The following is a 72,089-nucleotide window of genomic DNA, read 5'->3' on the forward strand; positions in this document are numbered from 1 at the left end:
CTGCTATGCCTTCACCCCATACGACCATATCACTAAGTGAAACGTTGGCAAAAATTTTCAGGACGACCATCAACTCTCCCTGAACTACCACATCAATTTCACTTGACATCCATGGCTCTGCGAGGTCGCAAAAATTCAAAAAGCACATTTGAAGTAAGGGAAGCAAGGAACACGACTGATGGAGAAAATGTCATGGTAGGAATTGGCAAGACCCTCGTTACAGCAAACTTGAGAGAGGTAACATCTCCTCAGTTTGGAAAAAAATAATGTTTTATAAGATTATCACTTTATTTGGCTTTAAACGATTATAAATGCATTCTAATGAAAATGCATATGACCTACCGCTTAGGAAAATAATCTAAGTAATATAATAATTAACTATTCAATGAAAATACTCTTTCACTTGTAAAAGGATTATATACCTTTCATTAAGAAAATATCTTAATTATGGTTTATTTCACGATATTTTTTGTTATTTCATTAATGAGGCATGTGATCATAATAATAGAAAAATGGTAGACATTATTAGGGAAGGGAATATTTTATAATTTTGTTGTGAAAGCAACAATCTCTATTTCATTTTTCTAATGATAAAAAAATATATGAATTTTATAATAATTTATAGAAAATCATTTAGATAATATCATGAAATATTCAATGCATTAAATCAACGAAAAATTGCATATGATAATATATACTAGATGCGCATAGATTAGAAACCATGTTTGGAGCTCATTCAAAAGTCTCCAATATGGCTTAGTGATTGCATTTTTTAGGCTTGACATGAAAAGTAGTACCTCACTTGCAACTCATTTGAATTATATGGAAAGCTTGTTGACACAACTTGCAAGAATAAACTTGAAGATGGATGAAGCGCTTCTCAAGAGTCTTCCACCCGAGTTTGATAATGTGTCTACCACATTAATCAACATAAGATGAAGACAACAATGAAGAAGAAGAAGAAGAAGAAGAAGAAGAAGAAGAAGAAGCCCAAGAACAAAAGGATAGGACTTACCAGTCCCTCTTTTGTAGCTCATTTTCTGACAGCAACCCTCCCACGACAGAAAATGAACATGAAACCAAGGTAGAAGTGTGCAAAATCTATGCACATGGCTGTGCCATTAATCTCAAAACCACAACAGAACCTGAAATCTCTCTCTCTTATTGATAAATAGAAACATTTTCTTCATCATCCTCATTAGATATTACCATTTTCATCACTCACAAGAAAGAGAGAAAGGAGGGGGAAAGGGAAAGAGAAACTTTTGAACAAAGGGGAGAGAGGACAAATTTTTTGCACCACCAAAAGGTAGAATACGGAATTGGAGAAGAGAGAGTGAAGGGAAAGAGGCACATAACCACTCATGAAATCCACCTCAAATAACAGCAACCCTCCCACGACAGAAAATGAACACGAAACCAAGGTAGAAGCATGCAAAATCTATGCACATGGCTGTGCCATTAATCTCAAAACCACAACAGAACGTGAACTCTTATTGATAAATAGAAACATTGTCTTCATCATCCTCATTAGATATTACCATTTCCATCACTCACAAGAAAGAGAGAAAGGAGGGGGAAAGGGAAAGAGAAACTTTTGCATAGAGGGGAGAGAGGACAATTTTTTTGCACCACCAAAAGGGAGAATATGTGATTGGAGAAGAGAGAGGGAAGGGAAAGAGGCACATAACCATTCATGCACTCCACCCCACCTCTTCCCCCCAAAAAGCACACCGCTTCGTATTTTATTATTTCTTTGAAACTTTGATACATTTGATATTATAAGGCCTTTGGCCTTTAATTTTGAGTATTCCTACCCTTTACAAATGCATGCACGTAACACTTGAAAGCATACCATTGACTTTAATAGATGTGGCCCCATCCCCCTTATGTGAGATATTATTTTAGTGATTTTGTAACAATATGCTTGTTATCTTTTTTACAAAAAATGAAAATATGGTGTATGTATATATTGTGTTGTGCACTATTTTTGTGCTTCTTTTGGTGTCATCATATTCCTCCCACACTGAAATGTAAAGCATCATCACGAACCTTGTCAAAGAAGAACCACTGTCTAACACAAAACACTTCCAAATTTGTTAGTAAAACAAATTCGATCACAAGGCCTAGCCATGGTAGGGTATGGGACTCCAAAGCCATGACCACCAGAGTAAGGGAACTCAAGCCTCCATCACACTCCCACACTGAAAAACTTGTATAGTCTCCAAAAGATAGTGTTCTATCTTTGACATGGGATCACAAGAAGAACTTTTCTACCAACTATACAAGAAGGAAGAAGACTCCATAAAAGGTTCCAAAGACACTTGAAGGGAAAAGGATTTGGATTGTAGAAAAGTCTTCACGATCTCTTCATATGGAGTAGGTTTATTGGTATTGTGAGGTATGAGGATGGGATATTAATAGAGGATTATAACTTGACAAAGGGCTTTGAGTCTATATATCAAGGATATGAGGTTTATGAGCCTTTAGTTTATGTGTTTAGGTTTTATCTTGCCTTGGTTTCTTTTTTTAAATGGTTCCTTTATATCTTCAAGGATATATTTCTATAGTTGTACACTTTTGTTGTTTTTCTAAAGGTTGTCTAGCATGGGCCATGTGGACATATACATCCAAAATGAAAAATGAAATTGGGACAGTGTAGGAAATGATCGTGTTGAGAAAAAATATGGATGGGAGTATCTGTTAAGGAAGTGAAAGTAATGAAGATGCACTTTGTGGGACTTTTACTTTGTTGTAAGGGAAATAAAATAACATGGGAACAAGCTTTAATGGAAAGGATGGTTGATTAAATTCAATGTTTATATGAATTCTTTATAACATAAAAAGGTTAGAGGTTTTGGATAAGCAAAGAAGAAGAAGCCATTGATGTCGCTTTGCAAATATGGGGGTCGCTACAAGAGATAGTTGTGTCTTTAGGGCCGAGACGGAATGAGAAATTGGACTGTGTGAGGTGAGGCAAGGTGGCATGAAAGAGAGGGAGATACAATTGAAACCTCTTTGTCTGTCTATCTCTCTCACACCGCCAATCGGTGCGTCCATGTGTCTTCTTGGGTTTGCACCTGCCTGCGTCTTGTCCAATTTTTTCCATGTTCCTAACTGCCACATTTTAAGCTCTAGAGATAATGCTGGATCCAATGTGTCCTTCTCCCACATGTCGACGTGTAGCTCCAATTCCTCATTTGCGTCACACAGGAGCCAAAATTCGTTTGTTGATGCTAGCAAAGTCAACATCATTGCGATGTGCATGCCTTCGTCACCATGACTCTGTCTTCATTACTACGCTAGTTTCCCTTCCTTGCTTGATGAGAGCTAGAAGGATGAAGATGGCCCCTCTCTCTATGTGTGGATCTCTGTCCTCTTCTCTTTCTTCTTCTTTTTCTTTGTCTTCTTCTTCTTCTTTAGAAAAAACGAACATCCTCCTCCTGCCTCAAAAAGCTTGAAGTGTTTTCTTCTTCTTTTTCTTCTTCTTTTGCCCCAGCCAGCGGCATCGATTGTAGTAGTCATCATAGCGAAGGATGGAACAACCGGATGAATAGAAGAATGTTGCTCTCTGCCTGTTTCACATGGAGGCCAAGAGGTTGTGATGATGAGGAGGGAAAGACGATGATTGAAGGCATTGACACAGAAAAAGGAGCGGGCTGCCTTTCTTCTTTCCATTTCCCAAGAATGATCCAAAAGGACAATGGGGGCACATATATCCTGATGACCAAGAAATTGGGATAGGGTAGTGAAAGAAGATAAGGGAATTCTTTGGGACAGTGATAGAGACGAACCATCGTTTCTCTCTATGGCCCGAGTTGCAAGGGTGTGGATAGCAATGTGTAGAAGAGAAACCAGATGTGCATGTGGGAGTTCCTTTTCTTCTTCTTCTTGTTCCTCTTGGAGACATGGAGACGCTGCACTACTATTTTTGCTACACGTCTTCTTCTTCTTTGCATCGTTCTCATAGACTCCCATCTAGCCACGTTTAAATATGGTGGTCATACGCCATCCATTGGACATTGTCGTAGTTGAAATTGAAGAGCCAAATATAATAGCGGTAGGCTTCTCTCAGATCAACTTCTTCTTCCTTTTGTGCTATCTCTCTCTTCTAATGCACAGGACACTAATAGGTCACCTCATCCTGCACTTTAAAAAAAAAACCATTTTTGAGGTTTGTTTCTCTCTTGTTATGCCTCCTTTCTTTCTCTTCTCAAACTCTCTATCCCATCGCAATGGCTTCTTTGCAGTTCTTTTATCCTTCCTCTTCACAGCATGTACACCATACGGCTATATCCTCCTCTTCTATTTCTTTGCCATCTTGAAATGCAAACTTCCATTGTCTACTTATCTTCTTGTACTTTGGGACACAAAATTTCTTCAATGCTTTGCATCAGATCTTCAAGTCTCTTTTTTTTTCTTCCTTTGGTGTTTTGAGATCATCTTCTTCCCTGGCTACGCACCAAAATGACATCAACCCTCCCACGATAGAAAATGAACACGAAACCAAAATAGAAGTGTGCAAAATCTATGCACATGGCTATGCCATTAATCTCAAAACCATAACATAACTTGAAATCTCTCTCTCTTATTGATAAATAGAAACATTGCCTTCATCATCCTCATTAGATATCACCATTTCCATCACTCATAGGAAAGAGAGAAAGGAGGGGGAAAGGGAAAGAGAAACTTTTGCATAGAGGGGAGAGAGGACAATTTTTTTGCACCACCAAAAGGAAGAATATGCGATTGGAGAAGAGAGAGGGAAGGGAAAGATGCACATAACCACTCGTGCACTCCACCCCACCTCTTCCCTAAAAAGCACACCCCTTCGTATTTTATTATTTCTTTGAAACTTTGATACATTTGATATTATAAGGCCTTTGTCCTTTAATTTTGAGTATTCCTATCCTTTGCAAATGCATGCACGTAACACTTGAAAGAATACAATTTACTTTAATAGATGTCCCCTTCCATCCCCCTTATGTGGGATATTATTTTAGTGATTTTGTAACAATATGTTTGTTATATTTTTTACAAAAATAAAAATATGGTGTATATATAGATTTTGTTGTGCACTATTTTTGTGCTTCTTTTGGTGTCATCATTTTCTGAAAGTCTTTTTAAAGTTTAAAATGTGTACTTGCCTAATGTTCCCACCATAAGCTCCTATAATCCTCATGTCACCTCTACACACTATAGCCCTCTACACACTTGGTGAGGCCTTGTAACAGCCTCTAGCTTTGTATGGTTGGTTCTTTCCATGTCTACACTTAGCAAGGTTGTACTCATGACAGCCTATGTATACTTAGTGTCTTTTCTTGGTTGTGATTGAGGAGGGGTGTTGAGAAAAGTGCAATCACATCCACCATAGCCTCTGTGTAAGGAACAAACAAGGCAAAGAAACACATTGCAAATAAAGCCTTAGATTAGGTCATGTAAAATATCGAGAATGTTGAAGCGAAAACAACTATGAAATACTCGACAACCCTGCAACTATCATTATTAGGAAATTAAATAAATATCGAAAGTCTGTAGGACTTGTTGGACATTGATAAGAATTTGTCGATATAAATTCTATAGTCTAAACATGCTTGGAAAAGCATTTGCAATCTTGCTAAGTGCGGGTTAGGATAGGGCAGCGCATGAATTGCCTGCCATAGGCATGAATGCCCATATTATCTTTTAGGGAAAAAATAACAAATTTTTCATAAGGATAAAATAGACTTCTCATAATTAATCATTTTCAAGGAATAACTTGTAGATTCCAAAAAAGAGTTACAAGTAGAAAGTGAAACCCTAAGAATAAGGTGGGACCTTAAAAGAGAAACCCTAGATTTGGGTGGGGTTGCTTCCTATGCTAAAAACACTTGCTGCTATTTCTTTTTTATTTGTGTACGCTTTGATGGTTGCACATGAAAGATTGATTGTGCTTGTAGCAATTAGATCTGATTGTAAATATATAATCATGATAATAAGAGGAAAGATCGCACTATGCCTCCCCCATAGCTAGACATAGAACCTTGCTCCAAGGGGGATTGTTTTGTACTGCCATGGTCTCGACGACGGTGAGGGGTCGCTTGGTCAGCAATCCATTAGGCAAGAGGAGGTGAGAGTGCCAGGGGGGACTCTCGCCATAAATCTCTCGATCACTTCTAGGAACTACGTGACCCTCACACGAATCAGGGTGGGATCCTGGGGTCCTTGGTACTAGTGAAGGGACGGAAATCTTGGAGGGTTTCTTTTCTTTTGCGTAGACATAAGGCATTTTTCGATGAATGGAGGTTTATATTCTATGTAGGCAAAAGGAAAAAATCATTGTAAATAACTTTGTGAAATAATAAATAAATATGTTTTTCCAAAAGATTGTTTTCTTTTCTTTATGTTGTGCCGTAAAATTACGGAAAGGAACATGTGATAACGGGTTAATTAACGAAGCTACTTTTATATGCCAGAACTTAATGTGATAGGTTATTAGAAAACTAAAGAAAACTATTTGTGGGAAGCGGGTGGGCGAGATCTCTGACGGATTTTTTCTATGGATGGGTGGTCCCGGTAAGGTGGAAGCTTCTCTCAAGAGATTGAACGAAATGTTAATTAGGAAAAATTAGGTAGAGTCAAGTGTTGACTTACCTAGGGTTAGGTCTTTAAACCTTGATGATAAATTATCATAGGGGAAAGGTGCAGTGGTGGCTGTGCCAGAACTCCTTTAAGGTTTCTTGAGTCCTAACCAGTTACTAGAAAAAAGCGTTGCACTCCATGAACCAAGGGTAACTAGGATTGCTCCAGTTGGATGAGAAGCCCTTGTGGGACACCTTCGATGGAGCTAACTGATGTATCGATACCTCAGTTTGTCAAAGTAGGACCCTGAGCTTGTAGGTTGGTCCTCGTAGGGACGACCGATACCTTGCATTATGGGGTGGTTGGACTCTGGAAACCTAGACGATAAAACATTGTGCATTCTCGTGAGTGCTGAGTGAAGTTGTCTAGGATAGTTCCTCGATGAACCACTAAAACATGCTGCTAGGGAATTGTTAGGCAGGCACATGAAATAGCCTAATTGATATTGCCATCATGAGGACTAGATGCACAAGAATACTAAAAAAAGAAGTGAAAGGCATATGTTCACACAAGCCCAACAACATTCTCTTTCTCCACCATCCTCCATTGTCCAATGCTTGAAATGCACTAATAGTATTGGAGGAATTTGAGCCCTCCAATACTCTAATTGCAAGAAAAGGCAACTACATTGGACAAAGTCAGACATGGCCAAGGCAATTGCTACACATAACGAGGGTATGTCTATACGAGAGCGTTGTAGGCATTTTGGCATAAGTACTATAGCCCTAGCTACTTGGATAGATGGTAGGTCCAAAAAGAAGCATTGGGGCCCCCAAACCATTATTACAGCTGATGAGGAAGAACCCCTTCTCAATTGGGAATTCAAAATGCAAGACATTGGACAATTGGTCTCCTTGAGATGCTTAAGATTGAAGGTTATTGAATTGTGTCAAATGCATGAGACCCCTTTTGCTAATAGCATCCTTGGAAAGAGTTGGTGGGATGGATTTCAAAGGAGACATCCACCACTCACATTGCGAGTAAGTGAAAACCTAGACATAGCAAGGGCAATTAGTCTTCATCTAGCAGTGGTGAAAACATTCCATGACAATTTGCAAGTCACGTACAATCTCCATAATTACCCTCTAGAGAATATTTGGAATGTAGATGAGATGAGCATGCAAGGTTGCAAGGATAAAGATATGCCTGTACTATTTGGAAAGGGTTCAAAAGTTGTGTATGGCATAACACCAAACAATTGTGAATGGCTCATGATTCTTCATTGTCTCGATGCTACTGGAAAATCCCTTCTAGGTTATTATATTTTCAAAGGGAGGAAAGCCATGCAAAACTGAAAGGTGAGAAGGATCGAAGCTTGCTTGGAAGTGAGCTATGGCGGAGAGCAAGGGCAAGAAGAGGGAGACACAAATGGGAACTCCAACAGTCACAATGTGTGACGGGCCTTCCTTTATTCAAACTGTCACTAAAAGAATAAATAATAAAGTGACGGTGACGGGTGCCTGCCACATGCAGTGTGCAGTGGTGGGTACTGTCAGTGTAGTAATATGCGGGCGGCTAGGCACAGACGCCTTTATCCCCAATAACCTCCCACTTAAAGGCGAGTCTACCCCAATGAAGAGTGAAATGAAAAAAGAAAAGACAATACAATGTACACATGTACAACAAGATGAGGAAAAATGTCATCTCATCCAATGCCCATCAATCTCCTGAGGAAGGCAAAGCGCTCAGTAGTGAGGCTTATCGTGAGTAGATTTGCATGATTTTCGTCAGTGGAGATCTTGATAAGGTCAACAGACTTGTCCGCCATGACCCCACGTATGAAGTGATACCTCACGTCAATGTGTTTCGTCTTTGCATGGAAGATTGGATTCTTGGCTAGCTGAATAGCACTCATAGAATCCGAATACAGCATAGGTATAGTATCAATCCCAAGGTCATGAACCAAATGGCCCAACCATATGGCCTCCTTGCAAGCCTCAGTTGCTGCAACATACTCGGCCTCAGTGGTAGAGAGAGATGTACACTTCTAATCCCTGGACATCCATGAAACAACACCTCCAGCATAGGTAAAGACATAGCCAGAAGTGGGACTTCCTACTATTTGCATATCCTGCATAATCAGAGTCTGTGTAGCCCACAACTCCTGTATCTTGGCTGCCATAGCAAATACACATATCTGATGTGCCCTTTAAGTATCTCATGATAACCTTTACAACATATCAATGCTTTTTGCTAGGTGTAGCCATATAGCGTGCTACAACACCAACTGCAAAGGCAATATTTGGACGAGTGGCTATCATGGCATACATCAAACTGCCCCTACGGCTGATGCATAAGGGATCTTGGCCATCTCGGCCCTCTGCTCATCCGTTTGTGGACAATCGGCCTGTGAAACCTTCACATAAGAAGGTAATGGACAACCAATAGGCTTTATGTCCTATATACAAAAACGCTCAAGGACTTTATGAATGTACTCCCTCCGTGAGAGGTAGAGTAGTCCCTAATGGTTGACGCGCTTAATGCGCATATCAAGAATGTGAGAGGCCTGTCCTAAATCCTTCATCTCACAGCTCTTTTTCAGCTAAGATTTAAGAGCATCCAGCTCATCATGAGCTTTCCTTGCTATCAGCATATCATTCACATAAAGTACCAAAAAAAGCAAGGAGCCATCATGGGCTTTCTTCGTATAAAGACACAGATCCATAGCACTCCTACTATAGCCTTGTGACTGCATAAAGGCATCAAACTTATGATACCACTCCCCGGGTGTCTGCTTCAAGCCATAAAGACTTTTCTTCAACTTGCATACTAGGTGCTCCCTACCAGGTCTTGCAAGGCCCTTAGGTTGCTCCATGTATATCTCATCATGCAAATCCCCATGCAAGAATGCGCACTCCTGACATCAATCTAATACATGTCCAAGTCAAGCTACGAGACTAAGGCCAAAACCAAGCATAGGGTGGTCATCTTGACCACATGAGAAAACACTTCATCAAAGTCAATTCCATGCTCTTGTTTAAAACCCTTAGTGACAAGTCTTGCCTTATAAGCCGGCTTGGGGTTTCCAAGGGTACTTTTCAGCTTGTACACCAATTTGCATGGCAAAGCCTTCTTGCCCTGAGGCAATGCAACCAAATCCCAAGACATATACTTATGCAAGGAGTCTATCTCAGACTGTATAGCCCTCTCCCAGGAGTGACTGTCACTCCTATGCATAGCCTCATCATAGGTGAGAGGCTCTCCTGCATCTGTAACTAATACATAATGTATCAAGGGCTCAAATCTATCAGGTGGATGTCTATCTCTAGTAGAACATCTCACAACAGGCTCTACGGCTGATCCAACACCCTAACCATGTGTACCAATTGTTGCTGCAGGCTGTCCAACTGGCTGTGCAGGAGCATGTGGCTCCTCTTGGAATATAAACATGCGTATCTCTACCACCTTCTCAGGTTACCTATGCATCTTGTCTTCATGGAAGACTACATCATGGCTACGGATGACTTTCCATGCTTGCAGATCTCAGAGGTGGTAACCCATCTTGTATGCATCCCCATAGCCAAGGAAAATGCATTTGACACTCTTAGGATCCAACTTAGTATGCTTGTCTTTGGGCACATGGAAAAATGCCTCACATCCAAAGACACATAGATGTGCATAAGACGGAGGTTTCCTAGTCCATACCTCCTCTACAACTTGGAAATCCAAACCACTAGAAGATGATCTATGTATGACATGCACATAGCTGTTGTGGGAGCTTTCACTCAACCGCCAAGACCCACGAACCACTTATTGCTTCAAGTATTCCAAGCCGAGCACTAATGGCTAACTCACTCTCACATAGCCGACACGCCATCCATATCTACGGTGTAGTGAGCTTACCTCCATGCCGATCGAGTTACCTCCTCTCCCGTGCACTCCGGTAGCTCCACGATCCAAGTGCAAGCTTCAAGCAAGCTCCATCCTCAAGCTCCACGCTCCAAGCTCCATAGCCATGAGCAATAGAAGAGAAGAGAAGAGAAGAAGAGAGGGGAAGATGGAGAGCTTCTCCTCCTCGATCCCTCACCCTCACACACTCACTCCCTCACACTCTTACACTCCCTCTCTCAAGCACACGCTCAAGCAAGCAAGAAGAAGAAGAAGAAGAAGAAGAGGAGAGCCACTTTTGGCCACACACAAGAATGAGCTTCTCATTCACTTTTCAACTTTATATAAAAAACCCTAAATCCCTTTTGGGCGATCATCCCCTTATCCCCTTTTTTACATGGCCGGCCGTGGCCTAGGCCCCTTTTCCCATTGTCTTTCTATCTTCCTAGCTTCCTTTCCATCGCCCATCTAGATTTACAAATTGCACAGGTGAGAGCCCGTCGCTCCTTAAATAAAATCACAATGCGCTTGCGCTCTTTTACAAAAGTATTGACTTGTGCTTTTCCTTGTGCGCCTTTTCCTTTATTTAGGACTTTTCTGCGCTTCTCTTGTTTCTAGTTTTTTCTTAGCGCGCCTTCGTATTCCGTTTCACTTTGCCTTGGCCTTTGTCTTCTACTTTAGCTTTTTCACCTTATTCGTCTGACAGTTAACATTACCCCCCTCCTAGACGCGTGCTAGTCCCATGGCACTCACCGTTGTAGGTAGCAGGCTTTAGCATGCACCAAAGACGTGGGTAGCAAGGATGCCTGTGGTTGCCGTTGAGCAGTGTTGGTGGTGGTGTGGAGGAAGGTCCTTGGGGGCACGTTGGTAGCCTAGGTGGTTGGTGGAAGGGTTGTTGGAGTTGGCGGTAGGGCTGTTCTTTGTTGGGGATTGCACTGATGGCCAGCACAAGTGTTGGTTTGTTGGGGATTCTGCACATGACGATTCTTTGTGGGCTTGTAGGATGATAAAGGATAAGAATTCAGAGTTGGGTGTCAATAAAGAGTGAATGACACTTTCGTTGGAGTCTTTAATACCTGCAATTTGAAAACCTCTCATAAGTGGTCTCTCCCTAGGGGTAGTGCTAGTCTTCTTTATCGTGCACAAGACATAGTTCAATTAGTTTGGGAGACAGGTCGAACTCTAAGCAAGCTAAGAGTATTGTCCTGCACTCGAGGACCCAAACTGTGTATATACTTTGGTGCAGATATTATATGAGTGCTCGTGCATACTTAGATATTACGTAGTTAGAAGACCATGGGCTGGTTTCTCGTAACAATGTGTGGATGAAGCAAAGTTGTCCATGTTGAGAAGAAGTACATGTGAAGGTGTATGAGGCATCCTTTGCATTGTGACTGCACGGTGTAGCATAATTGAACACAGGGACACCGCACTTTTGGTAGCTGGGAGCTATTGGACTTGCTTGATGAGGATGGTGTACTTTTCATGGCAATTTATGCAGTGCATACCACAATTGATTGCAATGGTATTAAGGTAGAGTGCAAGAGGAAATCATGCGAATGGGTCAGGGTGACAGGTCTAACCATAGGCGAGACAAGCTCCCTAGGTATGTCCTGCCCTTGATGTGCCCTGAACAATTGTGGGTGATGCTAAAGGGCTAGGGGACTAGGGATGGAGCTAGCCGACCAAGGTCACTGGACGTACCTAATTTGAGGACCCTTAGGTGTTGTGCTGTAATCGTGGGTGCTTCATATCTTTTCATTCTTTTCTTTTCTTTTTTCCTTTTCTGTTTTCTTTTTTGTTTCTTTTTTTGTGCTTTTTTCTTTCTTTCTTTCTTTATTCTCTCTTTTTTTTTGTGGACTTGCTTGAGTACAACCATTGCAATATGTTGAGGCTATCACCCTTTCAGTGGGTTGGAAAATGTCAAGCTTCGAAGGCTCAGGAAATGGATATTACAGTGATGAGTGTGTCCTAGCCTCGTTGTTAGAGAAGTAGTTGTTGAGATGGGGAGATACACATGAGATATTGCAAACCTCTTTGCGACGACACGCAATGGTGGTACAATTGAGGTAACAACTACCGTGAGCCATATGTAGAGCTTGACCTAGAAAGAGAGCGTAGCCCATGACTATACTTTGGACCATGTGATATGGGTGGTCGGCAAGGGTGATTTTTGCTTCCAACAACGTGGCTTTGTTGCGGCTCTTTGTGGGGTTGGTGGTCTTGCGATGACTTGGGCATTGAACACTTTCGCACAACGACCTGCGTCATCCTGCATCCACTTGTTACTTCATGAGAGTACATGCACAGCATTTGCTGCAACTATAATAAACCAGTGCAACGCAAGGAGACATCGCTTATCTGAATTCTATGGTGTTGACTTAGATACTTATCACCTGCGCTTAATTAGCTTTTTCTTTTACTAAAGACGTGAAATATATTAAACGCAAATATGAAAAGTTTGTACAATTGGGAAACATATTAGCACTTAACAATTTAAAGACAAAAAGTCATGGCCAGGTAGCATTTGATAAGCCTTTTATACAACACGGGGCTACTCTATTTGTACGAGGTGGGGCAAGTCCGGGTGGTCAGGCGACTGAGATTCTGCTGGTATGGGGCTCCTCTGAGGTTGGACAGGGAAGATGTCGGCTGGGACCCGGATGGTGTAGTCCCTGGCCGCAACTGTTTCCAGAATGCTTTTAAACAATGCGTCAAATTCTTGCTTGTCCCGAGCTGCCCTCTCCTCTTTCGAGCACCTGGTGCCCAAGTGTCTGTTGGGGGCCCGCACGACCGGTGTTGCCACGCCCTGTGTGCTCCCTTGAGCTCTTGTCCTCTTGGCTTGGGGGGTTTTTGGCCTACGTCCTGGGTGATGTCATTAGGGCCTCGTTTCTTTGCATACCTTTTAAGGGTACATACGTAGCGTCCTGGCGGAGGAGCTTTTGCTGCATGCTCCCTTCGACGGCAGATAGCATCCTTGCAAGCCAGATGCATTGGGTGCTCCGTGTCGGCTATCGTAGGGGGGCTTGCAAAATGCGAACCAAGGATTAGGCCTTGAGGTAGGATAAAACTATTCGCATGGAAGGGATTATACAGTGGGTTATCAAGCGCATATGATGAGGAGGGGAGAGGTGAGGCATGCAGTGTTTGTTGTAGAGGGATGGCCCCCATGATGATGTTCATTTTGCCTCCAGCCATTAGCAGATCTTGGCTTATGCTAAGTTGCGCGGACTGGTTGTCATGGAGTGGAGCAGGGCTTATCCCTAGAAAGATAGACTAAAAAAGGGGAAAGGTGTATAGAAAGGGATGGTGTCTCATCTACACCATCAGAGATGTTGATCAGAGCTTTGTATGGCGATAATGAGGGTTGCATGCCCTCCTCCTGGAGGCGGGAATGGTCACACGACTTCTCAATGTGTGGTGAGAGGAGTACCTGAGGAGCTCAGCTTGTCAAACCCAACTCTTCTTTCTACGCTTGACTATCATTGCTTGTGTGTTGTGATCTTATCTATACATGGTCACAAAAGTCATTGTTTATTTATATACATATTTATGAATCCATGTCACTTCACGAGGATAAAAACCAATTGTAGAACTCGGGATTGTACTGGAGTGTGGCACATACATCCAGTACTTGTGGTAGCCTTCTTAATAACATCAGGTATTTTGCAACGTCAAGTATCATGGTACCTTGTCCGAGTCTACTTGCAACATGTAGCTTCTCCTCAGTGAGAACCTTATCAGCCAAAGAGTTATCTTGGCTAGTTTCAGCTAAGTCCGTACCCCGAATGGCAGTTAGCACTCGAAAGGAAGTTGGCACCACATAGGTTGGGTCTCTTTGGGACCGCCATTTGGCCAATCGCTCCTCCGAGACTGTCATAATCTGGGCTCCTAGCTCAGCCATTGCAACATGGTTTTCAACCCAACGTTTTTCAAATTGACTTCCACCCTCCAATTGTCGCTTTAGTTGCTCTATCCCTAAGAGATTTGGTTGGCAGAGCACATCATTGAATGTTACAATTAAGCGTAGTTCGTTGGCTTCCTCGTCAGAGATGAGTCACATGCTTTCATGCAGGAGCCTGTCATAGTGCTCGTTAAGATGTTCTTGCTCTTCCCAGGATAGGGGAAATGACAAGTATTCTTCAAGGTGCTCCTTAGGGAATGCGTCCATGTCTGCCAGGACATAGACACGCGTGAACACTTTGAGCTTAGCATCCAACTCAATTATGCATTCAGCGACACTTCTATGTTCAATGAGGGCTTGCTCGGTTGCTATCTCATGGAAGGTTTTAGGAGTTTCCCTAGGCTTTAGCATAGCTAGGGGCTCAGGCCTAGATGAGCAAGATTGGTCAATTCTAGGATCGCTTACGCTCTCGGGGTTTGTGCATTTTTCTTGAGGTTTTGCTGCTATTTTGTCATGGTTCTCCTCAAATGTGACTGGTATAGATTTTTCACCCTGTTGTGATTGCGTTGTATCCACTCTTGATTGGTCAATGTGAGTTCTATTGTCGGTAGATTGGGTGTTGCAAGCAACCGTTGATGGCAACAGCTGCTTTGATTTTTCAGGGCACACTGATGTGTCTGAGGTTTCACCACTATTAGGAGAGACATCAATGGGTCTCAATGCTCTTGGGATCCATGACCATCGGTAAATGTTGTTGTTTTCACTGTTTTCTCCTCTTTTTCTTGGTCAGTGAAGGTGCATAACTTAACGACTCACGACCCTGAACTAGGTCAGCCGCCGTTGATGTACTTGGTTGGGCCTTAGCTTTCCCCTTCTCTGGTGTGTCCTCATGGGACGTAGATGCACCCTGTTGAACAGCCTTTCTAGGTTGATTGGTCAGATGCGGCATTTCCTTGGCCACATCTTTGAGAGGTTTCTCCTCAAGACTAGGCTTTAGGTGATTTGGAAGTGCTGGAGTTGTCAAGGATACTGGTTGCGGCATCTCCTCCCCAGGTGAACTACTAAGGACACGTTCTGCAAGGGGCGTTGTCACGGCTAAGGGCTGTGACTGCTATGATCCCTGATTGGAAGTAGTAGCGGCTACTCAAGTGGGCTGGCTACTCTTGGTGGATTGCGGTGTTGTCCCTAGGGTGATCGGAAGTGGTCGTGTCTTTTGTTTCCCTTTGAGCATTCACCTGTGTAGATCGAGCATGAGTTGAGCTAGTCACATTAGGTTGCACATGCATATCCTTGGGCCGAGAGCTACGGATGGTGTCCTGTCCCACCTCTTGGAAATTTGGAAGCTTAGATAGAGATAGAGATTGGGATTGAGCAGCCACCCTTGATGACTGTTGTTGTGCTTCCTGTGTCTGTTTGGAAAAAGAGGGTGTAGGAGATGCAGGACTCTTAGGTGGACTTGGCACTGGCTGAATGATTTGCTTGAGGTTATTAGACGATTGTGCCATTTTCTTTGTTGAGCAATCAGCTTTCTCACGAGCAGCATTGTGCCTCTGGTGCTCATTATCCTCTTGGGAAGTCGAAAGCTCCTTGAGCACTAGTGGTCTTTGTGCATGCTCAATGGTTACATATGACATCTGCTTATTAAGCATATTCGGCTGAGGCTCTTTCTTTCGAACACTCATGTTTGGTTTCTTGCCTCGAGACCTGGAGTTTCTCTTAGATTTCCTCCTATGCTTCGTTGCTTTTGATGCAATCTGGCCTTTAGTTGAGAGGTGGTTTAGCAGGGGGTTTTGGTACCCAAATCCATCGGTTACCACCATAATATCCTTGAGCATGTAGCAACGCTTTGGATATCCATCTTGGCGTTGTATTGGCTCTCCATCGATGCCTTCGTCTATAAGGCTTGGGCTTCTTTTGGAGTCTTCTACAGTATTTATAAGTCCAAAGCCCATCCTTGGCTTTTGCTCCTGACCTTCTTGTTTCAGGCATGGCCTCACTCACTGGTTCTCGTTGTTCGACCTGTGCTTCTATCAACTCTTCCAACAAGTCCTTGCTCTCGTTAGCAGGTTTGACTGTTATGTCAATGCCTTCCTTGCCTTTCCCTCGAGATTCCATGAGGTCACCCTTGCTAAATGTTGTGACTATCCTCGCTCCCGGTAGTGTCAGATGTATCCTCTGCACTACATAGTCGACCTCACACTTGGTCGCCCTTTTGAAGGGTCTTTCTAGGAGGGTTTCCTTCCCGTAATTAGCACTATTTGGAGGAACATGAAATAGGATAGGCAAGCTTTCAGTTTCAATTGTCGCAAGGATTTTGCACTTCCCTATGAGTGCTTGTGGGGTCCCCCGTAAGGGGTAAGAGTTGCATTAGTCGGTGTGAGCTATGGTTGGCCTAGTAGGGTCCATGATTCATAGGTCAAGATATTAAAATCTGCTCCTTCATCAATCAGAGCATCGATAGTATGCTCTCTTTTCGTGGTGAGTTTGACCCTAAGATAAGCAGGTGGTACTATGTCTTCATCTTCCGAGTCTTGGCTTGTAAAGTTAAGCCTTCTGACAAATGCCCTTGAGTCCCCAACTGCATGGCCAGATGTGGATTCTCCATTGATGTCTTGGATCGTCAGTGCAATGCTATTCAAAGAGTATCTATCATCAGGACTATCATATCGAGTCATTCTTGTTGTTGTAGCTTGATGTTGTTGCTTTCCGCTTTGACTAGATGCAGTCCGGATGCAACACGTATGTGTTTTTGCAGTGTGGCCTTTTTGCCCTTGTTGGCTAGATTGGCCCATTGAGGTTCTAGGGTCTTTGTTTCTCTTTGTTTGGGTATGGGCATTTGGTTGCTCTTTTGCAAGTGAGAATCCATGCTCATGTAGAGCCATTACTACACTAGGGTCCAATTTGGGGAACCTATCACGATGTGCGTTTTCTCTCCAACCTACTTGGGGGAGGTGCAGAGCGGGCAGAGCCCCCTCTACAGGGGTTCGGGGGGGGGGGGGGGGGGGGGGGGGCAGTCCCCCCGGCCCACATGGCCATTACGGTAAACACCATGCGCAATTCAGAGGACCGTTTATAGCCAAAATTTGAACTACTTGCTCTAAGTTTCAGCCCAGTGTGATCGATCTATGATATGGTTTCGGCTCTATATGGTCTCTTGGTCAGTTTCAGGGTCTACAGGTTAAAATTTGAAAAAAAATCTAAATTCAGTCCAACAAGTCTGAATTGCAGGGACTGAGTGTCCGATTCGGACCATTTGAGGGCTGAGTAGAAAGGGCCGAATGTAATTGGTTTGAATGTCAAATTTGGCCAGTCCGAGTCTGGTTGTTCACGGGCCAAGTGGGCCGAGGCCGAATTTCGAAGTTGGTGTGAATGATCAATTCGGACAGGCCGAACGGTGGGTGTCCAAGTTGAGTGGGCCAAGTCAAGTGGTCCAAGTGGTAGTGGGCCGAGGGTCGAATGGCCGAGCGGTTCGAGGGCGGATTCTAGGACTCGGCCGAGAATTTCCGTCACTTAGACATGCCGAGCGCGTCACGTTTTTTCACTGGACTTCACGAAATTCGCTACACCGAGCGTTGGAGGCCTGCCCCCTGGTCGAGCAGCTCCAAATCCAACCTACTAATGTAGGGGAAGGTGTAGAATTACCTGGGCTGGGCAAATAACTCCTAGATGGCCAGATCAAAGTGGATCTACGCAACGAAGCTTTCTCCCTCTCTCCTGCTCTCATGAAATCTTGCAATGCATAATGTGGCCTTTCTTGCCACTTCTGGCCCCTTATCACCTTGCCCAAGCAAGTATTCACCTTAATCTTACCTCCCTTACTAACATTTAACCTAAAATTTCATTTTTAGTCATTCTTTTCCTTGTTTCAGCCTGTTATACAGCAATAGAAAACCCTACTATTTGCTTTAATGTTTTGCTCCTATCCTTCCTAAATGCAAGAAAAAATCATAAGGAAATACCTACACTACTCCATCATACTTTCCCAAGTCCAAAACAACAAAAACCTACTGTGCTAAGGAGATCGAATACCTCTTCAAACTCCCTCGCTTCCTATCTATCTACCTCAAGCACCGGTTCGGGGAAAACCCTACTCCAATGCTCGATTCGAAGCACGCAAGTGCTCAAGGCTTGAATCCGTTGGTCCCGGCAACGGAACCAAAATGTGGGAGCTTTCGCTTAATCGCCAAGACCCACGGACCACTTATTGCTTCAAGTGTTCCAAGCCGAGCACTAATGGCTACCTCTCACATAGCCGGCGCGCCATCCATATCTACGGGTGTAGTGAGCTTACCTCCATGCCGATCGAGTTGCCTCCTCTCCCGCACACTCCGGTAGCTCCACGATCTAAGTGCAAGCTTCAAGCAAGCTCAGTCCTCAAGCTCCACGCTCCAAGCTCCATAGCCACGAGCAAGAGAAGAGAAGAGAAGAGAAGAAAAGAAGAGAGGGGAAGATGGAGAGCTTCTCCTCCCCGTTCCCTCACCCTCACACTCTCACACTCCCTCTCTCAAGCACAAGCTCAAGCAAGCAAGCAAGCAAGAAGAAGAAGAAGAAGAAGAAGAAGAAGAAGAGGAGAGCCGCTTTTGGCCACACACAAGAATGAGCTTCTCATTCACTTTTCAACTTTATATACAAAACCCTAAATCCCTTTTGGGCGGTCATTCCCTTATCTCCTTTTTTACATGGCTGGCCGTGGCGTAGGCCCTTTTTCCCATTGTCATTCTATCTTCCTAGCTTCCTTTCCACTGCCCATCTAGATTTACAAATTGCACGGGTCAGAGCTCGGTGCTCCTTAAATTAAATCACGATGCGCTTGTGCTCTTTTACAAAAGTACTGACTTGCACTTTTCCTTGTGCACCTTTTCCCTTATTTAGGACATTTCTGCGCTTCTCGTGTTTCTAGATTTTTCTTGACGCGCCTTCATCTTCCGTTTCACTTTGCCTTGGCCTTTGTCTTCTGCTTTAGCTTTTCCAGATTTTCCACCTTATTCGTCTGACGGTTAACAACTGTACTGACTGCCTTAGCCCAAAAGCTCTGTGGTAAGCCTGCATAGCTAAGCATACTGTGTACATGCTCCTGGATGGTTCTATTCATCCGCTCAGCCAAACCATTTTGGGGTGGGGTATAGGGGGCGGCCAACTGACATTTAACACCCCTCTCATCACATAGTTGCTCAAAAGTACGTGACACATATTCTCTCCCATTGTTAGTCCTAAGGCATTTTAGCCTATGCCCAGTCTAGTTTTCAACAAATGCAAGCCATCTCTGAAATACAGCCAAGAAGTCGAACTTAAGTTTAATGAGGTAAGCCCAGACTTTACGCGAAAAATTGTCAATGAACATCACAAAATACTTGGTACCACCCATAGATTGACAGGGCATGGGCCCACAGACATCCGAATGTACCAATGCTAGGGGCTCACTCATGCATGTCCTACCAGACTTCTTTTGCGTATTCCTAGTCTGTTTGCCATAAAGACAATGTTCACATGAATCAAAACATGCGTAGTCAAGGGGCAGTAAGTACTGCAAACCAAAAAGCATTTTCATTCCCTTCAAGGACATATGGCCCAAATGGGCATGCCAAAGAGATACATGTGGGATGGAACCCACTGACGAAACATGGTCAACAAAGGACCCATCAACTACAACAATATAGAGGCTCCCAGCTTTAGCACCTCTAGCAAGCACAAGTCTGCCCACAGATGATCTTCCAGGTAGAATCCCCAAATGAAACATGAAACCCAACATCATCAAGCTGCCCTATAGACATAAGACTGCGTGTAAGCGCAGGTATATGATGTACATCCTGTAACAGAAAAGTACTACCAGTAGAGAATTGCAGCCGTACATCCCCAATGCCAACAATAGCAAGTGACCTGTCATCACCCAAGCGAACTGAATAAGAGATAGTGCGGTAGGAGTGGAACCACTCACATCATGGTATAACATGAAATGAAGCACCAGAATCCAAAAGCCAGCACTGTGCATACATAGAGTGAACATCGGTCAATGACGTAGCATCACAAGAACTAGCTGCAAGTATGTACTCCCCATCTGAGTCAACAGTCTGCATGACATTTATCTCCTCGATTTTCACATTGGATTTCACAGGCATAATGCTGCGACGATCAGAGGACTTTTCCTGTACTTTGTCTTTCCCCTTCTCATTGCGCAACTCATGACACTGTGGGCATATATGACCCTTCTTATTGCAATGATGACATGTCACATTAGCATTTCTCCCATGAGACTTGTTTCGTGACTTACCATGCGACTTAGACCTAGACTTCTGCGAGTCTCTCTACCACGGCCATTCCCATGGTCATTCTTGCCATTACCATTTGTGCCTCTAACAATCAAAGCATGTGACACACGAGAGGCATCCAAGTTCTTATGCTTGATCTCTTCCTACAGAAGAGCACTCTCTACATCACGCAAGTTCAAAATAGTAGCAGGAGCACATAAGGTAGTGCGGAATACATCCCATGACTCACTTAGAGTCCTAAGCAAAAACAATGGAGTAACCTCATCATTAAAGATAATACCCTGCAAAGTCAGGTTCATGAGAATAGCATGGAATCGGCTCAAATGAGCAGACATTGTCATATCCTTCTTCACGCGTAGGTCCATAAGTTGCTTCAGCCAATACATCTGACTTGCTGGACTTTTCTTTTCATAGAGGTTCTTAATTTTATCCCAAAGTTGCGAAGCACTTTGTGCTTCCTCAACCACATTGTAATGCACTTGCTCAATGAGAGACAAGATGAGGGTGGACCTGCATAACTCATCAAGCTCATCCCATTCGTCATCAATCATAGTTTCAAGCTACTTGCCATGCATCCTTAGTGGCTTTATCTGTAATTTTTGCACCAATACCTACCAAACTTGGCTCTTTCTATAGGCATAATTTGTACCATTAAGCTTAGTGAGATAGCACTGTCAGTGGAAGAAGAACCCATAATGCAGTCCAAAACAATGCAAACAGTTCAAAACTACTTGCTACCCAAAATACCACCAAAACCAAGGCAAAATGACCACGAACTGATAGCTAATGATGTTGCCCACCAAGTACCATCAAAAGTACATAAAATCAAGATGATTCAGCATGAAAAATTCCACACTAGTCTATACATAATTGCTTGCTGTAATAAATTATAGCTAGGTACAATGAGAGCAAACTGTAGGCAAAATCAATGCACCAAGTCAACCACTGACTGTCAAAGCATAACCAACATCAAGCGGACATAAATCAATAGTCATATGGACATCGAGCAAACACCCAAGCATGTCAAATGAATTCATTGAGTAAGCCGGCACACCCTCTGTGTAATAGGGCAAAGTGTACACAACATTGGCAAGACGACCTAACACAAAGAGGTGTATGCTCAGGGAGTGCGAAGCCCAAATCAGCCTAAGTACATGTATGCGGACCACGACATATCAACCATGCAACATCCAAGTGAAGAAGATCCTAGTCTCAGAAGACTTAAAGCTCAATAGCAACCACTTGCTCAATGTTTGTCAAGTATACAAACATGCTCCCACTAGCACAAAAGCCGTATGGATCAAGCCAAGAAGCTCAAGAAAGGCATATAAGAGCACTAGTGACGAAAGCTCCAAGACCAGACATCATGAGCATATAAGCTCTGTAGCCTCCAAGTATAGCATCCATAGACATCAACTATATCCCAAATACAACTCTGGCCAAGAAATATCCCAAGTAAGTTCCAAGAAGCTAGATGCAAGCCAAGACAAGGCACTAGTAGCAATCGGCTCCAAACAATGTAACTAGCATGTAGTAGTGGCATAGGCCAAGCATGTCAAGCTGGTCAGACATAGGTAACATATGTGCCACATGTACATCCAAGATGGAGCATCAAATTCATTCCAAAGCCGAGCTCAAGCTCAAATAAAGATCCGGAACCAAAGACAAGCTCGATGTCATACCCTGAAGGTCAATACTTCATCGCATATCCCAAAGACATAGCCTGAAACCGATAGGCATAACCAAACATGAGGTAATAGGCTTCAGCCCACTGTTGTATATCAATGATTTACTGTTCAAAATTGAGTACTTTTGGCAAGAAAATCATTTCAAAATGATGGCATAACATGTGCCTTGCATCCCCCAAACAATCGGGCATTAATAGGTACCAAATCGGTTAAGTAGAAGTGCCCAAACAAGCATAGCATTAGATGCCGATGTTACTTCTACATAACATGACTATGGAACTACTGTAAACAGTCCTAGGAATGTATAGATTAGACCCAAATATGATGCCAATTATCAAGGAGGCTTCAACACATGTTAGAGATCATTGCCAAGTGCATTGCCAAGCCCGAAGAAGCATGACATAGCCATCATTGAGGAGTAGGTGAGCTGCTATAGTATGCTATCCAGATCAGCCAAAAATGGCACAAATTTGCTAATCTCTACTTCTGCTACTGCGCATCCACATGGCCTCAATGGTAGTGGTTAGAGGCTCTGGGGGGGTGCCCACGGAGACACACAACAAGCCTCAAGTGCCCAATTGCAAGAGGGAGCAAGATACAAGCTCCAAGGGTTTGAGCTATGGCTGCCCTGATTGACTACAACCTGAGAACTGAATAAAAGCATGGAAAGAACACTTCAATAACTTTGTAGCAATGCCTTGAGGGTGCATCAATAGACCGGGAAGGTGCTCGAGAAGTTGAGAAGTGATGGGAGCTCGGGAAGGTCGACTATGTCTGCCGGGAAGGAGACCCAATGCTGTAGGTATTTGAATGGAAGCTAAGGATGCCATGAACCAAGCTCAAGAAGTTGGGAAGCCTTGCTCTGATACCGGTTGAAAGGTGAGAAGAATCGAAGCTTGCTTGGAAGTGAGCTATGATGGAAAGCAAGAGCAAGAAGAGAGAGAGACACAAATGGGAACTCCAACAGTTAGAATGTGTGATCGGGCCTTCCTTTATTCAAATTGTCATTGAAAGAATAAAGAATAAAGTGACGGTGACAGGTGCCCGCCACTTATAGTGTGCAGTGGTGGGTATTGTCAATGTAGTAATACACGGGCGGCCAAGCAGAGGTGCCTTTACCCCCAACAAAAACTACTTGATGGAATGGGAAGATGGGATTGTTATGTCAATACAAAATAAAGCATGGATGACTGGGTAGCTATTTGAGGCTTGGCTAGAACATTTTAGAACTGCAGTGCCCAATCCTCCATCCCCCCTCAAACCACCACTTGCTAGTTGTTGATGGCAATGGAGGTCACATATGCCTTGAGGTGGTGCAAAAAGCTCACAAGTGGGGCATAGACATTGTCTCACTACTACATACATCTCACAAGCTCCAACCATTAGATGTGTCAAATTTTAAGCCCTTCAAGGCCAATTTTTGCAAGGAGAGGAACCTTTGGCATGCCCGCAGCTTCTCCACACATGCAAGTAAGGGTGAACTAGTTGGCATTGCATCTAGGGCTCTAACTCTTGCTTGCACAGAAAGCAATATTCAAGAAGGCTTTAGGGCAACAAGAATTTGGCCATTGAACCATGGCATTCTCAACCACAACAATTTTCCATGCTCCAATATGGATGTACATGTGCAAATTGAAGACCTCAACCATGATGTTGATGGTGGCATGGATGTCCAAGACTATAGCCATGTTTTTAAGACAATTTATGGAGAGTATTGAATATGGGCTGAACTCCCAAGAAATGGATGATTGTACCCATGTTCCTGTAACATCTCTCATGGAGGAGTTGGAAGGACATGTTGCTACTACTTTTAGCCACTTGTTTGACACGTGCATGTCACCAAATGCTCCGTCCAATACTATTGATTAGCAATATTGCAATGTTTTGGAATTGTTGGAAATACCTTAAGAAAATGTGGCTATCACCCATGTGCATGGGGGGGGGGGGGGGGGGGGGCTTTTGTGGACTATTACAACTCCTTGATCCTTACCTCAACCCAATTCATTGAAAGTCTTCAAGCCGGGAATACAAAGTTCAAGGCTGAGATTGAGAAGCAAAAGGAGGCAAATCAAAGATTGTGAGACCGAAAGAGACGAGAGAACAAAGCTCTTGCTGAAACTCACAAGCAATAAAAGGAAGAAGATAAAGTTGCCAAAGAGTCTAGGAAGAGGTGGGAAACACAACAACTTCAATTTGAGAGAGAGCTTCATGCAATGTTGTGGGAGGGTGCACCATTGACAAGCAACTTACCTGCCTTGTATGTGCCTACAATGCAAGAGAGGCTAAAGCACGCACAAAGGTTGCAGAGCATTAGAGACAAGTGAAAAATAGATGCCATTAGATAAGGATCCTCATTTTAGTGTCCTACTTTGGTAAAGTAGAAGCCAAGTAATCCTATCTAAGTCTACCGTTATTTGCTCCAACTATGTCCAAGCTACCTACGTCTTAGAGCATTTTGTAGCTACATCTTAGAGCATTTTGTAGCTATGTCTTAGAGAATTTTGTAGTAGTTGTAGGCCTCATTAAGCTATCCATCTTGCTAGCTAATAGTAGTAGCTACAACAACCTTTTGTCACAATGATGTAAAAACTGGCAATTAACTTGTACTTGGATCAACTGTAGCTTAACGTACACTTGAAGTTTTATTTTCTTTCTCTATTTCCTACCTTAATCATTGTCTGGAATGATGCAAATATATTGTGAGAGTTAACCATGAGAGAGAGAGAGAGAGAGAGAGAGAGAGAGAGAGAGAGAGAGAGAGAGAGAGAGAGAGAGAGAGAGAGAGAGAGAGAGAGAGAGAGAGAGAGAGAGAGAGAGAGAGAGAGAGAGAGAGAGTGAGAGAGAGAGAGAGAGAGAGAGCTCATCAATGGCCAGAACATGTTGCTTGGCTGCAATCATACTACCACCCTTCTCCAAGGTCCAAACTTTTTATGTTAAACATGGTCTACAATGATGCAAAAGACATTGTAGCATAATGCCACATGAACAAACTAGAAACAAGAGTTGTGTACTGTGAGAGAGAGAGAAAGCTCATCAATGGATACATGATGTTGGTTGGCTGTAATCATGCTAATACCTTGCTCCCAAGACCAAACTTCCTCCCAAGGACCATATATTCTTTCAAAGAAGAGGATGCATGTGCAAGAGCTAGGCATAAAATGTTTCATCTACTAACAAAGACCTAAAGATTGATTTTTGTACAAGCCATAATCCAAGCAACAAAATACAAGATTGGTCACTTTGTGAACAAACCACATTATACATACACATTTAGGTGGATGAGCCTTTGTGTAACAAAAGAATTACTAGTTTACCACCACCAATCTGTTACCATTAGAAACTGTGTTGTGTGCAAGTGCCATAGATATTTTCATTGAACTGCATGACATTTGCTAATTCAATATGCAAATCCTACACCTATTAATTGCTTGGAAGAGAAAGCAGGTCTACAATTAGGTCTTCCTTTAGGTTTCTTCTTGCAAGCTTTACCTTTGCTTGCAATTCGAGTTAGCTTGCTTGTGGCCACCCACGAGAGGGTGACTCTCTCATTGTTCCATCCTTCAACCTGCATAGGTGCATGTGCAGAAAACAATATAGTCAGATTGCCAATATTCCATAGTGCACAAGACTATCGTACAATATGGATCTCTTAGCATTCAAATACATGGATGAAGCTACATAAGATAATTCTCTACAACGAAGATCCAATAGTCTAGTAGCAAGGTCAAATGCACATTAATTGTAGACCCTACTATTTCACCATCACTAGAAAGGAGATAAAGACTCGGTTCTTGTCCCATGTTCTGGGCCCTTTGTAGGCTTTGAATAGACATTTGAAAAGCCTTTTGAGTCAATGGATCTGGAGTTTCATCAGAAGCTTTTATCTGGGGTGCACCCTGATAAGAGAACAGGTAATTGGAAAAAGCATTGTGGCTTTGGAAATTAGGGTTTGGATCATTGCTCTGTTTTTCAATAGGGAAAATTGGATCTTGTGATTTCTTTTTGTTGTACTCCAATATGGATTACTTGAGGCAATTGACATCACTAGGATATTTGACTTGAGAGAAAAAGAAGACTTATGTTGCTTGTATACATGGGCATTAGTCTTTATATTTGTTTTCCATGCTCTAACAGGCGAGCTTTTGATACATTGTGATGCCATCCAAGCAAAGTGCAGGCTCATTTAATGGGCAAGATATTGCCTCATATGCTTCTTCCCTTGACCATTCTGTGTCTTTAATTGTTGATCAAGTCTTTTTGACAAGGCGGCACCAATGTTCAATGTAGGAGGACTTGGAGAAAGGTGTGCAAGAAGACGAGGGCGAGAGAGGGTTGGGGACTTGAAACAACAAAATGATGAACATGACTCATCATCAGATGCACATCAAGAGGAGGACATGAAATGCCGTGTGTGTCAACTTGTCTATAATAGTGAGCATGGTAGTCGGGAAACAATGCAACTCGATTACAACTACAAGGAGGACCTCTGGCAATGGCTCATCCAAATCGTAGGTACATTTCTATACTTAGGACTACCAATATTGATGCACATTTTGTCTCTTAGAATATGCAGTCTTAATCTAATGGAAACTTGCTTTAGCAAATTTCTATGCTTATACCCATTTTGCATTGGGCACGTAGAACTAATATGGTTGTAGCAAAATAGTCACGGTAATTTGAAAAAATTGGGTTAAAGAGGGATTTAGTATATGTTTAGTAGCTTGTTGTTTCTCCTTGTGCATGCAAATGCCAATACACTAGCATCTTGACACCGATTTTACATCAGTGTCCATGTTGCTTTCCTCCTCAATGAACTTCCCCTAGTAGTTGAATTATCACTATTTAGTAGCGAGCTTTACCTTTGCTAGCAATTTGAGTTAGCCTGCTTGTGGACACCTGTGAGAGGGTGATTCTTTCATCGTTCCATCCTTCAACCTGCATAGGTGCATGCACAGAAAACAATACAATCAGACCACCAATATTCCATAGTGCATAGGACCACCCTATAGGGATGAGCAAAATATATGGAGCTTTTAGTGTTCAAATACATGGATGAAGCTACAGAAGATAAGTCTCTATAGTAATGAAGATCCAATAGTCTATTAGCAAGGTCAAATGCACATTAATCGTGGCCGCTACTGTTTCATCATCACTAGAAAAGAGATGTGTAGGCGGCATATAGATATCGACATGCATCTATTGTGACCAACATGCAAACTTTTGGGCATCTCTTACCTTGGAGATTGCCAAGACTTTCTATAACAACAAAGTTGTCCTATCTAGAGGAGCCTCACCTGAACAATGTATTGTATTGCCTTGGTAGAAGTCATCATAGCCATCCCTAGCTTGTAGGATCACTTGACAAATGCATGGGTGTCCTCACCATTCTCTACAAGGCAATCGTGCACAAAAAATCCCTCGTTGCATCCTCAATTTGAATGATATAATTATGAAGAATTGTATGACATTGAAACTCACCTATCGATTGATGACTATTGTGAAATGGGGAATATCCTCTCGAAACAAAATCATCCCTGTTGATCCATCACATTGCCTCAGTAGTAGCTGTTGCGGACACCAAAATACCATTTCCTGCAAATAGCGTTGTGAGGGCACCAATAAGGCAATAGCAGTGAAGAAGGCAAGAAGAATTTGATCAAATAGCTTCCATTGTCTTGACATTCCTAGGCTGATGAGCTACGTCATCCCCCCTAGCTATTGCCTTGTTGGTCTCAAACTTCTATTTGAATCTGTAATACAAAATCAGATAGATGAGATGTCTTTGGCCCAAGTTATAAGTAGGACAATGATATTCTCATTTGGCTATCCTTTTAGTAAGCCAACATGCCAAAGCTATGGCTACCTCTAACTTGAAGACGAGCGGATTTGGGCAGATTTGTGGAGGTTGGGAAGACAATTTAACTTGTCTAGAAATGTGAAGAGGCAGCTGAAGCTGAATGGTTTGAACTTGAATCTATGCCTAACCACAGGCAGTGAAGTGGTATGCTCATCTTTGTTGAAAATGGATCTCTTGGGGCTATGAGGGCCATGTTATGAGACCATGCCATGTTGGCGGACCAAAAACAGGGTTGATAGGTATAAGCAAATTAAAGAAAGTTATTTTGCTCTTTTTCCCAATCGAGGGCGGCTTGTTGGCCTGAAATCTGTGTGAGCTGAAGATGAATTGTACGCAACATGCACGTCGCAATATACCTTGCCTTTTTATAAACGTATGCCACAATATCGGTAGCAATAGCAAAACATTAGAGGCCTTCATTTTGGCAACGAATCAATTACTGATAGCACATGCTAGTGCCTGGCAACCATGGTAGAGTTGAAGGATGCTTGGTTTCTCATGGCTTCACTTGCAAAACAGTGAAGGATGAGAAGTAGAAGGAAGGATGCGATGGTAGATGTGATCACACAAATCAGTACAGACCTATAGATGCATGCCTACATGCAATTGACTCGAAGTGGCACTATCACTCAGGGTTTGAGAAATAATTTTTTAGGAAGAGGAAGTAAATCCTTTTCATTATCATCTGAGAAGGAAGTAACCCCATTTTATACATATATTTAATAAATATAACTATATTTTGAGAAAATTGAAGAGAATTTATTTACTTCTTCCAAAGAATTGAGAAGGATTTTTGTCAAGGTGAACAAGTTCAAGTTTGAAGCGAACCTGTCTTTTCCCGAACTCTGCTGTCACTGTATTGGAGTGGTAGTGCCTTGTCCCAAAACTTTGGGTTTTTTTGCCCATCTATTTATTCTTTTGCTGTAAATTTGGCTCTAATTGCCACCACATTGCATCACCAACTTTATTGTGGACCCTAGAGAAGGGTGGGCCTTAGTGGCCATGTGCTCAAATAGAATCGTTTTGACCCAAACTGGCAGAAATGGGTGGGGCCCAATAGATGTCACTAAATAGGCCCCTTGGACCTTTACCCCTAGAGAGGGGACCGAGGAATATTATGAAAACGCAATTCGGTGAACAATGCCGCTGCGTAGACCACCCCTTGCAGGAGCTTCTGCGTATCAATCTACAGAAGTAACCTTGCCTGTTGGTGCGCCGTCTGTTGGATCATCCAAAGAAGATGCCAAGTAGACTCCGTCTGAGCTTTAACCAAAAGGCACCCCCGCTACGACTGCTTCAGTTGCCGCAAATCTTCCTTCGATGAATTCTCCTCGGTGTCATGCATCGTCCTAAACAAAGGGGATGTGGCCCCAATTGTACGCTGAGAGAAGAGGCCGTGGAACCGCTTAGTAGGCTTCTGATCCTGGGAACCCGTCGAAGCTGGGACCGCCTCAGCTGAAGCAGAAGAGGGGACCCGGAAGAGCCAGTGCAACAATATATGCATGGACGGGTCTCGGGATATGCTTCGATAAACACTTGACCTGTGCCCTCAGAGTCAGCGCGCTAAGGAAGGGTACTCTACTACTCGCTCTTTCAGCTTTGCATTTGGTTTTGCTCCAACACTTTAGAGTGCTCCTGAAACTGAAGCTTCAAGCAATTCAAGCCTCAAGCCTCAAGGGCTGGATTCTGAGAACTACCACCAAACGATGCCTCGAATGTAGCATCCAACATTGGCACGAAAACTGAGACATCCTCGTCGCTCAGAACCACTAACCGCCTCCTTACCTTTAACTTCGTATCTATCGAAAAAAAGATCTTTAATGTGCGGCACCAGGGAAGGAGCCAGTGGGTACATCTAAATACTTGTTGAAGGGTGAGGTGCAAGAGTCAGAAGCATGGTCGAATCGTGATGTTCCCGAGCCACAGATGATAGGAGTTCGATATAAGGGAAAGTTGCCCGAGCAGGAGGGGGCAACCCCACCTCCGAAGCACAACCGACTTGAGCAGGGGCCGCGGAACCCTCTGAATGGGTTTTAGTCAGAGCAGGGGTTCGATCCACTGGCAGGCATCGAGGGTGAGGTTCCCTATGGACCCCCAAGCAGAGAAGGTTGGTGCTGGGACCGGAATCTGCATCCAGATCCTCATCATTCGTATGTAGAGCCGGGAGCTGGGAGCAAGGGTGCCGTAGGACAGTGCAGAGATCGAGAGTGTGTCCTCCCACGCGTCCTAGAGTTTTTGAATTGGGCAACCTTGAAGCTTCTGATAAAGAACAACAGATCGTCCTCATCGTCAGATACCGCCAACACTGTGCCCACAATGTTTCCGCCTGTGCCTGCTTGTCAACATGGAGCTAGTCACACACTTGGTTGAGGAAGTCGAAATGTGCCTGCTCCACCAATGCCAATAGGATCTGTTTGCGGTTCTGGAGATCCACATGTTAGCAATGGACCTACTCCCAAAGGTCCGTATTCTCTCGATGAACTACCTCTATCTGTTGTTGCGTCATGTCTAGTTCTTGCTACATGGTTGTTTGCTGTGCAAGGCCCTCAGAAAGATACGCCAGACAACACTAGCCAGACTCCATACTGAACTCCACCAGGGGAGTCACAAATGGACCTGCCGAGGAGGTCGAAGGAGACGGCTAGACTAGTATCTTTGTGCCCGACGTTGTACCTGCTTGGGCATCGCAGCACGACAGAGGACTCTGCCTTTATTTAATAGCGTGACTACTACTCTTCAATAGGGCTAGGTGGGTCTCGACTCTTGAGGTCCGTTCGAGCCAGGGGTATGTCAGATCCGGATTACGTCCTCTCAGGCCTATGTGTACCAGAAGGGGAGAGCTGATCAAGCCTGGTGGGGTGCTGGTTGACAGCTGAGGTATTCCCAGGAGGGGCTTGCTCCTCAAGCTCATCTTTAGTGGTGTGTATATCCACCACCACCGCCAGCGTTGGATCCTTACCTTGCTGACCGCCAGTCTCGCTGAGCGAGTGAAGCCCATCCCGCTCAAGGCTTTGGGCGGGTCCTCAGGGCCTGGAGCAGAAAAGGGCTCACGCGCTATCAGTCGAATCGGAAAGATGGAACTCACAATATCCTCGATAGGGTAGGGATCGGCCAGTTTAACAGTAGCTACATTAAGAAATATTATCCCCCTAAACATCCTCGACACAAAAGCCTGTAGAATCCACCCATACTAGAGGTGACCAGTGCATATATATACATATTCGCCCAAGAGCATAGTGCGATACAATCTACATGGCACTACCTTGCACCGAAATGATTAACGCGTCAAAGAGGGGGTAGCATGCCGAAGTAAAAGGTAGGTCACGTACAAGTAAAATCTACCTGCGTGAGTGTCCATGGAGTTGAGTTTGTGTGGCAGACACACTTCAACTAGCACAACTTGTCTAGTAGCCCTTAGAGAATTGATGGAGTACCCTCTAAAATGATGGTACTCCATGAACTTGCTAGAGCTTAACAGTTATGAATCGGAAATTGATGGATAAGACCACCTCTCTCCTCCCTTTTGCATTATCTCTCTGCATCAGAGCTTAGAGCTTGAATGACTGAAACGGTGGGTTTTAAGATAGGTGACTTGGACTTGTCGTGGCTGTATTGATATGAAGTCCTTGCAGCACATTGACAAAGTCAGTGTACTTGGGTGTGGCGCGACTCTTAGTAGACCTTGAGGAAGTCTTGAAAAGGAAAGTGAACGTGTTGCCACATGCCAGTGTTCGGGAAAAGACGGGTTCGCTTCATCCTAAGGCCGGTTCATTTCAAGAAAAAACTTGTTCAATTATATGTGGGCAGGAAGTACTTACCTGTAAAAAATATAGGTGAAAAAGACTCAGACCGTTTAATTTGGATCATCCAAGGAGAATATCCTTCTCAATATTAAAATAGAAGGAGAATTTCCTTTTAGAATGATATAGAAAAGGATTTTAAATAATAAATATAACATATATATATATATTATATATTATAATATTTTAAATTAAATCTTAAAAGTTAAGTCTTTTTAAAGCTTTAAAGTTTAACTTTAAAGGATGCATTGCAATTTGCCAAATGGCAGATGGACTCTGGAGTGACGATCTAGCCTTGAAGTTTGAATATTTTAGATTTAATTATAGCTTTAATTATAATTAATTCTTACTGCACTCGACTGGCAGTAACCAACTAACCACTATCAGTCTTCAGATGGGAGAGAGAGAGAGAGCTCTTGTAGACTTGTGATGATAAATCGTGAGCCTGCATGCAGTTTGTGAGTGTTGCATTCAAGCTTGAGCCTTGCCTTCCTGCTTATTCTTGAGTCGTGATTGTGCCTAGGCCTGTGGGAGCCTGGAGGGATTCAAGAGAGAGAGAGAGAGAGAGAGAGCGCGCTTAAGGCTCAGGCTTCAATCGCTCAAGCCTCAGAGCCTTAGCCTTTAGGCCCTTAAGCGTTGTGGCCCGTGGGCTTGGCGTTGTGGCAGCTCTGTGGACGTGGAGGCTTCTAAGTGTGCGCCATCATCTGACATCCATGACGTGAGCCTTGAGGCTTCTAACTTCTAGAATCTAAGGCTTAAGCGTGGGCAGTGGGCACTCGGCCGTGGCACTGTGGGGCCTGCTTGTGGGGGCGTGAGCCCTGAGGCTTCGACAGTCTACGTGGGGGCGTGAGAGAGAGAGAGAGAGAGAGAGGGTGTCTGCGCGGGGGCGTGAGACAGCGCTACAGCTGCCAGCAGGATTCAACAGAGAGGCGTCTGGAGTCTGGACTCTGCCATGGCCCATCAGGGCTGAGAGAGAGAGAGAGAGATAGAGAGAGAGAGAGAGAGAGAGAGAGAGAGAGAGAGAGAGAGAGAGAGAGTCCGCGTGCCACAATTGTGTTCAACAGGGAGTCGTCCGCCGTGGCCCGTCCGGCGTCAGGGTCTGAGAGAGAGAGAGAGAGAGAGAGAGAGAGAGGGCATCCAGCGTCCGCCGTGACCCGTCAGCCTTCAAAGTTCAGGCTTCAATAGTCAAGTTTCTACCCTGGGACTTGGGCGTGGGGGCGTGAGGCAGCACTAGCAGGCTTCAAACTTTCAAAGTTCAAAACTTCAATGTTCAGTGTTCAGCAGACTCGCAGAGAGAAAGAAGACACATTGGCAGACTCACAGAGAGAAAGAACTGTCGCAAGAAGATTTGGGCCCTGAAGATTGGTCGCGGCCCGCAAGCCCTGAAGATTGAGCAGAGTCCAGACTCCTACACACACACACACACACACACACACACACACACACACACACACACACAGATTGTTGGCTTGGGCCCTGTACTCAGTACTGTGTAGGGCCAGGCTGTTTCCTTTGACGGGGAGAGAGAGAGATTTGGGCCTCCAAAGTTCCATGCTTCAAGACTCAAGTTCCTTGCTCAAGAGTCAACTTTCAAGTTGTCAACATTCTCCCTAAAATCACGATTGGCAAGTGGCAAAACAGCCTACAGGTAAGCACCATCTCGATTCTTTATAAGTTTATTGTTCAATTTTCATTTTGCTTTAAGTTTTAAAGTTTAAAGTTTAGTCTTTTAAGTTCTACTATTACCAATGTAATTTCTAATTAAGTATTGATATCACTCAATAAAGCAATAGCATGCATGCGATCTCTTTTCTTTTAAGAGTGGTTGGTGAAATGAAAGATTAGTAACAAATTCTTTTTGTTATATGTTTATTGATAAATTTGTGAAGGTTGAAGATAAAAAGAGACTAAAGATATGAGGAGCTTGGTTTTCAAAGGAACAAAGGCATTATAAAGGTAGCAAATTTCAAGTATTATTAGCAAAGAAGGTAAGATCGAAACTACTCTTTTTATTTTCAAGAAATGGCACCTAAATCAAGAGAAAAAAGACAAGGAAATCTTCTTTCATGGGTCGGGATTGAACATATAACTAAGCATCCTTCTAAAAAGGTAAAAGAAAACACTAATAATATTGTGGAGTCATCTTCAATTAATGTATTGCCTTTGAATGAATCACTTGATAATATTTCACTTGAAGATAAGGCTGAACTTGAAAGAAAAAAAGAAGGACGTTTACTCTTTCAAAAGAATTGGCTTGACCAATTCAAATGGCTTGTTTATGATAGAGACGAAGTAAAAATGTATTGTAAGTATTGTTTAAAATATCCTCATCCACATAGTGCATATTCAAAAGGGGGATCAATAAATTTTAAAATTAGTAACTTAAAATCCCATGTTCGCACGACTTGTCATAAGTTTGCTATGGAAGCCATTTTGCTTGAAGGAAAAGATTGTATTGAAAAGAGTGTTTAAAAAATAAGGGAAGTCAAAGATGAGGCATTACTTTCATTATTTAGAATTGCATATTTAATTGCTAAACAAAATTTACCATTTTCAGTTTTTCCTGAGATGATAAATTTGTTGCAAGATTGTCATGCACCATATACAACTAGTCTCTATAATGATGATAAGGCATGTGCTAAAATGATCTATTGCATGGCATCACATCTTATGAAAACCACAATAATGAAGGTTTCTGCTAGTCCATGGTTTGGTGTTTTAATTGATGAGTCCAATGATATCTCTTCACATGGACATATGGTTATTTATTTATCATATCTTGAGAGAGATTGCATTCCCAAGACAAGTTTCTATGGCATTATACGTGTGCATGATGGTACTGCAAAATCTTTGTTTGAAGCTATTATTAGTGAGCTAAAGAAATGTAAGCTAGACTTGTCTAGATTTGTTGCTTTTGGCTCCGATGGATGTTCCACAATGGTAGGAAAGGATAATGGTGTTCAGGCCTTATTGAAAAAACATGTTAATCCATTTCTAACTTCAATTCATTGTGTTGCACATCGTAGTGCCCTTGCAATATCAAGTGTAGCAAAAGAGATGCCTTATTGTAAAAAGCTAGAAAAGCTTATTAATGCCATAGCTTCTTATTTCAATGTTAGCACAAAGAGATTAGAAGGCTTGCAAGCTATGCAACAAGATTTGGCATGTCCCATTCTTCTACTTGAGCATACTTTTGATGTGAGATGGTTAAGTAGATATAGAGCCATTAGTAGAGTATGCAAGTCTTTAGATGCCATACTTGAGATCACAAAAAAAGAGGCATTGCATATTTATGAAGAATTGGCTGAATTTGAGTGTGTTTATTGCTTACATTTCTTAGCTGACATTTTAAGAGGTTTAACAACATTAAGCCAAATGTTTCAAAAGGACTTTGTAGATGTCACAACTATAGATAGTCTTGTGAAGAATGAAATTATATCCATAACACAATATTACATTGATTGTCCTCCTCCTGATATGAATGCATTAAGTGTCGGTATATATGGATATGATATCCTTCCAGACTATGGGCCTGAAAAAGGATATTTATATACATTAAGAGGTGCTTTGCATGGGAATAAGTTTTATGAGCATGATTTAAAACGTAAAATTAATGGAGAAGACTTTAATAGGGCCTTAGAATTTCAAGTTGCTTTTGCCAAGTCAGTGGTAAGTAACTTGAATTCTCGATTTGAAGATAATTCCGTGCTTAATTGTTTAAAAATACTTGTGCCTACACAACATCCAATACAAGAGAAGGCCTTAAAAACCTATGGAATCCAAGAAATAGATAAAGTAACTTCATTTTATGGTTTTCCCAAAAAGTTGAATATAGAGGAATTCCCTGCAATGATAGAAGTTGATGAGTTTAAGAAAGAATTTAGAAATTTTAAGCATCAAGCTTCTAGAGATTGGGTAAGATTCACATTACCAGAGGTAACTTCAGCACTTGCTTGCAACAATATGTGGAGGGATGCTTATCATAATGTTCTTACTCTTTGTCAAGTAGCTCTTGTCCAATGTTCGAGCATTGCTATTTGTGAGAGAGGTTTTAGTGCTCGAACTGTGATAAAGAGTAAGCTACGTAATCGTTTGGAGATTAAGAGTTTAGATGCATTAATGAAAATCTTTATTGAAGGGCCTTCTAAATTCACTAATATGGAGTTCATTGAGAGTATGGACTTATGGGCTGAAAAAACACATCGACATTTATACACAGCACAAGGAATTTGCTCATTGATTTTGCAATAACTTTGCATATTCAAAGGGGCAATTGATTTTTTATGGCCTATGATGATATTGAAGTCACTGTGCATTATTTGCGCTTTTGTTGTCTTAAATTTTTTACCTTTTTTCATTGACACAATTTCTTCTTTTTTCCTATATGTTTATTATATATTTATAATGTAAAATTTGCTTTTTTTCTTTATGTTTAGTTCTTTATCTATGTTAAACTTATTTTTTCTATGTTCTCTTTCATGTTAGTTTTGTTTTCTCTTTTTGGTATCATGGTTGCTTCTTTCAATAAAATATGCTTGTTTTTTAAATATTTTTTTTAAATTTTGCTTGTATTTCATTATATTCTCTTTCATGTTTTTTTTTCTTTTTTAATAAAAAAATTAACTTATTTTCTTTTGGGTTTTTGTTTTATACTTTCTTTTATTTTTGTGCTTATGATGTATATACTTCTCTGAGGCCATAGCGTCTAGACCCATTAAGAGACATAAAAACCACCTCTATACATTTATTTTTTACTATTAAAAATATAGATAAAAATGTAAATTAAGTTTCTTAATGATAATAAAGGTTTTCATTTCTAAGGCATAAGAGAAGTAATTTAAAAAATTCCAAGAAAAACTTTGAAATAAAGATCCTTTCAAATAATAATAAAAAGGTGATTATCTTTTCATTATATATTTAAAAGGGAATTAGACCGGTTCAATTTGTAGGATAAAAGGATTTGGACCGGTTCAAGTTGAAACGGAAAAGTTTTGGATGGTTCAAATTTTCGGAAACTTCTTTAGGCTAAGACAAGAAGGATTTATGTCAGGCTCACAAAATTTTTTTTCCCGAACACTGCCACATGCTATCAGACTTATCTAAAACGGGGCTGGCTTGACTTGAAAGTTGACAGGATGAGTTCAAAGACTAGTGTAACCGGAGACGAGTTGACTTAATCTATAGATCATCGATTGACTTTAAAGCGTTGACTCTGATTGCGCAAATGGTTGTGAGCGTGATCCGGGTTCGTAACTTCGTAATTCCATCTTTTCTGAAATATAATTTACTGGGCTTTTAAAAAGAAAAGTGCTTCGATGATTCCCGATTCCTAATTGCAAAACAAGAAAATCGCAAAATTATAGAAATACAATTCACTGCGTTTTCAAAAAAGAAAAAGTGATCCTGGTTCCTGATAGCCAAATAAGAAAGTCACAAAATTATATATGTGCCACAGTGCCATGCCACCGTGGAAGAAAAGTCGTCGACGCGGCATTCACTCGAGCGAGAGAGACAGTCGACCGACGCACAGACACAAAAGCAACAGGAGTACCTGGGAGGACCTGGCAATATGCGGTCGGGCGGCTCGGACACCACGAAGAAGAAGCCATTCTTGTTGAAGATCACCAGAAGAGGGATGCACTACCCTTGCATCTTCCCGTCTCTGCGTCTCAGGCTGCCCCTTAATACTATTCCCGTATGACAATGCTCCAGATCCGCTCACCTTACCCTCACACAGGGCCGCATCATCATCGTCATCATCATCTGCAGCATCGTTGCCATCATCTCCACCACCAGCAGACGCAGCCGCGTCACCATCATCATCATCGTCGCCATAGCCATCGCCATGGCCAAAGTCGAGGACCTTGTCATCGCTCCCATCCAGCTCTCCGACACCCTGCGCAAGTTCGCAGCAGAGGCCCGATCGCATCGCCAGGAATGCTTGGATCTCGTCCACAGGGTCGACAGGCTACTCAAGCTTCTGCGCGCCTGTGCTCGGCTTGCAGGAGATGGTACGTCCATAGCTGGGCCCCTCTACACCACGCCTTTGCAGAGGATGATCACGGGGGTTGTCAAAACGGTTCAGAAAACCCTAACTTTGGTCAGGAAGTGCAACAGACGTGGTCTGATCAGGCGTGTGTTCACACTCGTTTCAGGACATGAATTTAAGAGCATCAGCAGCCAGCTTGAAAACTCGATTGCAGACATCTCCTGGTTCATTGCTATATCTATGATCGAAGGTGTCGGAGGACTTCCTCCCATAGCTTCTTCCGAACCACTGCTGGCCATCTGCTGGGAGCAGATTGCTCTGCTTTACCGTGGAAGTGAAGAACAGAGAGAAGAAGCTGCCGTTTTAATTCATGAATATGCCAGGAACAATGACAGGTTCACTAAAATCATGGTGGAAGAAGAGGCCATAGGACCTGTGCTGAAAGTGTTGACAGATGGAACACTCCATGCAAAAGAGGCTGCTGCAAAAACTCTTGGTTACCTAGCAAAAGATGCTGAGGTGGTTGTGTGCATGATGCAGAAGGGTGTTCCACAAGTTTTTGTGAAGGTACTTAACAGAGGATCAATCAGAGTTCAAGCAGCTGTTGCCTGGGCATTAGCAGAGATGGTGGATGTTGCTCCTGAACAGCAGGATCTGTTTCTAGGCGCACTAGTCATAAGATCACTTGTCACACTTCTGGGCGAAGCTCTAGAAGAGCCTGCAAATGCGCAACCTGCCATCAATATTGGCACTCTTATGACAAGCATGGCCAAAGATAGGGCCACAGCAAAGCCTCTCAGACTGCAGGCCAATGGGTTGAAACAAGGTGCAGGTTGCATGATGGAAACCAGACTCAGCAGATTTCCTGAGCGTGGGATGGGACTGACCGAACGGGAACTTAGTCGCTTGGAGCGTGAAAATGCAGACCCTGAGATAAAGGCAGAGCTAAATGCAGAAGTTGCTCATGCTTTGTGGAAGCTAGCAAAAGGAAACTCTAAAGTGTGCACAAGTATAACTGAGACAAGAGCTCTTTTGTGCTTTGCTGCACTAATGGAAAATGCCAAGGGACCTGTGCAGTTCAATTCTGTAATGGCTGTTGTGGAAATTGCTGCTGTGGCTGAGAGGGATGCTGTGCTGCGAAGGACAGCTTTCAAATGGAGCTCTCCAGCTGCCAAATCTGTGATAGATCAGCTTCTACGCCTGGCTGAAGAAGGAACACCTGAACTGCAGGTGGCTTGCATCAAAGCTATTGGTTACTTATCCAGAACCTTCCCTGCACGTGAAAGTCGGTTTGTGAAACCCCTTGTCAGGCAGCTTGAAGGTCCAGAAGATATTGCTGCAGAAGCAATAGCGGCTTTAACAAAGTTTGCATGTGAGGAAAACTTCTTACACAGTGAACATTGCAGAGCAATAATTGAAGCTTCAGCTGCTGGCCCTCTTCTCCAGCTGGTCTTTTTGGGAAGAGGTGAGATTCAGCTTTTTGCAGTTACTCTGATGTGCTATCTTGCTTTATATGCTGGAGACAATGAAGCTCTTGCAAAAGCAGAGCCATTGCCAGCCTTGAAGAAGTTTGCAAAGACGGCGACTTTGGCTCAAAATTCTTCTTTAGAAAGCTTGCTAACTCAAGCAATCAATCATTTAGAGATCTACCAGGGGAGAGGTCTGAGGGATGCTTCCAATGCTTTCTTTTATGAATGAGACAAGCCTCTGAGGTAGTGGATCATCAGCACATGGGTTTTGAATTTTCTAGTAGCATGCATCTCTTGAGCAGCAATTTACAATATGCTTCAAAATCTGGTAAGGTCTGGTGGAAGAGAGAACCATTTCCGATGGTAGACTTGCCAGATGTATCCAAACAATGATGAGAGCCTATCAGATGCGACTGAAGATCAGATTGCACACACCCTCTCAGGTTCAGGGCAAGCTTTTGGGAAGAATAAAAGACAAGTGACTGAAACGCACACAGATCGTTGAGCTCCATATGTAGGTGGTTTCATAATCTGTGATCCCACAGCTCATTTGATTGAGAAAACAGAAGCACTGTCAGTCATGTTTTCTGAAGACAGAGATGTGGTTTTAGCTTGCTTGCTCAATTCTTGTATTCAAACTGCAAGGAGCTATGAGAAGCTTATGTTTATAGCAAAATATATGGAGACACAGAGGAGCTTTACGATTCTGTGCTTTTGCCCATCCATAACCTTCCATTACTTTCAACTAATGACAACTTTGTAAGATCACATCCCTCTTACTTTTGATTTTGCCTCTGCCAGGAATATGGTAATTCACATTATCTGTCACCATATGATGAGTATACAACTGATTCTTGTGCCAGCATCAATGGCAGTTTCATGTTGAGCACCCCGGTCTGCTGTAAAAAGAGAGTAATTATCACACAATATATATCTTGTATGTTCAAAAATTTCTCATTGTGAAAACGCGTGTCAGTGGTGGTTTGCATATGCTCTAGCCTGTGGATTCAGACTGTGGCACACACCTTAAATGTCTGTTATATTGGAGGATTGACGAATGTTTTGTTAGCCTTTCTGCAAGCAAAATGTTGTCGGATCTAGATGGTTGTTTCTCCACTTTATTTTGTGTTGTTGAAACTAGGTGTGAGGAAGAGGTATTTATGCAGTGTTGATGTGATTACTCAAATAGCGGAGTGAAGCTGCTCATATACTTCAATCAAAGCTATGAGCAGCATTGTGGATTTGGAGTAACTGGGCTGGTGGACTCGTGAGAGAACTCAGAAGCATGCATCTTTTTCTCTTTCCTGTTTCTATTCTGTCACGATAGCCCCTTGCCATGAAGCATACACTTGATCTAGCAACCTTTTTGAACCTGCATCTTCCCAGTATGGTTCCATGGTTGAGGTAAAACAATGCTGTTAGTTGGAGTGTCTTGGTTCCTTTTTTTGAAAGGATTCGCATGCTATTTGTGGCTCAGAACTTTGGTGGATAGCTCAAGCTTGACATTATATGTAGATTAGGCAAAGTGAACAGTGTCATTGAAGTTCGGAAATGGTCATACCAGTTGTGGTTGCAGCAATGACAATCCAGCTACACTACTATAATATGAACTGTGGCTAAGATGATGCAGCAATGACAATCACATTTATACCCCTAATGTTATGGGGACTGTGGCTAAGGTAAAGCTCGAAGCACCATCTTCAAGTTGATTCTAGGTGGCAAGTGTATAGCACTTCCCAACCCTCCTATGTGGTTTTATTCCACAAGGAAATCCAACAAACAAGGTTGAAAAAAACTGGTCAATGTTTTTTTTCTAATGCAGAAGTTGAAGAACGTGGGGGGTGCTTCTCATTTCTATTCTAATGTGAGCTTTAGTGCCCTAGCAAAAACTTGTTGCACCTAGGCACACTTGACAACTTTGAATGCATTAACAATAGAAAGACAGCTTTGGTTGAAAGTGTGCCCTACATCCTGAGATCTTGTCACCCTATCAATTACTTTGGCATTCCTAAAAAGCCCAACATGTTTGATCACCATTGCTCGGATGATGTTCTAGCCCTTGGGGGATTGTTCGTCCATGACTTGCATTCTCCAAAAAGCACTAGGCTTATCGAGATGCAGACATCAAAGCTTGCAATTTTAATCCATTCCTTTATCTTGTTCCACAACACTTGTTTTGGGGAATTCCCAGAAAAGGTGCTCTTATTGGAAGATAGGTTGGAGGGTATATCCAAGAAGGTCGCTTTGGATGCAGAGAAGGTCAGCACAAATGTGCTGTGGTTCAGTAGCAAGGTGGTATTGGCCTTCTTCACGGGGAGTCTAGCAAGAGCAATGGAAATTGTGACTTGGTTTAACACAATACTCAAGTCTGAGGGCTCAGTGGATCAAATAGACTATGGCGGCTGGGGATTATTTGAGGTTGTCTTTGATCGAAAGGACATAGCAAGGAAGTGGATTTGGTGTATATCATGCAATGCCAACTTGCGGAGATCGGCAAAGATTGCATCCGGAAAGAATGTCTGGTGTAAGTAGAGATTTTCAATCTCTCAGAATATCTTTGGAATATGCTACTTGACATCACGAAGGGTAAGCCACTAACGGGTCACTGTCATGGCATACATAAGATTGCCCACGGCTGATGCATAGGGAATCTTGGCCATCTTAATGGAGCAAGTCTGTGGGCATGTGTTATAATTGTGGATAGGGGCATTAGTATATGGACTGTCCTAATGGGCCTCTTGATCCTCAAACCCCAAAAGCTATGTAAGGCAAACAGTTGTGGGCCAATGTTGATGGAAGCAATGGTTAAAGGCAAGGGAAGAGGATTGAGAGGCATAACAGATTAACAGCCCAATATGGAGACTTAAGAAGACATTATGAGTGCAGAGGAGCAACCTTATATTGCTTTAAAAGGCTTTGATACAAGACAAGGCTTAAGGAGAGTTGGGAGAGCTAGATACAAAGATGTTCTATCTGTGTGTTTTTCAATGGAGTGAGAAGGCGCCTTATGTAGGCAAAAAATTAGTGGGATGAATGATTGCTGTACATGATTGAGTAGTGGGTATCTTTGAGTGGATGCCATGTGGATTATGCATGCGGCATCTTTTAAAGGTAAAAGATTTTGGAAATCTTCAACAATAAAAAGTGGGTTGTTCAAGGTGGTCTTTGTGACAAAAGATCTGCTAGAAGATTCTGTTTGTCGGGAACACGCTTGAAAGTGACATCCACTGCATCAAAGAAGAAGGACCATCTCAAAGCCTTTTGTTACCAATTTCATTTGGTGCTTTCTTGGTAAGGTAGCTAGGAACATGTTGTAGATATATACAAATTGTAAAATGTTAAAATTCTACAAATATCTTGAAGGCTTTAATAGCTTTACTCATAGCCAAGATCTCTCTTTGGTATGACACGTAATTTTGTTGGGTACTATTAAAAATGCCTGAAGCATATCTACAAATATGTAGTTGTGGAGGTGTGATGCTTTGATCTTCTTCACACATTACAGCAACCCAACCATGATTAGAGGCATTAGTAAAAAGGATTAAGGGTAAACTAGTTGGCAAACGAAGTGGGTTTAGATTTTTGACTAAGGTTTGAATTTGTTGAAGAGCAACAGTATGTAAAGAATTCCAATGAAAATGATATTTCCTTAGTAGAGAATAAATATATTTTGTGTAGAGTGCCAAGTTGGGAGTGGATAAATTTATCTAATTTAAATATCCCAACAATTGTTGTAATTGTTTAACTGAAGTTAACTTCGTAGGAAACTCCAGGGCTTTTTGCAAGACATGGTCTTGTAGGGTAATAGTTCCATGGTGAATGCGTAAACCTAAAAACTCTATTTTTGGTGGTGAACATGATTGATTTAGTTGGAGATAACACCATGCTTGCTACTTTCACTGCTTCTGCAAATTATTGCAGATAATTTATATGGTCTTGAATGGTCTCTAAAAATACTAAAATATCATCAATGTAGACCAAGTAGAAAGGAAACTTAGAAAGGACTAAATCAGTCCAACCTTGGAAATATGTCATAGCTATTTTGATGCCAAAAGATAGGACAGTCCATTGATAGTGTCCATGTGGTACACAAAATCCTATTTTATATCGGTCTTCTTGCAAGATTGGTAGTTGTCAAAACCCTGACTTCAGATCAAATTTATTGAAGATATTAGCCTTTTTCATCCTTTTGATTAGAATGCCTTTTAGAGGAATGGGATGCCCATGGCCAATGAGATATGTATTGAGAGGTTTATAGTTAATTACCAACCTCTTTTTTCCCCTCTTCTGTTTAGAATGCTTAATAACATAAAAGGCTTGGCATGACTGGGATGAGTTGGTTGGTTTAATTAAACCTTTGGTGAGTAGGGTCTGGATTTCTTGTTTGCATAATTCCAAATCTTCATCTTTTATACCGAGATGAACTGCTTTGGTGGGGATAGCATTATCCTTTAGTGGCAAGCTATAATATAAGCATTCCTTTTTTCTCTATATATTAGGGGTCTTCATGCATGAATGAAGTAAGATGTGATTTAATCTATTTAATCTTAGTAGCAAACCTTTTGAGATCTTTATGCAACCATTGTTCTGTAGCTTCAATCTTTTGATGAAGAGAGTGTTCAATGAGGGAATGGATAGTTCTACCAATTTTGGAGAGAAGAGGAATGTTGGCTTTTTCCCAAATAAGAAGCAATGAAATGTTCTCTCCAAAAAGTATATGGAACCAAACGTTGAAGAATATTAGTTCCAAGGAGGAGGTCATATTTCATTTGTTTAATAAGCTGTATTTCAGTAGAAACCTTAATATGACTCAAATGAAGATATGCTTGAGTGACATATATAAGAGTGACCTTTTTGTTATTTGACAGTTCTACTATGATAGGAGTAGACACTTGTATACAATTTGGAGGGAATAATTCATAAGGAGCAATAGTGAGACTAGAGCCTATATCAAGCAGAGTATCTACATATAGTGAAAATTTTGGCATATTTTTTATTTGTACACAAATCATAGGTATGGGTCCTCTTGAAGATAGAGCATTAACCTTGTGTGCCATATGCTTTGAGGAAGATAATCTGATTTGATTGATAGGTTTCAGTCCATTAGGTCCACTATCTATCACTTGTGTTTGTTACTCCATTAATACATCAATAGTATCATGGGCTACTTGCTTCTGACTTCTAAGAATTCTCTTGAATACTTTACAAAGTGAATGTAGTTTCTGTTGCATGTGTTGAAATGCTTGTATCATTTTTGTGCCTTCTTGTTGAACCTCTTGAGTAGGTTGCTGTAGGGATTGTATGAATTGAGTAACTGTTCTGGGATGATGGAGTTGATCTAATGTATGTGGAATGAACATGCTTGCTGTTTTTATAGTGTCAGAGCTAAGCATACCTGGTTTGGGCAAGTCATAAGGGTTATGGAAAATTTCTTATATGAGTTTTTCCTTTGCCTTTTTATTAAACTTTTCCTCAGTGAACGAAGTAATGTTAGTAGCAACATTGTCTGATGATGCAATCTTTGTTTGTGTCTTGAGCTGGAAGCAGCTGAGAAAGGTTTATCTTTTTGTTTAGAAGAGAAATGCATAGATTGAGCATTTACTAGGGCAAAAGTTTATGGTTGGATAGGTTCATCCATACTGCTTTGCTGAGCTTGTAGATGTTGAAGAGGAATTTAAAGACATATCTATGGTGGATTCAATATAAAGTGTATCATATGTAGTCATGTCTTCAGTCAATTCTTTCGATTCAACAGTTGTATACCAAGAGCTTTCATCTCCACTTTCACTCGAAGAACTAGAATCAGAATCATATGAGCTATCACTACATGAAATGTCATTAAGATAGTGCACGTTCACCTAGGCAACATCCTTTGTATTCTTTTTTTTTTGGAAGGGCATTTATATATTCCTTGATTAATTGAATATGATCTTGTTACTCTTGGATGGAAAGGCGAGATCCTACCAAGAGGGCAGTTGTTTAGATATCTGGACTTCCCTTGGGAATGGGATAAAATGTAAGATTAAGTGGATTCTAGAGAGGGTGAGAAAGAAGATGAGCAGTTGGCCACTAACAGCATGGCCACCAATTACTTTTGACAAGCAACCCCCCTTCTAACTTTTGAATATAGTCAAGTTAGTAGGGGGATTGCTTGTCAAAAGTAATTGGTTTTCTTTTGTGTGTAGTAGAATCACGAGGCTTGCTTATTGAACGAAGGGGGTTTGAATGTTGTGATACAGATTAAAAGAGATTGAGAATTTTCACTGTTAATGCTTGATAGATAATCTTCAAGGCTTCAAACATCTGAAGTATATACTAGATGGGCTCAAAAAGCTCGATGGTATACTCTCAACTTGCACGATTCAATGCCATTTAATATGGCTACAGGGTTTCTTATAATAGCCTAAATCATTAAGTGTTTCAACAAAGCTTTTAGACCCTTTCAATATGGCTATAGGGTTGCTCATAATTGACTAAGCCATTAAGTGTTTCAATAAAGCTTTTAGACCTTTTCCTTTACAAATGGTTGTTCATACTCTTTTAGAGAAGATTGGTTCATTGGAACCTTGTTCATGCTAGGAAAGAGTGGAAATATGCATATTCTAAAACTATATTAACTCTTACAATTTCAATGAACTGATTTAGTTTAAACCATATTACAAAAGATTGCATTCACAATACATAAGATTGGAACCAATTGTGCCGTGAATTGGTTGAACTATTTTCACATTTCTTGGAGGCATGAGATGGTTATTTTGCAAAATTGATTTAACTATATTGTGTTTATAGTGCAAGCATTAAATTAGTTGCATTGAACACATAAAGGGTTGTTCATATGCAATTGTTTCAAGGCTGTTTTATGCATAAGAATAGTTGAAAGATTCCATAACAAGTACAAAAAAATTCAAAAGCATTGGGAGTGCTTGGATATGCTTTTGGGATCACATTTGGGCTATTTTGATGTTGCATTAGCCATTGTTTTGCCATTGCATTCACACTTGGGTTGTTGCAATAATATTTGTCTTGGACTTGCAATTGACAATATGTTTGTTGCTTGATGTTTGGCACATATTGTTGTGACTATGGGTACTTATTCTACTGTAACTTGCAGCCTATCGGTTGCCCAGTCACGTTTTTAGCATACAAATCTAAGCGACATTGCACGATACTCTCATGAATGTTATGGGGTTTGTTGCCTGATTTTCATGAGTCCACCTTGCAACGGAACGTCTGTGGCTGAACTGACTAGGATTGACCTGAAACTTGGGTCCCTAGGGTCAAGGTCTCCTAACAACATTCTAGCATTGGTTCCTTGGCATCCTAGTTTACGTAGAGATACCCAAACCAAAGCTGACCGATGCCACACTTGATTCAAAGAGAATGGGAAACGAGAGGGATGCGCCGCTCAACCTCTCTACCTATAGGGTAGGGTATAGTCCCATTCCAGTTCCCTAAAACGGCATGAATCGGGTTCTAACCTAACAACACCTAAAGGTCATACAATGGTAGAAGAAGCCTCCTAGTTCTCTAGGACCAGCCTGCCGTAGGATGGACCTGTCCACCCGCTTCCCTCAATAGGAGTTATTTAGTTATCTAATTAGGTCCTACCACATTTATGTGTGGCACTTAAAATCAGCTTCCTTCATTAAGCCTTTTAGGGAACATGGTTTGCTCGCGTAACTTATGGCACTGACACGAAAACAACTCAGACAATTTCCTTGGAAGTAAACTTTATGTTAACCATTTAGCTAAGGTATAAGCTCCATCCTTAGGATGTTTCTCGCGATCCATAAGGACATGTCTTATTTTCCTCCAAGTTCTGCCCTTGCACTAGTAACAGGGCATCGAGATTCTATCTCAAGATCACATAGATCGCTGGAGTAGGATTCAGAGGTAGGTAATTTATAGCCAGCGTCCCCCCTAGCATCCAAGCGTCGTCCCACGTTCAAACTAATCCATGGAGAGACCTCTCATGGCGGGTTCGGTCCATATTCCTATCATGGCTATTAGAACCCCCTTGAATAGGGTGTGCGGCCAGCTCGGGGTGGTTTGGCATGACCTACATGAACTTTAACCTAATTCATTACACCAATTTCTTATGTGAGCTTGGGTCATATAGTCCTTTCACAGACAGTGTTCCTAAACTTACAAGCACAAACAATAATGAAGGCAAGTACTCAGGACATTTGCCAATGTGGAGTCCCTATTTTTCTGAACGCTTAGCATTCACCCTTTTTGGGTTTGCCTTGATGTTAAACTGCAATGACCTTCTGAGGGGTAGGGAATACCCTTGTTCTGGCTCTCATTCGTATGAGAATAGGGACAAGTAATTACGCCATTGGGTTTATATCCAATTGGGTTGCTAACCTTTTGACTAGGGTTCTTGTCTTGAGATCACATATCCAATAGTCGGGTTGCTAACCTTTTGACTGGGGTTCTTGTCTTGAGATCTATTGGGTTTATATCCAGTTGTTAACCTTTTGACTGGGGTTCTTGTCTTGAGATCACATATATTAGATGATTCAATCTAGGATTTCAATTGGTCATTTGGTAACCATTTCCCTCCTTAGAACCTTATCGGGGTTTCTAAGTTTTCCCTAGGATTTCACTCTCTCAAGATTTCATAATAGAAGCTTTTGTTCATTCCTCTTGCAAGCCAAGAGTAAACTAAACCTTTGCAATCCCTTGAGTATTTGCGAGCATCGAATGTCACATGGTGAATGGTCGTTCTTTCTTGCAGATATGATATTCGAGTTTTCTTGAATTGACATCAAGTTGTATCATAGGTTAAAATGATACCTCTAAGGGTGTTATTGGACTTATCGTGGCTAGTTGCTAGGATAGAGACCTATGAGCATGTTTCCTTGATTCTACGTCAACCTACGATCGTAACAATAGTTTGGCTTGTTAGAATATTGAGATGGCATGCTATGGAGGATCATTGAAGAGTAGATAGACAATCATAATGAAGCATAAGCATTGACAAAGAAGAACAACTAGTATTATCCAAGCATAGTGCAAGTACAACTGATTGATAATGACTAATAGAATGAGTGTGGGGATGAGTGCCTTTTATAGGCTTATAGTAAGTGGTATTGGTAGGTGGAGATAGGTGGAAAGAGACCATGGTATTCAACAACCATGGTTTAATAAACCGTGCATACATGACCTAGTCTAAGGCTTTATTTGCAGTCTGTTTCTTTGCCTTGTTTGTCCCATACAAAGAGGCTATGGTGGATGTGATTGCACATTTCTCAACATGGCTTATTTATGATTAACCCTATATAGGTCAATTTAAACCATGGCCTTACTTATCCAATAGGGTTTCATGTACCAAATTGCCTCTTGCAATTAAGTTTAACAACTTACATGTGCATCTTAAATCTATCTTTTAAGATGAATCTCAATCATGTAGTGCAACCAAAACTATCCACGATGCCACACAAATCTAGATGCAAGTCTTTCTTGAGTTGATGGTACAATGTAGAGCTTCTATTCTTGAAAATTCATTTCAATGAACTTATGCAAATCATACACTGTGACTTATGTTTTTTTTAAAAAAAAGTGCGAGGTACACAAAAAAGTGCGAGGTACATAAATTTGTGATGCCTAATGTAAATGCAAGCTAAATGGTTTTTAACGGTTAATAGGACGCAGTTGTCTTACACAGACTTGCATATTTATATATATTGGTAATCTAGAATGCACTCACAAAGATTCGTGTCTAATAATCAGCTTAGTATTGCAAACACCCTATCTCGGTCTTCGACTACGCCATCTTCTCTTACGCTCTCCCATCTCAAATCCATTCCCCCTTCTTTATCTCTCAAATCCATAAATGCTTAATCAATTGATTCAAGCATGTGCATCTACCTTTTGTCATTATGCAAATTACATGATGCAAGAGTATGATTCCCTTTTATGATGACTACACTTTACTGTTCCGTTCATAGGACTAGACACCATAGCAGTACCTGGTTTTGGAGTGATGCATTGGCATTTATACCCAGTAACCCATTCATGTTAGCGGCGGTGGCATCTTTGCCCAATCCTCCTTCCGTGGTTGTGGCCTTTCCGGTTACTTGGGAGAGTTTACGCTTCAAGGCCATTTCGGAGCTTGGAATGTGGGCCTTCTCTTTCCTCGGTGCACTCCTTTGTGTGGGAGTTTCCCACGCTTTGATTCAAGACCTTTTGCCAAGTCGCGGGGTAGTTGATAGGGAACCCGTGGGAATAGTGAGGGAGAGAGGGTACTTGTAACTTCTTTCAAGAGAGGGAGGAGATGAATTTTCCTTGAGGCCTCCTCTCTCTCTCTCTCTCTCTCTCTCTCCTTCACAAATCAATAGGGGGGAGAATAGTGTGTCATTCCTTGATTAAGGAGGAGATTTTATGGGGGGAGATGGGTATTAATTGAGGGGGAAAACGCTATGGTAAGGACCCCTTAGCTCAACGCTACGGCCAATGTAACCATCGCCATGCGGCCTTATTAGGGGGAAAATAAGGGATAGTGGGGGGGGGGGGGTGTGGAGGTGGCACACGTGTGCCCCTCCCCCCCATTGATTCTATCATCTCGTTCATTGCTTACCTCAGCAGCTCCATCGCCCACCACGTCATCTCGCCTTTTCTCAGTGTCGACGGTCATTGCTCCCCCTCCCTCTGGTAGCTCTGCTGGTGACGCCGACAGGGGAGGGGGGCATTAAAAATTTTTCATTTACTTATTAAGGGGAGGGACCGAAGGCGTAACTCAAATTCAAATCTCATGGCTAAACCCCAGTTTTAGATTTAGGACAAAGCCTTATGAGTTAGTACTAATTTTGTATCCAATTGTATACGAGGAACAAACGGATTAGGGTCTTACGGCCTACGAGGATATTACATCCTTCCCCCCTTAAGGAGTTGAGATGTCTTCATCTCGAAAGGAATTGGGGTTATTGTTGGTTGAGAGTGCTCTCGTCAATCCATGTGGCATCTTCTTTTGGATAGTCCTTCCACTAGATGAGGTACTCTCTGAGAGTTCTACTCCTCAATCTCTTTCTATGGGGATATTACATCCTTCCCCCCTTAAGGAGTCGAGATGTCCTCATCTCGAAAAGGAATTGGGGGTATTGTTGGTTGAGAGTACTCTCATCAATCCATGTGGCATCTTCTTCTGGATAGTCCTTCCACTGGATGAAGTACTCTCTGAGAGTTCTACTCCTCAATCTGTTTTCCCGAATGTCTAAGATTCTAGCTGGCCAGAGCTCAAGGACTCCTTGGCTTGGCATTACAACTTGTTGATCATTGAGTACATGGATAGGATTGGATACATATTTATTTAGTAGGCTAACATGAAATACATTGTGAACCTTTACGTTCTCAGGGAGTTGGAGTTTGTAGGCATTTGGCCCTAGGCACTTAAGAATCCTATAGGGCCTGCAATACCTTGGACTCAATTTCTTAAATGCACCCAATAATAAGGAACTCTTTTTGGGTCGTACATGAATAAAAACCATGTTTTCTTCTTTGAAGAGTCGCTCTTATCTATTTAGATCCGCATAGGCTTTTTGCATATCCTTGGCGGCTCTAATGTCTTATTTGATGGGCTTGACCTGCTCATCCATTTCCTCAAGCATTTTATTGGAAGCTTCTACCCTTAAGGTAGGATCTGAAAAATTCAATGGAGTACGGCAATCATGCCCATACAATGCTTGAAAAGGTGTCATTTGAATGCTTTGTTGGTAAGAAGCATTATAGGTGAACTCTACCAATGGTAGATATTGGATCCATTTCTTGGGTTTGCGATAGCAATATGCTCTAAGAATATCTTCAATGACTTGGTTGCCCTCTCCGTTTGGCCATCAGTTTGAGGGTAATAGGCTGTATTAAAATAGAATTGAGTCCTAATGGCCTCGAATATCCCTCTCTAGAAGTGAGATGTGAAGAGGGAGTGCAGTCACCAACGATCCTTCTAGGTGACCCATGGAGTCTGAATATTTCCTTGATGAATAATCTGGAAATATCTGAAGCTTTATAGTTTGTCTTGACTGGAATGAGATGTGCAACCTTGGTGAGTATGTCCACTATAACCATAATGAATTGTATCCTCCTTGAACTGAGGGTAACCCAAAAATAAAGTCCATGCTGATAAATTCCCACATCATCTGGGGAATATCAAGAGGTTGTAGCTTCCCAGGAATCTTGACATGCTCTGCTTTAATGTGTTGGCAAGACAAACATTCTATGACATGTTTGAGTACATCTCCCTTAAGCCTTTTCCAATGGTAGTTCTTTCTGATTGTGTTGAGGGTTTTGACGTATCCGGGATGTCCTAAAAAGGGGGAGTCATGTGCTTCCCAAAGTATTCTCTATTTGAGTTTCTTGCTTGAGGGTAAACATAATCTTGTCCTCAAATAGGCAAGTCCCCCCATTGATAGAAAATTCTTGATACTTCCTCTTAAGTCTGGGGTTTTGGTCATTTTCCAAAATCTTCTTCATCATCTTCAAATATTCTGCGTCATGGCTACCTTCCTCCTTAGCTAGTTCAAGGATAGGGTTACTAGGCATTGACACCATAGTTGCTAATGATTCCACCGTTGAAGGTTCTTCCATAATAAGAGAGTTGAGGAACACTTTACGACTTAAGGCATCAACAACTACATTCTCTTTGCCAGGTCGATACTTGATCTCAAAGTCATATTCCTGCAGTACTTCAATCTAATGACATTGCCTCATATTGAGGTCGGTTTGGGTGAAGATCCATTTAAGGCTCTTATGGTTTGTGACCAAAGAGAACTTTTTACCAAGAAAATAGTGTTGCCAAAGCTTGAGAGCATGAATAATTGCTAGTAGCTCTAGGTCATGGGTAGTATAATTCCTTTCATGGGTTTTTAGCTTCCTCGAAAAATATGCTATAGGATGACACTCTTGCATTAGTACACAGCCTAGTGCAAGTGAGCTAGCATCCGTGACAACTTCAAATTCCTTGCTCAATTCAAGGAGTTTCAGAATTGGTGCTATCACTAAGCTATGCTTGAGTTGATCAAACATTAGGGCAAAAAATGCTTCAAAAAATGTACTTTTGTTAATTATGGGATTAAGGAAAGGGCCAAAGAGAGTTTGCCACGTGTGCAAGAATATGGTATTCTTGTCTCCTCCTTTTTGGAGATAGTAGAGTCGACTCTGTGGTTCTCTTCTCTCTTTTAGCCAAAATCTCCAAACTCTGACATGTTTTGATGGTCTCGAAGGCCTTATTTAATTATAAAATCTGACAAAACCGGTTATGATAACGATGTTATGAAGTTAATACTAACTTTTTTGAAAGTCGAGAGCTTTTGGCACCCTGACTATATTTTCATTAGTCTTTTCACTATTTCTTCTTTGTTCATTCATCTTTCTTGGTGAGCTTCTTTCTTTGCTCATTTTCCTTTCTTAGTGAGTGCTTTTCTCTACGATTTCAATCTAAGTATGGCATCCAAAAGGCACCCGTCTCGTTTAGTAAACTCCTGCACTATCTCTATGGCCAAGGAGTAGACGGAAAATGGGAGCCCAAAACCTTTTGCATAAACGATTGGGTGACCATGTTGCCCTCTTGCAAAGGCTCTCACAAGGTCAAAAGAAGAAAAAGAGAGGATATAAAACATCATTGGAAAGGGCGTATCATTGCTTTCAAAATTACGCATGAAGGGTGGTTAGTTAAAGTACAACATATTTACATGGCCAAGGATATGCACTTATCTCCGAATGAACGTGTTTGCCAGCAAACATTGTAAGTCTTAAGTTGATAACATATTTGTTTTTTTTTAAAAATTAAGCAAGTATTAATATTGAATTCTTCGTTGTAGATATATTTCCATCAACAAGTATTGAATGGCAACCTGTGGGGAGTTTGAGTGGAACTTTGAATGTGATTCATAAGGCGTTTGCAGACATTATATATGCTGATGAGACCGTCGGTTCTTTTAGTGAGAGAAGAATTTTTATATATTATGCACAATATGTGGTTCCATCTAAAGAGGGTACATATGTGTTATAATATAGCACGACAAACTCTTGCTTTGGGTTTTGATTATAGGAGATACAAACTTAAACTAGGCATGTGGATTCCCTTGGATTCAGATATAGATTGCATGCCCTTCAATCTTAAGGTGAAAGTTATAGAAAATGAGGTAAATATCACTTCCAATTGGAATCTTAAAGATGTAAGGGATACCTTGGAGATGCTAGACTATACATCCCCAGAATATAAGTTCAAAGTAAACGGTAAAGTAGTAGGAAAAAGAGCTGAATGCTTTTTCTCTTGTATGAGTTGCTTGCCTTCTTCAATTGTAAGCTTCGAGCCATAAAATTGAAAACATTACGTTGGACAAAAAGCTTTTCATTGAATGAAGAGTTACAAAATTGAAGTGTAGATATACAAAGATCTTGCCATTTGTATCTATTTGTCTTCTTTCATTATTATAACTTCTTCGTCACTTTTTGAAAAGATAGATCTTACAGTTGCAATGGCTTTTTTTTTTGGTTGGTTGAAGAATTTAACTTGGACAGGGGCCCTCTTCTCTTGAGGGGGTAGATGAGAAGATGGATGAGAAAGTGTTGGCATTTCTGTCTTTGTGGAGCTTGCCTTACTTGTCTTTCCAGATGACTTGCCTTTTGCTTTACTCTTAGTTAAGGATTTATATGGAGGAGAGTCGGGATCGACTGGTGTGATTGCCCTATCCAAAATTAACTCAATACATCTCTCTCTTATCCACCATGTGTATGAATCGGGGTAATCTTTGCACTGCAAGGAAAATTGTAATAAGTTGTAAGGTGAGTGATAGTTTGTACTTGTAGGGAGTAAAAACAAAGAAATAGAATGATTATAAAATTTGATTATAATGTTGTTGCTCAAAATCTAATAACGTTGCTCATAACAGAATGTGAAAGATACTTACATTAACCCCATCTATCTTGAGAATCTTTGAATCTATTGTCCTACAAATGTTTGAAATTACTCTCCATCCATAAGAATACACATCATTTTGTAAGGGTACTTCTTGTAAGAGAAAACTATATGGTTTTTGAGGATCAGCAATATCGTCATATGTAGTGTCCAAAAAGGTTACCACCAACCTCCCAGCATTGTAAATGGAAACATGTTATAAAAAAAGGACAATAAATAAAATAAACAATAAACCAAAAAGTGAGGATTTGTATTCAATGCACATTTTTGCTTGACCGTGGATACCCCTAAGAGAGTTCATAAGTATAATTTCTCGAGTGAAAATATCAATATATATTAAGCTCCAATGTCCTCTGCAAAGTAAAATGTTAGTAAGAAATGCATACTATAAAGAAATATACATTAAACCCTTTGCAAAATTGCATACCTTTCAACGTAAGAAAAAAAAAAGGTAGTTTGTGATTGGATCGAATGATATGAAAAATAATTCTATGTTTGAATGAGATTTTGAAAACAATTCCACTAATAATAGTGGATTAACGATAAATATAGTTTTAGAGATTTCTTGGCTAAGAGAAGAAATCAACGCCCTAAAATCAAAAGCAAAACCAAACGAATGTCAATTGCAATGAACAAAACAACACTATCATTCAATTAAAAAAATTTGAGCAAAAAATCCTTACCTTATGCAACAAAAGACTACTGAATTTGACAATTGAATATCTTTCTTAACAAACATTCCTTTGTTCTCATGGGAAATACTAAGATAGTCTTCTGAAGAAGTGCAAGAGACATTCACAACCATTCGCCCGTATACCTCATCCATTCTCTTCAGATTGATAGGACCAAGGACATTAATTTTTCTCTTGCAAACTTCATCCTCTGACTCTATAGTCTCCTGTGGTCGTTCTTGATGGGCGACTTCTTTAGGTTCTTGATAGGTAGACACTTGTTCGGAGGTGGTCTTTGTAGGGTGTAAATGTGTCACGTCCTCAATCACTGGCCGTTTCGCTCTCCTAGACAATTTTGGAGGAACGTTAAGGATCTCAAATGCTTTTTTATCAGTAGTGGGCAAGGGCCTCAATACCTTGTCGAACCTATATTTGATTCTGCTAACCATACTAAAGTCTTTATTCATCAAAGTCACTCTATGAGCGTGGGCAGCAGCAATGTAAGCATCGTTCATAAAATCAATAACGAAGTCTTCAGCAGCCTCCTGAAGGCAAATGCCTTTTTTTTTGCATGCCAACTTCAGTGGACACCCTTGATAATCTAAAAGAAATATCTTTGACAACCCTAATAAATGTTGTCTTTGGAATCACATGTTGTGTAGCACTTTGTGCCTTCCTTATCTCACTAAAACATTTTTGAACATAAAAAATTCTTGACTTTCTCTTTCTCTGGGTAGGGGCTTTGTCTATTGAATAAGAGGGTCCAGGTTGCTCTATCTGTTGAATAGGGGCTCTAAGGGAGGTTGGAAACTTAGTAGATGTTGTAGGGTAGGACTGTACATGATGAAGCTTACTCTGGGTAGGAGAAGACACTGTCTCTGCACTAGATTGTTTAGATTCCATGGTAGGAGACTGAGGGCAACCAGGGGTAGGTGGGATCTCAGGATGGAAAGATTGAGAAGCTGAAAGCCTTGTCTCCTCCTCACTCTCTTTGCTGTCTATATACACCTTCCTTGCAGTCTGCTTTGTCCTAGCCATGAACCTGCAGAAAAATGAGACTTGTTAGAACATTTAAAAACCATGAGTAAAAAATGAGACTAGTAAGAATATTAAAAAACCATAAGTAACCCAATAGAAATAGCAAATACAGCGTGATAGGAGAAAAAGCACGGGTTTGAAGTGAAGCTCCTCGCGCCATATTTGCGGATGACCGATATGGCACGATAGGGAAAAATCATGGGTCAAAAATATAGCTCTTCGCGTCTTATTTGCGATAGGCAGCACGGGTTAACTGATACGACGTGAATACAGTGAAATGAAGTTTTGAAAAGCAACCTCTCGCGCCATATTTGTGGTGAACGATACGACGCGAAGACAGCGAAAACAGTGAAGTGCGGATTTGCAGTATTGGATACGGCGCGAAAACAATGAAGCATATGTTTAAAAAGCACATGCTCACGCCGTATTTGCGGTGACTGATACGGCGTGACTATGTTTAAGCGCAGGTTAAAAAAACAACTCCTCGCGCCGTAATTGCAGTGACCGGTATAGGGTGAAGTTGATCTCGACGTGGCTGTGTATTTGCGCTCTGGGTTTGAAAAGTGAGCCATGTAAGCTACAATCGATCTTTTATAACTGCAGGGTCCGTGACACGTGGCGTTGTTTAATTGGCTAGGTTTTGCATGGACCATCCACGTGGCTGTCTACGTGGCATCGCACGTGGCAAATATTTTTCGCTCTATATAAACACGATGGTCAGGCATTTATGACTTTTTTTGCAAATTTACAAGCTTGTTTAGAGTTTAGGTCCACTTTCAGTGTTTCTTATGTGAATTTGCGCGATTTTGTTTACCCCTTGATACGAAGCGAGGAGATATTGTTCTTGAGGTCGCTTGACCGAATTCGCGTCGTATCGTCGATTAGCAAATACGAAGCGAGAAGGCATCGCTCGTGAACTGGTTGCACACTTTTGTGCGGTATCGTACTTTCACTCATGTCTGAACCTAAGGATGTTGTAGGCTCCCAAGAGCAAGTAACCCCTTCTAAAAAAAGAAGAAGGTTGTCATCAAGGTCAACAAGAGCTTCTCGTTGTGCTGCCTTCTCCCCTGAAATTCCCACAGCTTCCTCCCCTTGTTCAGCAGCAAGTGTGGGAATGCCTAAGAAGTCTCCAATCAAAGGCAAGTCACCATTGACAGTCTCTAGATTGTCTTAAATCATAGAGGTTTCTCCATCTGAAAGGCTCCTAGACTTTCTTCTTCAAAATGGCATGGAGTTATCTTATTACAGAACTACAAATGATATTTTCAACCCTGACTGGGATATTGACCATGTATTGAACTCATGTAAGAAGTTTTTCTCGGAGGATTTTGCTGAGTTTGAAAGTCTTGCATTTTCGGTGGTTGAAAAGGATGCAAAGGAATATGTTCACATACCTATTGGGAGCTCACCTTCAGAGAAGGCTTCGTTTTCAAGAAAGTGTACATCTCATTCTCTTGACCGGTTTTGTATCTCAGATTTGTTTTGTTCTACTCATTCTAGGAAATGCAGGCTGATGTCCAAAAACAGATGCATTCATTACGTTTTCTCTTGTTAAATATCCTGTGAAACTTGATGAAAAACAATTAGAAGGTCCAAAATGTTCCAGCTTTTGTCTTTTGGACGAGGTAGCAAATGACAAGGATGCAGAGGAATGTTTGGACCCTGTGCAAGAAGCAAATATTGCTGGCAAACTAGATGTTGCCCAATTCAAAGTTGAGACTATTATTGAAGAAAACCATGCAAATGCAGATCTTGTTTGTGACTCTTCTTTTTATACTAGTGCTTCACTTCCAACTTTCCCTATCAAGGACAAAGAATACATACTGCTAGTAGCAGACATTCAAAGGCTCTTCAATCTTAGGGAGGATTATTGTTTAGCCATCATTGCAGAGGCTTTTGATGCTGCAAATGGCATTGTTGACATCGAAAATGAATCGAAAGAAGAGTTACTTAAACTTGACACTGAAATTACGGACGACAAGTTTATTGAAGCAGGGGAACCCTTTCTCTTTGTTTTCATAAGGCAAAGAATGCTGAGAAAGAGTATAGGATCACTGAAGAGGAATTCCACGGCCTTCAAGAATGACTTGGAATTTTCCATTTTGGAAGAGAAGAGTCACAATATGTTAAAGAATTGGAAGATACCAATGAGCACAATCATCAATTAACATATGGAATCCAACTAAGCTAGAAAATGATGAAAATCAATTGGTACTATTATCTCAAATTTTGTAAGATGTATATACATTAATATGTTTGATTTAAACATTCATTTGACATTTATCTTTTTTTACAATTGGAGATTGAAGATTTTGATAACTTCTTGGGATGGGGTAAAGGGACAAGAGTTGGTATTAGTTCACATAAAGATATTACACTTGGCCATTACTTAGCAAGGATTGATCCGCATGTTTTCTTGGTATTTCATAACATCTTCTCAGAGGAAGCAACATGGCCTATACTATGTATTAAGGCACTTACAAGGCTACTTGGTTTCTCTGGTTACAATACAATGCACACAAGGTGATGCTTTTGGAGAAGACTGCGGCAATTAGAATTTTTGGTTATGGTCCTGGTTTCTCTGCTTCTAGAGCAGGATACTTTTTGGCCCTCTCATCTTATGCTTTGGCAGCAAATCGAATTGATATAAAATCAATAGTTGGCTACAAGAGAAGAAAATTTCTGCGTTATAGAGGAAATATCCCGGAAAGGGAGAATGATGTAAAGGCTCCTGAGAGCTAGCTTTGTACTTTCCTTTCTTGAATTTTCAAGTTGAAGTATTCATTCTCTGAAGTTGTCGTCGAAAAATACTATGAATTCTTAAGTTGAAGTATTCATTCTTTGAAGCTGTCGCGTTGAAAAAGCCAATTGAATAGCTCCTCAAGAGCATTGCTTTTTGTAACTCCACCTCCATGTCTTGTGCTTCGAGAAAAACTTGTACGTGCTTGATAGTGAGATTTTTCCATGCCTTGGCCGCTATAAGTTGCGAGGAGGCCTTGGTCCTCCACAAAGTAAGGCCATGGATATGAAGGATATGTTGCAAATTCATAAGAGTAACAATTAGTTTCTCCCAATTGAAATTTTATCGACGAAAGCTTGGATTAAATATTCTCTCTTACCAAATAAAAAGTGATATCTTTTTCTCCCCATGCCTCCTTTATTGCATGAACAAGATTTGTAATTGAACATTTGAACTCTTCTGGATACTTGTATGTTTTCATTTGTTGCTTGAGGAGCTTTAGGAAGACATCAACGTGTATCCAAACCTCCATCCTTAGAAATGCAAGTCGTGGTGTGGTTGCAACGTTTGTCATTATCCCACACAGCTCTCTCCAATGCTCCCAAGTAATGCTCACCTGTTTTCCTGTATGGTTACCTAAAAAACGTCTAGCTTTTGAGCCTCCCATTGAGATATCAGCCAGGACATCTCTTGTTTTTCTTGAAAGTGTTGGATCTTTTCTTAAATGAACTTGACCTCCATGAAAACCCATTTTGGAGAGTAATGCCTCACATTTGTCAATACACTCATTCGATAAAGACAAAGGCTTAATTGAGTATGCATAGTCAAGATGCAACCTGAGAAGTTTATCAATAATTTTAATCTCTGCATGCAAAGTATATATATGAACATTAGTAAGAGGAATTGAAAGAATTGGATCCCATATATCTTCCTTGTTTTTTTTAAAAACTTAGATCTATAGAGTCTCTAGTTGGGGCTCTTCTTACAGGGTGCAAGTTGCTCCAATTTTTAGACCCAACACTTTCCATGCAATAAATACAAGGATATTTTGCATTTGCCCCATTACATATTCCAAGCATACATTTGATAGTTTTTAAGTCAGTGCTCATATGCTATTCCACATTAAAATTACCAACTCCATCAACAACCAACATTTCTTCTTCACTTTGAGACTTAATAATGTTTGGAATATCTGTATGAGTAAACAACCATTTTAGTGTCTCATGATTCTCAATTGGTACCTGAGCTGCACCAACCCACCAAATCTCCATCTGCTGGAACTTATGCATTGGTGCTTGACCCCCACCATTGTTGTATCCCAATGCCCTGTTCATGATGCAAATGTTGACTCTTTCCATCTTTTGTCCTTTTTGAATCTGTGCTTCATCTAACTTTAAGGCAAACTTTAAAACACCGTGGCATTCCTCTAACGTGAGTCTATACATGTGAGCCATTGCAATCTACACTCTTCTTAGATCAACCCATATATTTTTAAATATATTGTATTCTAAAGTAAATTTTGCATATGGCACAGATGCTTCAATATGAATGTATTCCCCGAAAACTTGTGGAATCTTACGATTCATGGCAATCCTTGCAACCGATACTCGTAGGGATCGAGGTAACCCAAATGCAGTTATTCTATTACATTTTAGATTTTTAAACCATAATCTTGAGATAGCCCGATAACCTTTTCGACTAATGTCCACAGTACCACATGTCTCTACAATTTCATTTGGTTTTACTGTGTCCTTTAAGTCCTTCACTAATTCTTTGAGAGTTGGGCCTCTCAAATCCATATTTTGAGGTGACCTAAGAATCCTTAAAATATCATTCTTATTCATGGTCTCTTTTAAAAAACTGATTCTCTCCTCACTCTCTCGAATATTTATACCCGACATGTTGGAGACATATTTTTTTGCAAGATTCAATCTTCTTTTCTTTGCTCTCACACACAAGCTAGTTATATTTTTTAATGGTCTCTTTCTCTCTCTTAATCCTATTGGAGTTTTCTTTAAATGTGCTAACTTGTCTTGTAATGACTTATTAACATTTTCCAAAACGTCAATCTTATTTGTAAGCTTAGAAATGCTTGTTTGTGCAACAAATAATGCTTTTCTCATTTCATTCATTTGAGGTATGTATGTGTAAGATGCAGAGTATAAGCTTTTACAATACCCAAGCATTCCATTATAACCTTCCCCAACATGTCTCACATAGTCATGAATATTAAAAAAATTAGGAGGTTTACTTGTTGAAGGATCCTTTGGATAAATATTTCCATCTACCCACAAATCTATATGTTTATTTCCTTGAGTTCGCAATCTATTAGCCTCCATCTCATCTGTTAGTACTCGACGGTGTATACTTCTCCAAGATGAATAAATTGGATCTAGTTGGATGGTAAGTTTGTATTTGCATGTGCTCACATTTGTATCACTTGCAAAGGTGTTGCTAAACATTTTAGTAGATCAATCATTGCAATGATAAGAAAGTGAGCACAAAGAAGAGAATGGCGAAAGAGAATGGAGAAAGAGCATGTGAAAAGAAGACGCATGAGAAGACAAATGATGCGGGAGTAGACAAATCACGATATAGGTGGACATTTCTCGAAAATACAAATTCTCCCAAGTTCCAAGACAAAAAATGGTTGAAAAGGTAACACTGACATAAATTAAATTTGAGGGACAATTAATGGCTCAACTCTTTGATGAATTCAATATTCTCTCATTAATCACATCTGAGCAACCAAATTTGGCGTTTTTATTCTTCCAAAATCTTAACTAATTAGCAACTTAATCATTTTCTTACAAGTGCCTTTTTTGAAGCGTTTTTGGCCCTAATGAACTCAATTGTTTGGTGGGTGTCCACACTATGGCAACCTACTTTTTTGGCAGACTTGTGAGGGGTGTTGCGATTAAGGCATAGTCCTTAATGAAGATCATGTACCAACATGTTAATCTAAGAAAACTACGCATTTCTTTGATATTGGTTGGTGGAGGTCACTCTTGGACATCCTTAACCTTTGTAGGGTCTACAAAGATTCCTTCGTTTGACACAATAAATCCAAGATATTTGAACTGCCTCTTGAGGAAGGCACACTTTTTCGCATAGAGCTTATGAGTCCTCATGGTCTCAAGGACAATGCGAACCTGGGGTTCATGGTCCTCCTCTTCCTTGGAATAAACCAAGGTGTCACAAAGAAGACAAGTACAAAATCATTGAGATATGGTCTAAAAATGTCATGCATTAACTTATTAAATGTGGCATGGGCATTAGTCAATCCAAAAGACATTATTGTGAATTCGAAATGGCCATAACTGGTATTGAACGCCATCTTAGGAATATCCTCATCCTTGATGCGGATATGGTAGTATCCTAACCTCAAATCAATCTTAGACAAGATTCTTGCTCCCTGCAATCGATCAAGTAACTCGTCTATCCTTGGAATAGGATATTTATTTTTTATGGTTACTTGGTTCAAGCCTCTATAATCGATGCAAAGGCGAAGTGTACCATCCTTCTTCTTTTGGAACAAGACTGGAGCCCCCCAAGGAGAACTGGTGGGGTGTATGTACCCTTGGTCCAATAGGTGTTTGAGTTGTTCTTTTAACTCAATAGCTTCAGGAATTGACATCTTGTAGGGTCTTTTTGCGAGTGGTGCAGCACCAGGTATTAGCTTAATCTCATGATCCACTTCCCTAGGCAGTGGTAGTTTTGTCAATTCTTCTGGGAACACATCCGCATACTCTTTTAACCATGATGGTTCTTCATTGGAGTCCTCTACCTGTTCCGTCTTGTTTAGCTTGATCAGATAGACAAGTAATCCTTTCCTTATTCCTTGAGCTATTGGCATTGCCTTAACTAGCTGGATCTTTAGTTTACTTGCTTCTCCTTGAGTAGGAGGCTTGTCCTTTCCCACAATGGATGAGCGTCGTTGGGGATTAGCCAAACAATCCATCCCAAGTAGGCACTCGTGGACTCCTAGATTCATTACCTTGAACTTAACAGATGTGGGCTCGTTTTCGAGTAGGAATTCCACCTTAGCAGTTTGTCTTGTGCAAGAAATTTCTCGCCCATTTTCTAGTTTGACAAGTAAGGTAGGTGCAGCTACAGTGGCTATCCCTAACCTTTTCGCACAAGCTATTGAAATGAAAGAGTGAGTATTGCCACAGTCAATCAGGGTTTTGAATTTCTTACCTTGGTAATCTGATGGAGTTTGGATCACCAAAAATTGGCGATTCAGGCCCTTTTTGTGGAGAGTGGCATGACCGAATGCCCTCTCAATCTCAGCTTCCATGGATGGGTCTTCTTCTCCATTGATTCCCTAAGTGGTGATACTAGAAGTCTTCACCCTTCCTATTGTTACATGTCTGTGGCCATGGGTAGTCCTAGTTTGGCCACTGAATTTTCCTTGACGATGATCTTCGCCAAGTTTGGGACATTCTATTTTGAAGTGCCTAAACTCCTTGCAATGAAAGCATCACTGGATTTGGTTACTTCTTTGAGTGCGGATAAATTCATTGATTGCATTTGCCCTCGGATTCTTCCATTGGCCTTGACTCTGTCCTTGCGCCCTTTTAAATTGAGCTTTCAACATCCCTAGATTCTGGTCTTTGTGAGACTAGGGTCTATTATTCCTAGACTTTGGTTGGATTTCTTGAGAAATGGGTCCCGCTCTTATTAATGCATCTTGTAAATCCCAAGGACACATTGATTTTGGTCTTTGTGAGACCAGTGTCTATTATTCTTGAACTTTGGCTAGCTTCTTGGGCAATGGGTCCCGCTCTTGTTAATACATCTTGTAAATCCAAAGGACGCATTGATTCCAATCGAGTGTTCATTGGTGGATTTAGCCCATCACAAAACTTTGAGACTTGTTGGGGAATACTCATTGTCGGGGCGTATTTTAACAAGGAGACAAATCTCGAGTAGCACACCTCTAGGAATAGGCCCAACTGTTTCAACTTAAAGAATTTGTTCATCTTTTGAGTTTTGTATGTAGGTGGCATGTACCTTCCCTGCATTGCTTCCTTTAGCTTATCCCAAGTTACTATTTTTTCCGTGATTGCTTGGTCTTTACACCATTGCTTCCACCAGAGCCTAGCTTCGCCGGTGAGCTTGAGCTTCGCAATCATAGCTTGGTTTTTATAGGTGTTGTTCCTGCTACGCTGAAATAATCCTCCATGGATTCAATCCATACTTCAGCATCGGCTTCAACAATCTTCCCTTTTCCATCAAATTCTGGTGGTTTAATTTGTTTGAGCAGAAACTTCTTCTCTTGTGCCTCCATCGGGCTTAGTGCAAAAACAAGATTTTGGTTTTGCGTTTGGGGTTGTATCTGGTTTTCAATTTAAAATTCCGCATTAGGATTGCATTTACACATCTCTACACAACTTAAATCAATGCGCAAATTATTTTTCATCACTACTGTGCGACAAATCAAATAATCATAGAATTATTGTTTATCCATAAAGAAGCGTAAGCCTCAAGTACAATTATTCAGGGATAGATAGAGATTGGTTGAAATGATTTTCTTTCCAAGAGATACATCAACGTCAGGTTAAAAATTTCTTATTGGATTCAGCTACAAGGATAGAATAGTAATATGGATTTGGGGAATGGATTCTCAGGAAGTGGTAAGTCATGGGAAGTTCAAGAAAATCCTATTTTTTATAGCCATGTTTTTCGTTTTGCCCCATTGCTTTAATTCTATCTAGTGGCAAGACTTTGACCACCTTCTCATAGATGTAGCGAGTCTGTTCTACTTGCTGACATCCTATGTGTAGGGCCGAGTTTAAACACACCTCATGGAAGATGAATAACTTGATAATTTTCAAATCCTCCAACCACTTTAGGTGCTTTAGATTGTTTTGAAGAAAGGCGAGTTGGTTATCATCTATGTAGCAGTTGCTCGCGCTCCAAGTCCAACGTCTTTTCGCATATGATGGTGAAGGGTTGTAAAGTCGATCCAAGATCCCCATCATGTCGGATCATCTACAGTAACTTGAAGAGTTCATAGCTATCCTAAACACGATATGAAATATGAGGAACTTACTCCATGCCTCGTAGGTCTGGAAGCAGCAACAATCCATGAGTGAAATAAAAATTTTTATCTAGTGAAAACATCACTTTTCTTCTTGATTTATTCCTATCCTAATTGTTTTATTCATTGGTTCACTCTGATACCAACTGTAACGTGCCACCTATCGGTTGCCTAGACATGTTTTTTAGCGGTCCATCGAGATACAAATCTAAGTGACGCTACTTGGCACTCTCATGGAATGTTACATGGTTTGTTGCCTAGGGTTTCTCGAGTCCTTCTCACAACGGAACGTTCGCGGACGCTCGCGAATGAACCCACTAGGATCGACCTAAAACGTGGGTCCCTAGGGTCAAGGTCTCCTAACAGCATTCTAGCATCGGTTCCTGTGCATCCTACTTTATGTAGAGATACCCAAACCGAAGCTAATCCATGTCGCACTTGGTTCAAAGAGAACGTGAAACAAGAGGGATGTGTTGCTCAACCTCTCTACCTATAGGGTATATGTTGAGTGTTGAAATGACTTATTTTTTGGCTGATTTTTGTTGTTTTTGAGAGCTGAATGGTTGATTTTATGAGATGATTGATTGGTTTAGAAGTGGTTTGAGAGTGTTTTGGATGATAATGATTGTATTTTGGAAGTTCATGATGTTTGTTGGTGGTTCTGTGATGTTCTGATAGGTTCTGATAGGTTATGTATACCTTCTGTTTTGCTTTATTTTCGTCTGTTTTGTTCTGATTGTCTTCTGTAGGGAGGGATGGAGTATTGATTGATGAAGATTGAGATCTTGTGAAAGTTTATTGAATGGTTTGTGAGAGTTTGGAATGATTTGAGAATGAGTTATGTGGTTTTGATAACCTTCTGTAACCTTCTGTAGGTCTTCTGTAGAGCTTCTGTCTCTGTTCTGTTCTGTTCTGGTACTGTTCTGTAGACTGTTCTGTATGCTTCTGTATGTGTTCTGATGCATGAGAGTGTATCTTGGGAAAGTTTTCTAGCCTTGGAAAGAGGTGAATACAAGTGCAAAAGAGCTGGAAGAAGTGGAAGAAGTAGCTGCTAAAGACTCAAGTGAAGACTAGAGTGAAGTGACATTAGTGAGCTATGAAAGGACACTGTAGTGGCTCTGGTGACTCTTCATATCGGACATACCTCTTGGGAGGGGTATCCACGACCTAAGAGGGATTATTGAGAGTAATTTTGAGAGATTGTAGTGAGGATATGATGTATTATTGATGGAGAGAGAGAGAGAGAGTTAGAGATAGCCAATTTTACTCAAACAGAGTGATTGTATATGAGAGATTGAGAGAGAAGACTATGAAGATATTGAAGAATATGGTTGATTCTATTAAAAACCGTGGGAGATCTACATGATGCTGCATGAAGATTTGTTGTGCCTGGTGTTCTTTTCTTCATTGTGATCCTATGAAACATGATAAGCAAGCTTGTTGATGTTACAAGATAGATTTTCTTGCAAGATAATTCCCTTTTCCTTGGTGTTCCTCTTGGGGCTCCATGTTTTTGGTGCGCAGCCGGGGAAACTTGCCATCAACAAGCACCAGAAGAGGCTGAAAAGGAAGGAAATGGCATTGCCAAGAAGAGAAGAATTCAATGGATGTTTGTAAAGTTCCTTCTTCCACTGAGGAGTTGGAATTTCTCATAATCAAAGCCACTTTCCACAAGAAGTTCATCCCACAATGGCGGAAACACATCACCATCATGATGCATGCTCTATGTGGTGGACAGTTTCCTCTTCCTATTGAAGCAGCAGAAACTTGCATCTTGGTGGCAAACTGTTTGGGAACAAACTGAAGAGTAGAAACAGAGAGAATGACCATCCATGGAAGATTTGGCATTTATTGAGAAGTTTCCAGATAACATCAAGTGGGAGATTGTGAAGAAGCTTCAGGAGTCTTGGTCTGTAGAGGTTCACAAAGACAAGAAGGAAAAGAGTTGGAATATGTTCGTGGATGCTCAACAGCAAGATACATGGGATGCTTGGTGTACTGATAATCTTATGTTTATTCAATTAGCAACCCACTGGAAGTTGGTAGACAGAGTGTTTTTCACAACATACACTGTTGAAACCATCAGAAGTTGGCATTACTATGATGATGGCACCACCACAATGCTCAGATGTATGCATTTTGACACCTTCAGAACCGAATACCTTCCCCTGTGAAGTGGCATGAAAGCAGAATTCAGGGACGTTGAAAAGAAAGAAGTAGAAGAAATGTTGGCAAGAGAGTCCTCCAGAGATTGAAGCCTTCTGTTAACCCTCTGTGGAGCACTAATAACATAGTGGAGCCACACCCCTGATGAATGACGCAATAAAGAGGCAAGCGTTAGAATGAATCCAGAGGTACGTGAGAAGAGAGAAAGCAAAAATCAAGGCTGAGAACGAGCTAGCAGCAGAAGCCGCCTTTGACGCCCTTGCGGAACTCTTTACAGAAGTCCCAATGGCACATCAAGCCCTTCCTCCTGCTGGAGGTCCACTTCCAAGCCAGATCCGTCCTGGAAATATTGATGACACGCCAGCGAATGTAGTTCCATTGCCAGTTTTTAAGGGAGAGTACAATGAAGACCCCGATCTTCATGTAGCAGAGTTTATGGTAGCATGTGTGGCTAACAATGCCAGAACCCCTGAGCATTGGTTAGCGATATTCCCCGCCACTTTCAAGGGCGCGGCGTTTCAGTGGTATGAGAGATAAGCAGCAAGAACTTTTGGCACATGGGAGGACTTGAAGTTGGCCTTCCTCACTAAATTCAGGCGTGAAGGTTTTGAAGAGCGGATGAGAGAGGAATTTATGAACCTAAGTCAATCCTCTGGAGAAAGAGTAGAAGCTTATGTCTCACGAATGGAATCCATCCTGAAGAGATGGACTAACCATAATCTAGATGATGGCATTCAGAAGGGGGTGTTTCTCAGAGGATTACAACCAGAAGTCCGTAAGTTTGTGGAGCTGCAAAGACCAGCCACACTGCAAGCTGCAACAGAAGGTGCAAGACTGTACGATGAAGTGGAAGCTAGATTAGCGATGAATACAGGAAGAGGAGTCCTACCTCCTCTGATGCCAGGAATGATGTATCCACCAAATGCAGTTCCAGGGACTGTTCCCTACCCTTACCAACAGATGTCCCCGGTATCACAGTACAGTGCACCAAATCCACAATGGCCACAATCCATGCCTCAAATGGTGGTTCACCCACAACAACAATGGTCCCAACCAATTTCCTCAATGCCAAATCAACAGCAACAGTGGAATCCTACCAACTGGAGCCAACAGCCAACAGTTCAAACAGGAGCACTGAATCAGAACCAGAACAAAGATCCCTCTGTACCAGCCCAACCAGTTTATGTAGTGATTACAGAGACTCCTCAAAACCCTTCTGCCAGTACGTCCGGAGGAGAAAGCTTGAAGGACTACTTATCTAACTCAGTTGCAAACATCAAAAAGGAGTTGACGGATGTGATTACAGAGCAACTACAGACGTTGAAAGTGAATACCGCTAGCATATCCAATGTTGCAGGAGCAGGAAGAGATGTGATGCGGTCAAACACTTGGTGTGGTAAGTGTCATCAAGCAGGCCATTTAGCCACTGAATGTACACGAAAACCAACCATCCTTGGAGCCGTCTGTTCCTACTGTTTGCGGAAGAACCATACCGAGGACATTTGCTCTCTGAAGGAGATGCATGATAGGAGAAGAAAGGAAGAAGATGCAAGATTTAACTTGTTGGAATCCAAATTGACAACACAAGATATTGGACCCAAGCCTAGAGAGTTTGGTCCTAATTTCGGACCCAGAAGATTTCCCTCTCAAAGTTACAGAGGAAGACAGTCTGGCAGTGGTCAGAGATCAGAAGTGGAATGTTACAGATACGGAGAAAAGGGACACATCTCACCAAATTGTCCAAATCCTCGAAGGTCAGTGGATTACAAGCCCTTATGCAGTCGATGCAAAGGAGAAGGCCACACTGCAAAGGACTGTCCAAGCCCAGCCCCAGTGAAAAACAGTGCTATTGATAGTCCGGCCAAGGCCCAAGAGCCTACCTCTAATTTAGTGGAATTGGAAGTTGCTGCCATCACTCGTGCAAAGCAGAAGGAACCACCTGTCCAGAAAGAAAATAACCCCTTAGCCAGAACAGTGAAGTTCAATCTTCCACCAGAAGAACAGAACAGAACAGAGCCTAACACTGCCGAATAGAGCCCTACATTGCCACAGAGAGTTACAGAGACAGTTACAGAGACAGGACTAGAGGTCTAGGATACAGAAGAGGAGGAAGTGCCGCAAGTAGTAAAAGAAGTTCCCATGATTCCCTTGTTGGAAGAAAGAGGGAAAATGAAAATGGGTGTTGCCCCATTCCCTAACCGATTAGAGAAGCCAGTGGATCCTATTAAGGAATACGATCTAGTTAGAGATCTAGATACCTTTAGACCAAATCTTACATTCCGACAATTACTGATGTTGTCTCCCAGTTGCCGAAAAAGGTTCAAAAGTATACTGACAAGAAGACGTGGTTTAAGGATTGCTCCCTCAATAGCAACAAAGTCCAACAAGGCTCCAGAGCCTGTAAAAGAAGTGGATGTGGCTAATGCTTTCCTAGATCCGGGTACTCCAGAGACTGGCGTATGGATAGAAGGTTGCTTTATTTCAAATGCACTGATTGATGATGGTTCATCAGTAAACATTATGACGGATGTTACAATGAAGGATCTAGGCTTACAAGGTGTGCAACCAACCCAATGGCTCATCAGACTGGCGAATCAGAGTAGAATCAAGCCTTTGGGCATTCTCCCATATGTGAAGACTACAGTGGCTGGAAAAGATTATTGGCTAACCTATTTGGTGGTGAAGCCAAACTCTTATGGTACATCCTACCCTCTGTTACTGGGCAGACCATGGCTTTTTGAAGCCCGAGAAAGGACGGATTGGTTCAAAGGAACCTTGACCTTGGGTAGAGGACCCAACAAAGTGGTGCTGAAACTGTATGGTTCACAAAAAGGACATGGATCCACCTCCTTGGAATTATCTTCTGACTCCCCTAATGAGGCTACGGATGGAACATCAGCAGACGAAGATGCTGTCAAACAGATCCTTCCCAAGAAAACAGTGGCACATTCCTTAGCAGTGGATACTGTAAGCCGACTTCCAAAAGATGTAAAGCCATTATCAATGGGTGAATACTTCCTGCCTGAACCGGGAATGACTTCTGAAATCACTTCTGATAGTGAGATAGAAGCATGGATGTACTGCTCGCCCTGTTACATGGCCATAGCAGAGCCAGAGACAGAGGCATGAGAGGAAACAGAGAATCTGTTCTTCTGTTACAGAGCTCCTACAGAAGCAGAGACAGAAGCAGAAGCAGAAACAGAGACAGAAGTAGAGACAGAGACAGAAGAGGATGAATATGATATGGACGAAGAAGGTGATGAAAGTGAGCCAGAAGAATCTATCCCACCTGAAGAGGATACATTTGAGGAAGAAGTTCTAGAAGCATCAGAAGCCGATGAGCTCATGCTATGGGACAGAATAGTGATGGTACCATTTGGTCTAGTAAATGGATCTTCTCATATGCAAAACCTTTATAAGAAATGGATTAAGGAGAACAAGCCGTCTTTTAGCAGTGGCTCATGCCATCCTCACCCATCCTTGCCAAAGAAAGATGATGATGATGCACCATGCCAACAAGCACCAGTCCCACCAACCCAACAGGCGTCAGAGGGTCCCTGTTATGTGATGTTCCTGGATGTGTCATCTTCAGAAGATGAGTCTTCAAGCCAAGAGGTAATTAATCTTGAAACCAAACCCGAAACAGCTCTTATCCCATTCCAACGTCTTAAAGAGCAACCTAAGTCTCCACCAAAAGAAGAAATTGGTTCTAGTGGGACATCAGAAGAGGACACCACTCCCTTGAAGGAGTCGGATCTGTACCCAGAAGCCGTCCGTGGGACCTTCATCCGTAAAGTAGAAGGTGAAAGGCAGTTAACCTTTGTGGATGCAGAAGACATTGAACGCCACTTGAAGGTGGGTAGAAGTCTCCCAGAAGAGGAATTGTCAACCTTGTACAACTTGTTGAAAGAAAATTTGGACGTGTTTGTGTGGTCCTACAAAGACCTAAAGGGGATTGATCCCACAATATGTCAACATCATATTGACTTGGAGCCTGATGCCAAGCCAGTACGGCAACGACAGAGGCGAATGAACCCGAATTATTCCACATTGGTGAAAGCAGAGCTGCTGAAGCTTCTGGAAGCCGAGTTTATCTATCCAGTGGCAAATAGTGAATGGGTTTCACCCATCGTGGTTGTACCCAAGAAGAATGGCAAATTGCGAATATGTGTGGATTTCCGAAAGCTTAATTCCAAGACGAAGAAGGATCACTTTCCTATCCCTTTCACAAACCAACTGTTGGACACAGTGGCAGGACATGAGCTTTATTCTCTTCTGGATGGATTCAGCGAATACAACCAAGTCCAAATAGCAGAAGAAGACCAATCCAAAACAGCCTTCACCACAGAATGGGGAACCTACGCTTACCGAGTGATGCCGTTTGGACTCTGCAATGCCCCTGCTACTTTCCAGCGAGTCATGATGGCGGCCTTCCAAAATCATCTACACGACTTTATTGAGGTATATTTGGATGACTTATGTGTCTATAGTTTGATCCATGAACACTGGGAACACCTGGAACAATGCTTTGACCGATGCCGGGAGTATGGGATTTCCCTCAACCCCGACAAATGCATCTTTGGGGTTTCTTCTGGAGTTCTGTTGGGCCACATTGTCTCTGCACAAGGGATATCAACAGACCCTGCAAAGATTGAAAAGATCGCAGCTCTGGCAGCACCCACCAACCTCAAACAGTTGAGGGGATTCCTAGGCCATGTGGGTTACTACAGAAGGTTTATAGCCCATTTTGCGACAAAGGCAACTTCCTTGCACAAGCTTTTGAGGAAAGATGCAGAGTCTACTTGGACGGAAGAATGTGACAAAGCCTTCCACACTCTGAAGCAGTATCTGATAGAGGCACCCATTCTGTAACCTCCTGATTGGACGAAAGAGTTCCATGTACACACTGATGCATCAATTGAAGGCTTAGGTGCTGTCCTCTGCCAGAAGGGCTCCTCGAAGTTGGATCAACCAATCTACTACGCAAGCCGAAAAGTCACTGATAGGGAACGGAACTATACAGTGACAGAGCTGGAGTGCTTGGCAATGGTGTTTGCCTTGGAAAAGTTTCACCATTACCTCCTATCCA

The 72,089-nt window shown here is 41.6% G+C and overlaps 1 protein-coding gene and 1 pseudogene across 4 annotated transcripts; both read left to right on the forward strand.

Moving 5' to 3' along the window:
- Nucleotides 1-7,763: 7,763 nt before the first annotated feature.
- Nucleotides 7,764-24,025, forward strand: LOC148015842 (MFS-type transporter clz9-like; annotated as a pseudogene).
- Nucleotides 24,026-29,277: 5,252 nt separating this feature from the next.
- On the forward strand, nucleotides 29,278-42,836 carry LOC148015843 (uncharacterized). Of its 4 annotated transcripts, XR_015688039.1 has the most exons (3): nucleotides 29,278-30,625; nucleotides 33,854-37,209; nucleotides 37,420-37,802. XR_015688039.1 is itself a non-coding variant. In XM_087663792.1 (2 exons), exon 2 carries the CDS (start codon nucleotides 34,533-34,535, stop codon nucleotides 36,213-36,215), a length of 1,683 nt encoding a protein of 560 aa, XP_087519918.1. In that variant the 5' UTR covers nucleotides 29,278-30,625; nucleotides 33,854-34,532; the 3' UTR covers nucleotides 36,216-37,247. The 4 variants fall into 4 exon arrangements, 3 of the variants coding, with proteins under 3 accessions (XP_087519918.1, XP_087519920.1, XP_087519919.1); XM_087663792.1 differs by lacking the exon at nucleotides 37,420-37,802 and having other exon boundaries at nucleotides 33,854-37,247; XM_087663794.1 differs by lacking the exon at nucleotides 33,854-37,209 and having other exon boundaries at nucleotides 29,773-30,625; nucleotides 37,420-42,836.
- Nucleotides 42,837-72,089: the final 29,253 nt, after the last annotated feature.

This window comes from Lygodium microphyllum, chromosome 23, assembly GCF_053477565.2.
Source record: "Lygodium microphyllum isolate KBCC chromosome 23, Lygodium_microphyllum_v1.1.10, whole genome shotgun sequence".
NCBI classification, from domain to species: Eukaryota; Viridiplantae; Streptophyta; class Polypodiopsida; order Schizaeales; family Lygodiaceae; genus Lygodium; species Lygodium microphyllum.

What these genes read in the sequence shown, in the direction of transcription:
- LOC148015843 (XM_087663794.1), top strand. Translation starts at nt 37,810, where the DNA reads ATGGCCAAAGTCGAGGACCTTGTCATCGCTCCCATCCAGCTCTCCGAC.